The sequence below is a fragment of the Peromyscus leucopus genome, chromosome 23 (genome assembly GCF_004664715.2).
Source record: "Peromyscus leucopus breed LL Stock chromosome 23, UCI_PerLeu_2.1, whole genome shotgun sequence".
Taxonomy (NCBI): domain Eukaryota; kingdom Metazoa; phylum Chordata; class Mammalia; order Rodentia; family Cricetidae; genus Peromyscus; species Peromyscus leucopus.
In genome coordinates this window covers 33,628,445-33,698,440 of record NC_051082.1, presented here as the reverse complement: position 1 = coordinate 33,698,440, position 69,996 = coordinate 33,628,445, and the positions used below count along the sequence as shown (strand labels likewise).

Here is a 69,996-nt window from a genome sequence, read left to right as displayed (position 1 = left end):
TGGACATGTGAAAGCAGCAAGGCAAAGCTTCTCGTGGGTGTGCACTTGACAGAGTCAGCTTGTAATTGAAAATGCCACCAACAAGGCGTTTCCGGGAAAACCTGTCTTTTCAGTCTGTGAAACTTGGAAGAAAGAATTGCTGGCCCACTCTGGGCGGTGGTGGCGCACGCCTTTAATCCCAGCACTTGGGAGGCAGAGGCAGGTGGATCTCTGTGAGTTTGAGGCCAGCCTGGTCTACAGAGTGAGATCCAGGACAGGCACCAAAACTACACAAAGAAACCCTGTCTCAAAAACACCAAAAACAAAAAAAATTGCTGGCCCAGGATTGGTGACTTATCTTTGTGGTCAGCATGATGTTAAGATGGTATGTGACATGCTGCTGTTCTAACATTAGATCATTTGTCTTTTCAGTGTGCGATTCTCTCTCCAGCATTTAAAGTCAGAGAGTTCTCTGTCACAGATGCGGTTCCTTTTCCCATTTCTCTGGTCTGGAACCACGACTCGGAAGAAACTGAAGGGTATGTAGCCACAGATAGATAGCTTTCCTAGTTGAAGGACTGGGGGCCCAGACCTGTCCCCCTTCGTGTGGTGGTCGGGAGTGGTCGGGAGTGACAGGCGGAATCGGGAAGGTTGGAGAGCAGTCTGTCAGGTCTGAGCCGCTGGCGTCTGCTTCCTCCTAGTGTTCACGAGGTGTTCAGTCGGAACCATGCTGCACCTTTCTCCAAAGTTCTCACCTTCTTGAGAAGGGGGCCTTTTGAGCTGGAAGCATTCTATTCAGACCCTCAAGGAGTTCCGTATCCAGAAGCAAAGATAGGTAAGCCAGTCATGGTGTGCACCTGCCCTTTGGGTTAGAGGTGCAGCTCTTCACTGAGTGCAGAGACTTAGTCGTGAGGAGGCTGCGCTGACCTGGAGACTTGCTGGCCTGGCTGCTGCATAGCCCTCCTGCTGGGACAGAGTCTGTGTTTGCAGAATGCTGGCTGCTCACACTGACCTCCCTCCAAGATGGAGTGTTGTTGGCAGGGTGCTAACTTCAGATTGGAAGCCTGGCTCCCACAGCAGGGAGCCAAGGTCTTCATGTGTACTCCGCTCTCTCTGAAGGAGCGTCTCTGCAAATGCCCTTTTCACCCGGAGGCTTGCCATTGTCCCCTACCTGCTGACACTGCCGGGCCTCGCCGCTGCCCTCACCTCACTGACAGAGAAAGCATTTGAAGGACTCCAGTCTGGCCCATCACACACTGCTTCAAAACACGGTTCACAGTGTCGTGAGAGGACAGCTGGACAAACCTTGGCTTGGGAGCTGAGGGTTTCTGGGTCGGGTGCTGCATTATCTGCTACTGCTCAGAGAGGAGCTGTTGCCTGAGTGCTAGTGTGTGGCTCCCGGGAGCTGTCATGAGCTGTCCCTCCTGAGCACTTTGACATTCCGTACTCATGAGCGCTGTACCCAGAAGTGTGTCTGTCTGTAAAGGACCATTTGGCAGTTCTGAGTTAGTGGTCCGTGCCAGCCAGCATCCTTGACTGGCCCAGTAATGAGATCTAGCTGTGTGCTGTGCAGACGGTACCTTAGTTAAAAGGCTGTTCCGTTCCTTGAACACTTACTTTGGGAGACCGGATCTGTCTATGCAGTCCTGGCTGTTCTTGAGCTTGCTGTGTGTTCCTGCGTGCTGGTATTAAAGGCATGTGCCATCATGCCCGGAAAATGGGTATTTTTAGAATATTATTTGTGTGTGAGTGCACGTAAGGAGGTCAGGAGTTTAGGGGGTGGTTCTCTTGTGCTGTGGGTTCTGGGTCTGAACTTGGGTCACCACATTTGACTCTATAGTAAGTGTTCATTAAAATAGTGACTCTGGAGAGGTGCTTCTCAACCTTCCTGACGCTGTGACCCTTTAATACAGTTCTTCATCAAATAGTACTTCATAGCTGTCACTTTGCTATTGTTGTGAACCATAATGTAAGTGTCCGTGTTTCCCATAGTCCTAGGCCACCCCTGTGGAAGGGTTGTTTGACCCCAGAAGGAGTGGAGCAACCCACAGGTTGAGAACCACCAGTCTAGAAGACCAGGTCCCAGCAGCATTCAGCTGTGTTCTTCGCTGTCACTCTTGAGGGCTGACGCACTACCCTAGCGATGTGTGTAAGCTTTGGGTGGTTCAGCTCGTGTCCCCTATTTCAAACTTGACTTCAACAATTTTGATCATTCAGTCAGAAGATTAGTATTCCCTAAAAGACTGAGAATTTAGCTTGTGCGTGGTTTCCTGCCTTAGGTTTGCTCCTAGGTTCTCAAGTCTGTGCTCGTCCACCTGGAGATGAGGAGGAGCAGGAGACGGTTGGGCAGGAGCTCTGTCTGCCGGTGCTGTTACTCCAGGAGAGGGACAGAGTTCAGTGACGGACCAGGAACAGCGGGGAGAGTTGGGAATGGACTCCCAGGTGCCCGCTGTGGGGCTCGGAGTGGTCGGGGACGGGAAACAAACAGTTTTGGAGTGGCTGTCTGTGGTTTCTTATTTCTTAGCCTTGTGTTTTCTTGGCTGTCTTTATAGAACAAGTCCGTCTCTAAACTGGCAGTTCTCTTCTGCTCTAGGCCGCTTTGTCGTTCAGAATGTCTCTGCACAGAAAGACGGAGAGAAGTCTAGGGTGAAAGTCAAGGTGCGTGTGAACACACATGGCATTTTCACCATCTCCACGGCGTCCATGGTGGAGAAGGTCCCAACGGAGGAGGATGACGGCTCTTCGGTAGAGGCCGACATGGAAGGTCCAAACCAGAAAGCAGCCGAAAGCGCGGATGTGGATGTAAGTGGCTGGAGTGGTTGTCACATTGTAGAACTGACTTCTTTCTAAGCTTTAGGAGGAGGGTAAAGGTTAAATGTTTTTCACTTACATAACATTGATTAGAAGTTTGTGTAATGGTAATTGGTCCTGCCAATTAATGGCAGGATATGAGAATATTATGTATTATGACTGAGATGACTTCTTTTGAAGAAAGACAAGGAAAAGTTGCTTTTTCTTTTCTTGCTTTCTTAAGGGTATATATGTTAAATCAGATGCTGACTGGTTAAAAACAACTATAAAAATGGAAATAGAGCCGGGCGGTGGTGGCGCACGCCTTTAATCCCAGCACTTGGGAGGCAGAGGCAGGCGGATCTCTGTGAGTTCGAGGCCAGCCTGGGCTACCAAGTGAGTTCCAGGAAAGGCGCAAAGCTACACAGAGAAACCCTGTCTCGAAAAACCAAAAAAAAAAAAAAAAAAAAAAAAAAAAATGGAAATAGAAAGGCAAGTTTTGTTTCGTTTTCATTGTGTGGCAAAATTGGCCGTGGTATTCCAGGACTCGTTTTATTAGCCTGGCTTTCTGGGTTGGGGTCAAGAAGAAAGAGCAATGTCACGATAGTGGTGGCCTGGTGACTGCTTTTCTTAGCTTAGACTTGCAGTTGATTTCCAGGAGCAGCAGAAAAGGGTTCCCAGGAGAGGCAGGCAGGCAGTGAGTGCTGCAGTGTTGGTGGGAGGCTTTGGGATCCAGCAGCCTCGAGCACTGCAGGGCCGTTAGCATCAGGGCCTTAGCTTAGTTGTCGTATCTGGACACCATTCACAGAGGGAGTGGCCAGTGCTGTGTCCTCTCGGGGTCGTAGTGCCTTGCCTCTGCCTGTCTCAGGTTCTAGAAGCTGTGGGTGGAAAATGTGGAAGACTTGAGGGGTGGACAGGAACAGTTCAAGGAGTTGAGCCTGCCTTCTCTAGCAATGGCGAGAGGTCGTAACAGAACGGACTTGCCGGGACCTGGGGCCACTAAGGGGGGTGTTCCTTTCCCTTTGGTCTTTAATATCTTTTTAGCAGGGTTGTTGGCGTGTCCCTATTGTTTGTTCTTTGTCCTGAGATCTTTTGAGGTAGGGTAGCTGAGTCCTGAAGCTGGGGAGGGTCAGCCCTGGAATAACCAGTAGTTGGTCCTTTTCTGTAACTGGGGTGACGCCATTGAGGGCATGCTGCTGCTCGAGTCTGGACACTTGGTTTTGGAAAGAGCCTGGCCTAGTAGCCGTTTCCTGTGCTTATGAGAGTCCTAGCTGTGAAAGGTTAGGTGAAAGGCTTTGCAAGAGGAGCTCTGGATTGTCACCCAGCAGTCAAGCCCTCATGGATGATGTAACTGTAACACTGTCATTCATAAAATTTCTTACAGGTTTGAAATGTCTAAAGTTTCACAGACTTAATTTATTTTTACCTAGTACCTTTTTTGCCCACCTACTAAGATTTCAGAAATTGAGAATACTGTCTTTGGTGCCCTATAACTTTAAATTCATCAAGTACACCTGCTTTCTACATCCTTTGTGCCTGGGCTTTCATTTCAGAAAACTATCCAGCCAGACACCAGTGAAGCTGGACCCCAGCCCCAGGTACAAACCGATGGTCAACAGACCTCACAGTCTCCCCCTTCACCTGAACTTCCCTCAGAAGAAAACAAAACCCCCGAGGCTGACAAAGTGAGTGACTCTTCCAGTTCGTTCCTTAGACGATGTGGCAGCATGTGATGGTTAATGCTCTAAGCCTGTGCTTTCCAGAGGAACCCAGGTGACTGGACGGGCTGTAGGGTTTTGCTGTTCATTCTCTACATGTTACTTGGTGAAAAACCAGCTACAAGGAGTACTCAGACTTAAGCAGATTGCAAACTTCTGGTAACACCACTCCAAGACAGCCTAAAGCGAGGTGTCTACTGTTTGCTGGAGGGCAGAAGCAGAAAGATGCATCCCGTGCTGCGGGGTCAGTTCACGAGTTGATTGATTAGTTCATACACGGGTTTCAGAAAGATGGACCCCCGTGCTGCGGGGTCAGTTCAAGAGTTGATTAAGTAGTTCATACATGGGTTTCAGGAGTCTAGTTCAACTTTTTCTCCTTTCCAGTTACTGTCAATTTTGAATTAATTATGATGGTCTGGTAATAGCCGGCAGTATTGGAAGCCAAATTTAAAAAACAAAAAACAAAACTATTGTGTCCCTTGAAAAATGGCCAGTTGTAACCAAATCTTTGAAACTAGCTGTCATGTTGATAGTGAGAATCTCCCATCATTTCAGCTCAGGCTGTACTTCAGAGTTCCCATTTCTGCAGGCTTCGTGTAAATGATGAACTGTCTGGCTTCCTAGAATTCTGGGGCTCCCTTACCCTCACTCAGGCAAGTTACAGAAGGGGAAGGACTGACTGGTGGAGGTCAGAATAGATTTTGTGCCAGTTTCTCATTGGCTTCTGTCCTGATTAGTCTTGGGGCCCTTAATGTGAGCTCTGGATCCTGACTGATTTTGATAGCTGTTTTTATTTTTTTCCCCTGTTAGAAAAGAGTTGAAGTGGTGACATTTATTTAGGAAAATGGGTCCTCACATTTCAATATCATTCCCCCTTCCTTGATTTAGAGTTAAATTTCAACAGACTTACTGCGGAGTCTCAGTCCCTTTCTAGAAGATGACATAGGTTGGCTCTCGGCCCATCAACCCTTCTCGAGGGTTTCTTAGTCTGTGTCGGGTGGTCAGGGGTTGGTTGAAGTTCGTGCTCTTTCGTTTCTATTAGCTGCCGTGTATACGACATTTCATTTTGTTCCTGGAGTATCACTTGTACTCCTGTGTCTTCCTAGTTATAGGCAGTGGGTGTATTTTTCTGTTGGGGTTCAGGGCGTGATGCCTTGGCACTGGGGCTGACTGCGTGGTCCAAAACACTTAGAGGTGCAGACTCTTGGGAGCATGTGCTCTGTGTCCTTAGTGCAGCATTGAACAGGCCCTGACGCTTACAGTTCCGTGCCCAGGATGGTGGTGCAGTGGGATTGGTCTTCACCTTGACATGCCAGCCTGGCAATCCTGCCAGGTTCCGCTGCACACCTGGCTTCTCCAGTCCACCATGCAGCTGAGTCTCCTCAGCAGTGCGTCAGGTGGGGCAGGAAGCAGGTGAGAATCTGAAGAAAGGGAAATGGACAGTGTTTGGAAAACTAAAGGCCACCTCTGGCATTGTATTTCTATCACCTGAACAATCTATAGTAAAATACACTGGCTAGCCTTTGCTGGTAATGTTCGGAGGGTCTTGGTTTTCCTTTTTTGATAGTGACATACAAATGGTGGCGTAGCTTGGGGTAGGATGTGAAAGACTGTCTTCTGTAGTCCTCGTGGAGGCCGAGGCCACTTCCTGCAGTGTTTGCTGTGTTGTAGTGTGGCTCTGACCTGTCACACGCAGTCAGCAGGGGAGTTGTCTACCTGGGGCAGGTGCCTCCTCCTGCCTTCACATTCAGGCTTAGGAGCTTTTTGGATTGGGATACCCTGTCAGTCGCTACCATAACATCCTTCCATGGTGTTATGTGGCCCAAGCTGGCCTGAGACACATAGCTACAGGCTCCTGAGCGCTGAGGTGGCAGGTATGACCACTGTGCCTGGCTGTCTTCAGAGTTCCGGATGAGAAGTGATACGGTTGAAAGGCAGGTGGTACCTCTGCACATGATCCACACGTGATCCATAGACTTGGAGGCACTCAGGGCGCTAGTTCTGATTGGAACAGGTACTGGGCTGGGCTAGAGGACTAAGATAGTCAGTTCAGCCACTGACTAAAGACCCACGCCTCTGCCGTGGGTCTGCGCTTATGTGACCTGACAGTTGGGAAAGACTTAGTGAAGATGAGTGTGAAGGAGAAGGGAGTGGGGAGTTGCTGCAGGAAGATGATGATGCGCATGCGTAGTTACTGCCGTAGTCCCGGGTGGGTGGTGGCGGAGATGCTCTCAGATAGGTGCAGCATGAGAATTGGAGATCTGTGCATAAAGCATCAGGAAATATGGTAGGCTTTTGTTTTCCAAGGATTAAGAATTTTTCTTTTTCTTAACCCTCAAGGCAAATGAAAAGAAAGTTGATCAGCCTCCAGAAGCCAAAAAACCTAAAATCAAAGTGGTGAACGTTGAGCTGCCTGTAGAAGCCAACCTGGTCTGGCAGTTAGGGAGAGACCTTCTTAACATGTACATTGAGACAGAGGTGAGTGCTGCTTTCCGCGGGTGTCTCTGGCTGCTTGGTTCTGCATCCATACTGCAAGGGCTGAGGGGAGACCCATTCTTTACCAGAGATGGGATGGAGGCACAAGGAAGAGGCCCTCCCCCCATTCGTCCCTAGGGAGTTTGGGTGTGAGGACTGGAGGTCTGTGCTTCTTCCAGGAGTTGTGCCTGTTTGAGAATTGCTTTGTTCCTTTGAAGTAATTGCTTGAGAATCTGAGCACAGGCACGGGAGGAGGCAGGCCGTGGAATGACCCTCTAAAAACACCTGCGGCCTCGACGGAGCCTTCCTAGTCTCAAGAGTCGAGAAACCGACAGTGATTGCGGTCCACTGCACTGGATGAGAGCACTGGATTTAGAAACTTAGTAGAAATTGCCTATTTCTAATGTACAAGTAATAAAAAGTGGAGTGGCTAACGTCACATCAGAAAACAGCTTCGCCGGGCGGTGGTGGCGCACGCCTTTAATCCCAGCACTCGGGAGGCAGAGGCAGGTGGATCTCTGTGAGTTCGAGGCCAGCCTGGTCTACCAAGTGAGTTCCAGGAAAGGCGCAAAGCTACACAAAGAAACCCTGTCTCGAAAAACCAAAAAAAAAAAAAAAAAGAAAAAGAAAACAGCTTCTCCATGTATAGTTATAAATTGGAGGGCCGTGACATTTTGTAGAAAACGCTTTGTGAGGTATCACTTGAAACGGTTTTTTATGTGGTCATGGTCCTGACGTGTTGAGGTGTGGCTTTGAAGGTAGACTAACCTTTGCCTCCTGACAGGGGAAGATGATAATGCAGGACAAACTGGAGAAGGAGAGAAACGACGCTAAAAACGCAGTGGAGGAGTGTGTGTATGAGTTCAGGGACAAGCTGTGTGGCCCTTATGAGAAATTCATATGCGAGCAGGTACGCTTCTGGACCCCGGTCTAGATAGAGAGGCGGGTTTAACACTTACTCCTCTGTGCTTGTGGTCACTCGAGCTGGGCCCTGGAGAGAGGCCCACCTGCCATGAGTGTTGCAGGTCACACTAGTAGTCTGCACCGTCCAGACATCTGCTCCTGAGTCTGGCATGTGACCTAGGGGCTGGAAAGAGAAACAAGAGCCCTTCAGCTTCTGCAATGGTGTTCTCTGGGCAGCCGTCTGTTGCTGCCCAGCATGGTCCATCACCACACTACTGCTGAGCATCTCTGTCCTTTTCGCCCTGTCCTTGCCTAAGTGAAGCTCTGGGTCAGTCCAGGAGCACAGCTGTGTGACAGATGGAACTTGGAAAAAGACTGGCCAGACAACCACCTAGTGTGGTGTGGGGATGAACACCTAGTGTGGTGTGGGGATGCTTCATACTGGGGTTAGGACCACCACCACCTCCACCCCTGTCCCCGTCCCCGACCCTGGAACTGCTTTATACTGGGGTCCCCCAACCCTGGAGCTGCCCTGCGGTGTACTTTATTCAGTTAGTACCTGTGCCAGACATAATTGCTCCTCCATGACCCAAGCATGACCTAGAGCTGGGTTTCTCAGGCATAGCATTGTGAGTTAAAAGTGGTGCTGGAGTTATGTAAGACAAAAACCCCAGTGCCTGCCGCACGTGACGCCATAGGGCTCTAGTTAATGTGAAGGGAACCCAGTGTCTGGTTCCTTCCCAGGTGAGCTGCCTGGGGGGGTCACTGCTGAGATGCCTGCTTGGGTTAAGAACCTCTGGGGTGATAAGAACCTCTGGGGTGAGCTGCCACTAACCTTTGACTTTGATATAAAGGAACATGAAAAGTTCCTGAGGCTTCTCACAGAGACAGAAGACTGGCTGTATGAGGAAGGAGAGGACCAAGCTAAGCAAGCGTATATTGACAAGTTGGAAGAGTTGATGGTAAGCTCTTCCTCCCCTGAAAGGTGCAACTTGCGTTTTAAGCTGTAGACGGTTATTGAAGGTAGATTTGGCAACTGTTAACTCTGTGTTTCATTTTAGAAAATGGGCACTCCTGTTAAAGTCCGATTTCAGGAAGCCGAGGAGCGCCCGAAAGTGTTGGAGGAGCTGGGGCAGCGGCTGCAGCACTATGCCAAGATCGCAGCGGACTTCAGGAGCAAGGTGGGTGCTGCCCTCTCCCCAGGACCGACGTGGACGTAGCCAGCACCTGGCCTCAGAATCTCTATCCTAATAAATGTTGCTCAGTCAGGGGTGTTGGTGTTTTGGATCAGGGTGGATTTGAACTTGGGGAAAGTGGGTCAGAGTAGATGTGTCCGTTCAGTACTCTATAGTGTCTGTGTATTTTCTGTCCAGGATGAGAAATACAACCACATTGATGAATCTGAAATGAAGAAGGTTGAGAAGTCTGTTAATGAGGTGATGGAGTGGATGAACAATGTTATGAATGCCCAGGCTAAAAGGAGTCTGGACCAGGACCCTGTTGTGCGCACTCAGGAAATAAGGGCGAAGGTCAAGGTGAGTGTGTCAGCTTTTGACTGGACTCTGTCATTCAGCCTGACACGTGGCATTTTCCCTCTAAATCTTTGACCTCCCCCGTACCAGTACTGGCTTCCCTGGTTCATTATTGCCTCTGCAAACATTCATCCTGGTCGGCTGCAGTGTGCCAGCAGTTGCTGTCTGTCTGTCTGTCTGTCGGAAACAGACACTGAGTGCTGCACAGCCAGTCCTGCCCCTGTGGGAAGGCGACCAGCAACAGTCAGGTGCTGGTGTTGTCGGTCCTGTGGGGAAAGGAAAGGGGGTGGGGGAGTTTGTCAGGATGCTGGGGAGAGCAGCTGTGCCAGAGTCCTGAGAAGAAAAGGAAGTGCTTGTCTGGGTAACACACGAGAGGAAGACCGGGGAGAGTGGGCCTTTTTGGCCGCTTTTAAGTTCGACCTATAACCCTCATCTTGAAGTGACTGAGCCTCGAGTCATTGTCCTGTCCGTATTGTGGCGTTCATTCATAATTCCTGCATTTTACCTTGCAGCGATAAGGTAGCATCCATAGTCATCTAGCAAGTCCCCAAGAAACCCTAGGAGGTAGTCACTTTGATTGGGGCTGTCACTACGGTTTGTACAGATATGCTGAGAATGGAATTGGGTCAGAACATACTCGATCAGAGAAGTATGAGGAAGTAGATGAATGAACTGGGTGGATCAGCGCTTACATAATGACTAATTTTGTCTTCTTAGGAATTGAACAATGTTTGTGAGCCTGTTGTAACGCAACCCAAACCAAAAATTGAATCCCCTAAACTGGAGAGAACTCCAAATGGCCCAAATCTTGACAAGAAAGAAGATTTAGAAGGCAAAGATAATTTTGGTGCTGAAGCTCCGCATCAGAACGGTGAATGCCATCCTAACGAAAAGGGCCCTGTCAACATGGACCTAGACTAGGCGCTGCGCCGCTTCCTCCCCACTTCATGAAATGTCTGCCATAGTATGTGTACTGTACAACAGACTGACGTCTATTTATATTTCCTTTGTTTTAAGACTGTCTAGAAATAGTGTATTATATGGGAAAAGGAAAAGCTGGAGTCTGTAGTCTTTGCCCGTAAGGGAGAATGGCCTTGGTGACAGTCGTGTGGGGTGTGACCCACACTGAGCGCTGTGCAGCATTGCCACAGGGACCGCCGAGGAGTGGAGTGTCTGGTCTGCCGAGGAGACAGACTCCGCTTGCTTGTCCAGGCGCTCCGGGATGAGCATCTGGGAGCGGTTCTCACCAAGGTTGGGTTCTTTTGCATTTTGCTCTCCATTTCCGCATGTGTGTGGCCGTGGTGTTTATAAATGAGACGAAGTCTGATTGGCACAAGGGCTTTCCAGAATTAAGTCTGTCCCGTAGAGTGATTTTGCTTTCATTATTACAAACCCAGCGAGCACAACGCAGCTAGTGACGTGTAGCAGCATGCGAAGCAAGGCTGAAGCTCACCACACAGTGCACTGTCCCGTGGGGGGTGACACGGGAGCTGTCGGGATCATGTGACCATTGTGAACGCCTCATGAGCTTTCAATAAAGTCACCCTGTGGTGTCATTTCTAAACCCCCGGCTTCCTCACTGACTCGGAGCGGCCCAGCGCCTGCAGAGAGTAGCTTCAGATCCCACCCTGGAAGACCTGCTGGCACCCTTGACCAGCCTGGCCCTTGTCCTCTGGTGCCTGACCAACTGTGTGGGCAGGTGTGCTGATGAGGACCCCTCTCCCAAGGTGTTTCTACAACTGTAAGCCCGGAAGTTCCCTGCAAGTGTCGCCCAGTATTACAAATACACAGCGTTGGTGAATTCTGTCTGAAGCCAGTTTAAAATATCTTAGCCAAATCCCACCATGGTTGGGCTCGACTATTTGGCAGTAGTTCTGTTGGCCTGCAAGGTTTTGCTACATAGAGCAGCATGGCTTCCTAGCATAGGAAACTATGGTTGTCAGCAAGTAGCAGAGGAAAATTCTTCACCTATCAGCCAGGAAGCCCAGAAAGAGCAGATTTGGTCAGTATCATCTTCAAAGGCATGCCTGCTGGCAAGGCTCTATCCAAATTCTCCTTAGCCAACATGCCACAGCTGGAGATGTCGCCCAAACCCAAGGCTGTGTATTTGTTTTTGTGTCTGAGAACTTCAGTTTGGGCATTGGGAAACTTGGACCCAATGTGCACAGACCGTACCCTGGAGATTTCCTGTTGTATTGGTTGATATTTTGGTAGTCTGGGGTGGGCACATTATAAAAAAGATAGTTAGATCCATTTGGGAAGCTGAAATACAATTGGCACAGCACTAGCTCTGGAAAGTTCCCTGACTGCATCACAGAAGGGTGCATGTCCTCAAGGATGGAGTACTCGAGAGATAATTGCTGTGTGAGGGAGCCAGGGAGACTGGGAGCTGCCAGGCCTGCTCTGCTCTAAGCAGAGATGAGCATGGTCCCCTAAGTTACCTACCAACTCCTGAGGGCAGCATCTCCAGCATATGAACTCCAAGGACAGAGATGGGCCCAGATGAGGGGAGGGAAGAAGGTCTGGACAAGATTGTCAAATGCTCAATAGCTCATCCCCTTCATTTAGATCCTGGTGGTTTTCCAAGTCCACACGACCTTGGCGTCACCCTCAGCTACTTAGTTCCCTCTGTAGAAGGGGCTCCTGCCTCCACAACGGTGGTTGGAGATTATTCAGGCAACGAGAGCAGTGTCTTCGGGTCTTGCACAGTGAGCATCCACTGAGGGTTTGGTGACAGTTGGTGAACTGTCCCTAAGTCCCCAGGACACACAAGCATGGTCCCCCTTTGCTGCTGTCTGAAAGTGCTATGCATCAGGAGCATGCCTTTTGCTTCCTGATTGGTGAACCACAACTGCTGTTGTGTGTTTAGTAGAACCCCAGTCTGTTACTGGTGAGGGCCCTGGCTCCCTCTAGGTTCCAGGGCATCTGTGAGCCAGAAGGTACCAGTGATTAGTTCTAGAGAACTAATTTGCAGCCCAGAAGCATCAGGCGGTTCTTTCTGGTCCCGAAGGTGTGCTAACCAAAATACACAACCACCATAATCCTTGGGCTCATGATTGACAGTTACAGGCTTCTAGAGATGAGACTAAGGCAGGCAAGGGTTGATAGCGTCAGGATGGGTGACCTGAGTGAGGCCAGGCAGGGGTTGGCTTTTACGGAGGATTCTCTGTGTGGGCACAGTTGCCTTCACTGAAGGCTGGGGTGTGTGGTCCTTGTGGTTTTAGCGAAGTTTGTGAAGGTCCCTCTGGGTTTGACTATTTTTTGCTTGCAGCTTGACACAATTCCTCTTGGATACTGACAGCTTTCACACAAATGTTAGAAAACCTCTGTGAAAACATCTTCTAACAAACCCTTAAATACCAAATCAGCACTTATTGTTATTACTGTAATGCTCTCATCTCTCATCTTTATGGGCAGAAAACAGTGCAGTGAACACAGGCAGTCACTCTCAGGCTCAGCACACATCTTCCCATGACTTCTCACAGGGGCCTTCTCTCCTGACACTGGTTCCCACTGTGCCCAAGAAACCACTTCTGATACAGCTGTAGCATCAGGTCCCATCATTCTCTCACAAAACGTCATTTACAACTCTTGGATCTGAGATACAATCAAAGATCATTGACTGGGATTACTCCGATCCACTCAACAGTTTAGGAATCTTAAGTTTTGCTTGAGAATTTTGGATGCTCCCCACTTCCCAGACCAAAGCTTTTCACCTGGGCGGGGCATTGGCCACCTGACAGGTAAAGCTGCTGGGACAAGCTGTTTGAAGTCCTGTTCATCCTTATTGGATGGTATATATCTAAGATCAAGCGAGTCCTGGGCGTAGCAGCCATGAGGATAAAAACCTATGGTGTTAACCTCTCAGCCGCCCGTGTGTAGACGGCAAAGTGTCCATTCTGCACTCTTGGGCTGATGCATTTCCCACGCCAGCTGTGTGTTCTGGCTGCTTGGATTGTTCTGTGTAGGTTTGAGCCCTTGTCCACAGGGGGGAGGCAGCCTACTCTGTGCTGGACAGGCCACTAGCTGGTCAATGAAAGAACCCAGCGGAAAGCACATGGTCCGAAGAGTGGACCACAGGAAAATGGTGGCCATTCAGTTCAACACAGCAGGGCTCTGGGTGTGAAACTCAGAAGAGAAGGCCAAGCTGAAACAGACCGAACAGGCAGTGGTCCAGGCAGCAAGTGTGGATGCTCAGATGCGTTCCACATGAACTCAAGAGGAACTTGAGTTACACGAACTCACTGTCTCAAGCGGAGGTGCGCGACCCAGCCGCTATGGCTGAATGACTAACAGGCTCCATACGAGAAACCTTCAGAAGGCTAGTATTGAGGGTGTCAGAAGAAACCAAAGGATTGGCCAGAAAACTAGACGGGAGACCGGGCCTATGAGGATGCACAGGACAGGAGAGCCACAAAATGTGCCCTGGTGATTTCTACAAGTGGTTGCCGTGGAAGGAACCACTCACTGCTGCGTTCCAAGAACACACCAGACGGGCAGAGTCAGGAAAGCGGGTGGTCGCCTGGGGGCAGTAATGACTTGGAGAGTCCGTGTGTATCCCGGGGAGCCAGGGCTGGGGTGGAAGGCACGCATTAGGTCTGAAGAACACAGATTTCTCTTGGCTCAATTTATCAAGGGATTACTGTATTCGCCTTTTGTTCATTGAAACCTGGAAATCAGAGACTAACACCGCAAACTCAAAGGACCCTTGAGTGTCCTGTGTCTGTCCATCTGGCTTCCCCAGGTCTTGCCCTCAGCCTCCTACCTGCTTGGGACCTTCTGGAAGGATCTGTGTCAGCCAATAGCTGACGTCATCCCTGATGCACTTACTGTACAGTTGTCTCATCACAAACATCAGAGAAACAATAAGATTGTGTGATTAAGAACTAATCTGCTTGGCCTGGGGAGATGGCTCAGTGGTTAAGGGCACTGGCTGCTCTTCCAGAGGTCCTGAGTTCAATTCCCAGCAACCACATGGTGGCTCACAACCATCTATAAGGGGATCTGATGCCCTCTTCCATCATGCAGGCATACAAGCAAATAGAGCACTCATATACATGAAGTAAATATTTTAAAAAATGATCTGAAGAATGCATCGCCCCAGTCACCAGTGTGGTAGATGGCATTTTGGTTGCTTCCAGGACACAGGGAGGGCACAGTCAAGACTGGAGTCACCTCTGGCACAGGAGAACAGACCTGTGGGCCTAGGCCTGTGGGGTAACGAAGCCCAGCTCTGGCCAGTGTCTATTGGAATCACATTCTTCCTATGGCACCATTGTCTTCCTGGGTTAGTACGCCCCGTCCCCTGCCCTGTCCCCCCCTACTCCCCTCCCCCCCACTCTTCCCACTGCCCTGGTTTAAGAGCAGTGGCTGGGTGCTATTGTCCTACAATTGGTATGGAAACCTGGGCTGGGTGAAGAGGGTCCTGAAAATGATAGGAGGATGAAGAGGCGTTAAGGCAGGTCTGGGGCATTGGTGAGAAGGACCATAGTTCACCCCAAATTCTATTTCCTTGGCATGGTAGCCCTGCTGTCCCCACTTGCCCTCCTACCTCAAATGTACATACATGTTCATTCTCTCTCTCTCTCTCTCTCTCTCTCTCCCCTCCCCCTCCCCCTCCCCTCCCCCTCCCCCTCCCTCTCTCTCTCTCTCTCTCTCACACACACACACTAGTTCATAGATACAGAGCTCCACACAGGGACGGCCCAGGAGTGATCTACATCATGGGAGGACATCCTTTACCTGTTCCTCCAACCCCTGCTCAGGAGCCCCTTCCCCAGGGACCGCCCCCAACCTCCTGAGCCCCGCCCCCTCTCGGGCACAGAGCTACTTCATAGTGATCGGCATCTCTCTGCCACCAGGCTGCTCGCTCTTTGGAAAAAAGAGCAGGTTCCCAGTTCCATTCGTGTCCCCAGAGTGTACCAGGAGCTGACACACGCATGAAATGTGAACTGCGTGAGGAAGTGAAGCAGCAGTTCAGTGCTGGCGGGGCTCCGCGGGCCTCGGGGGACTCTGCCGCCTTCTAGAAAGCATGGGGTCTGTGTGAGCTTTACACGTTTATCGTGAACCAAGGTGTGGGCAGAATGTGCTCTGGGGGTATCTCAGTGAGTCCTATCTGCCTCTTCCAGGCTCTGGGGGCCACCCTGCCTTCCCCCTCTCCTCCTCCTCCTCTTCCCCCTCTTTCCCATGGTCTCTTATAAGGAGACCAGAAAAATCCAGTGATCTATCTCAATACCCGGAACATCATTCGGTCTGTAGATCTCTTTCACTGGCAGCCCAGGTGTGGTCGGGGTTAGAAGGGGCCCGAACGGCCACCAACACCTTTGATCTGGCACCTGTACTGGCCACAGAGGGACTGATCCCCACCTCTGCCGCCCCCCAGCTCCTAGGAGCCACACCTAGCCTTTCCTGAGTATTGGGGTAGGGGAAAAGCCAGGCCCCTCTTGATAAATCTCTTATCTGTTACAGCAGTTGACTTCTGGAAGTCTCCATTTCCTCATTGGTAAGATGGCTGCTAACAGTGTCTACACCCAGGGTATTGTTAGGAATTGATGGAGACCACATCTGTCTGAAAGCAGGCCTCCCTGGCCAAAAAAGCACACTAGCAAAATGTCATCTGTGTTTCTCAGCAGCCTCCCCAGAGGCAGATGCCCTAAGTGGTAGGTGGTATGTAGAAGAGCTATGTAGGGGCCACTGGCGGTGGCCACCTGCTCTGGATTTCCCCCACACAGTGAAACATTGACTCTCCAGAATGGACACTGTGAATCCAACTTGTTCTCTGAAATTTCAGTTCTAATTGCTGCAGGTTGAGCCCACCTGGGCTGAGATCATTTTTTCTTTTTGTTCTCCTTTGCTCCCACAGGGCAAAGCTCAACCTCAGTTAGACCTTTCCATTACACAGGAAAGAACTAGCCAAGCAAGGAAGCAGAGGCCCTTAGCACTCGGGCAAGAAACTGCTCCAGGGTGTGAGTTCCTTCCTTCCCAGCAGCTCCGCTTCTCTTTCCTGGCCGTGGAAACTGATGGTGAACGCATCCGCACCAATGATGGACAGATCTGGCTTCTCCCCAGGAGCAGACACACAGGCGACCTCGTGGCACTGGAGGCCCTGGTAAATGCTGGGCCATTTGAGCTCGGGCATCTTCCAGTGAGGCCTTCTTCTTGCTGGCAGCAGTCTGGGGGAAGAGAGTAAGTGTGAGGATTTTGGGGCGTGTCTGGAGACTGGCAGGTACAAGAGTCCCCAACTGAGCAGCCCAGCATGCCTTCCAAATGCATGTGTCTGTGTGGTCCCTTCCCCTTGGCTGTATATCACCAACTCTTTCTGGTCTTTTCTAGGGACCTTGGAAAGCCAAATGCTCCCACCTGTTACAATTCTTTTCTTGTTCCAATTGCTTCCCCACCCCAACACCATTTCAATTCCAACTCAGGTCCAGAACTTGCCCCTCTTCTCTCTTCCTTTAGGGCTTTGCCCTTTCATATTCTTACCTCTTCTCTTTTTATTTCTTTGAAAAATATTTTTGTTTTATGTGTATGGGTGTTTTGCCTGCATGTGTGTCTGTGTGCTGTGTATGTGCAGTGCCTGTGGAGGCCAGAAGAGGGCATCATATCCCTGGAACTGGAGTTACAGATGGTTGTGAACTGTTGTGTGGGTGCTGGGAACTGAACCCGGGTCCTCTGGAAGAGCAACAAGTGCTTTTAACAAGAGTCGTCTTTCCAGTCCCCTCACTTCTTTATTTTTAATTGTGGTATAAAATATGTTGTATAAGTTGACCACCTGAACCAAATACATATTTAGTACCCTCACACTGCTGTACGACCATCATCACCATTCATTTCCAGAACTTACTTTCTTTTTTAGTTTTCTTAGACAGGGTCCCATACAGCCTAAGGCTGGTCTCTGGCCTTTTAAACTCCCTATATAGCTGAGGGTGACCTGGAACTCCTGATTTTCCTGCCCTCCCAAGTGCCAGGACTAGACCCACATTCCACCATGTTCAGTTCCCAGACTCTTCCACCTTACAACACTGAACACATGGACATTAAACAACATCTCTTCATTCTCGTCTCCTCTAACAGCAGCCATTCTGCTTCGACTCTGATGAGTCTGATTGTTCTGGGTACCTTGTGTCTTGGAATCAGGCAGTATTAGTCATTTTGTGACTGGTTTGTTTCCTTTAGCACAATATCCTTAGGTTCATCCACGTGGTAACACCTCTGTCTCCTTTTAAACCCCTTTAAAGTGGCCACATCCTAGTATTTACACTAATATCTTTCAGGTATCAGCATGAATTCCCTCTCTCCAAACGCCTTCTCCCCCAACATCCCCTGTCCAGTGTTCCCACAGTGCTCCATGCTCCTCCTGTTGGGGAATATTATTGTAAGATGTGTTACTTTTGTTCATGTTGCATTTGTTTAGCTCTGTGAAGCTGTGTTACTTCACCTGTCTAAAACACCTTGTTGGGCCCCATAAGGCCTGGGTGTGAGGCCCATTGTAACTTCCCGAGCCTAGCTCGAGTTTGGCGATCTGTCCTCAGACATGACTTTCACATATAAAAGACTCAGCACTACCCAACCTAGAATCACCTCTGCCTAGTAACTGCTGAGGTGGCATCATCTCATTGGCCCACTATCCTCACCCCATCCCCCCATCCTCCCAACCTATATAAGTCCACTTGTGATGCAATAAAGCAAGTTCCTGCTTTGACAAGTCTCCAAGTCCAGTGTGCTTCTCTTCGGTGGAATGGGGGGGGGGGTCTGCACCATTGACACTCACCATCCCACTTAGCCCCAGGGAAAGATCAGCTGGCCTGGTCCTGCCTCTGCCTTACGAGTCAGTCAGACCCACACACCTGATGGTCTAATAAAGAACTGAATGGCCAATAGTGAGGCAGGAGAAAGGATAGGTGGGGCTGGCAGGCAAAAAGAATTAAAAGGAGGAGAAATCTGGGAGGAGAAGGAGTAGCCAGAGAAGGAGGAGGACTCCAGGGGCCAGCCACCCAGCTACACAGCAAGCCATGGAGTAAGAATAAGATTTACAGAAGTAAGAGAATGGGAAAAGCCCAGAGGCAAAAGAGACAGGTTAAGTTAAGTAAAGCTGGCTAGCAACAAGCCAAGCTAAGGCCAAACATTTATAATTAAGAATAAGCCTCCATGTGTGATTTATTTGGAAGCTGGGTGACTGGACCCCCAAAAGAGCAAAAACAAAAAACTATACCTCCCATCATGCAAGAGCCAAGCGATGGAGTGATGAAGGCTAGAGACCTGTCTTTCCCTCTTCAGGACAGAGTCCTCTGTTTGTGGATGTGTCTCTGTGTGGGATTACAGTACAGTATAGGCATAGAGCAGTGCCCAACAAACACTGTGAAGTAAATGTCTAATAGGCTTCCCCCAAAGGCACTCAGAATGATTTTCAAAACAAACAAAAATCTGAATGTTCAGGGGAATGAGGGGTACTAACCTGCCTCCTGCAACATGGTTTGTCTCTGAGTTCTGCTGCCGTCTTGGTCCCTTGTTCTCCAGCCTGTCCTATAGTCCCTGCCAAAAGCTAGTCTAGTCCCTGCTTTACTCCATGCACATCCTGCTGGGTACCATCTCTTTGGAAAGGATTCCCAGTCATCTTCCCATGCCTTGACTCCCACTGCTGAACCAGGGAAGCACCTTCTCCCAGATGTCTTCCCACCATTCTGTTTCAACTTTAAAAGGACCCTAGGCAACAGGCGTATCAACGAGTTGCCCGAGTGCCAACCTTGGGGCTGTGTTCTGCAGGCTATGGAAGCTTGGTTCACAGTCATCTGCCACTTGTCCAAGGCATCCCCATGTTTAGAGCAGGTGCGGTCTCTGTCTTTTCTTTGTGTGTTCACACAAAAGCCCAAGGCTTGCTCTCAGAGGACAGCGGCAGGAAAGCGAAAGAGCAGTGAGGCCATACCTGTGCCTGGCCACCTGCTAGTGATTTACTTCAGGTGAGCAGCACAGTCTCCCACAGCCTCAGTTGCCTCCTCTGTGGAGATCACCAATGGGGTGTTCTCCAGGGATATAATGAGGAATGAACAAAGTCCTCGTTGTGGAATATTCCTTGACACTGTGTGACTATATGTCACTGTGATTGGCTTAATAAAAAGCTAAATGGCCACTAGCTAGGTAGGATTTTCAGGGCAGAGAGGATGCTGAGAAGAAGGGCAGAGATGCCAGGAGTCTAGAGCCGGACTCAGAGGAAGCATGGTCTGTAGGAGACGCCAGGGATGCAGAGCAAGTAGCATGGGCTTTACAAAGTAAAGGTAACCAAGGCACATAAAAGAATGTCGATTAAAAGATGTGGGTTCAGTTATAGCAGCTAGTTAAAAACAAGCCTAAGCAATTGGCTGAGCTTTCATAATTAATAAGTCTCTGTGTTGTTTTTTTGTGAACTAGTGGCCTAAAGAAAAATCCATCTACAAGTCCTATTGAATTTAATGTCTCAGATGGCCTCGGGTGGGAGATCTTTCACACGTGGGCCTCATTAAGACAGTGGAAAGAAGAGCACCTTGTCCTATGAGCTGTCCATGAAGTCCTCCCTCCCCCAACCTGTGACCTTTCTGGCTTTCTATGTGTAGCCAAGCTACCCATGGAAAACTTGACTGGACCTCCAGGGAATCTGTTGCATGGAGGATCCCTGTAGTAGAAGTTTTCTGAAAGGAACTGGTGGTCTGAGCGACTCCACCACTACCCACCCTGCAAATCAATGCGCACAACCCTGTGAATGCTCTCAAGCCATAGACAGCAATGGTAACCTTCTGCCCGACTGGGGAGAGCCGCGTGCTCACCCAGACTCGGCTGTCTGTTTTCAAACCTGCCTGTGCCTCTTGCACACTTGGTCAGGATTGTAAATTTATCTGAACAAAGTGAAAATTATATGAATGGGAAATAAGGAGAAAAACGAGACTTTGTGAAGGCTGAAGACAGGGCTTTGACATGAGGAGCTGGCGGACGATGGAGAACCAAGGATAAACAACTGTTAGAGTTTGGGGAAATCCTAGACACTGGGAAGGACACTGCACTTCCATGCTTGGCAAACGTGCTCATCCTCCAGGCTTGCTTTTGTAAAAGCAGAAATGGAAATTTACTTACGATGCATTGGACATCCAAAGACTGGTGAATGAGTGTACGATCTTCATGTTGCCAATTGAAGTAAAATATGGATAGAATGTGTGTATCATTTCTAATGTTTCCTGCCTTAAAGGGCATACACTTTAAAATTTGCTCAGCCACCACCAGTGTTGATGGCGTAAGACCCACCCAACAGACCCAGTGTCCCCTCTTTCCCCCCACCATTTACCTCTCAACTTTACTTTCTGCTCATTTATCCTTGCCATAAGCAAACACGGAGAATCAAAACCAATTCTGAATTTAGAGCTAACTCCCCTTTGCCATTCTGGGCTGCCACTCTGTGGACCCAAGAGAGTCAAACACCACCTACCATTGTGGCCTCTTGCCGTACTTGCTCTTAGTGACATTTGGAACCTTTTCCCACCTCATCTCCTACATCGGTGTCTTTGAGGAGAGAGGCGCCTGGAGGCAAAAGAGTGCCTGTAGATGTGTAAAGAGATCATCCTGCAGCTGCCGGCCTCCCTGCTAACTCCATCTGCCAAGGATGGAGATGCTAATGGTGTCAGTAGTGAGGGAAGGAGTTTCCCACTTCCAGTCTCCAACTTCAACACACCATGACATCCGACATCTCGGTGTACCCCATAATGCTGTGGAATAATCCTTTTGTACACTGTGAAGATTTGTCACTCAGATTGGTTTAATAAAAAGCTGATTGGCTGGTAGTCAGGCAGGACAACCTAACTAGGAGAATGATGGGAAGAAGAAACTTGGAGTCAGAGGAGATGTCAGCCAGCTGCCGAGGAAGCAGGACATGTAGAAAATGAGGTAACGAGCCATGAGCCACATGGCAACGCATAGGTAGGAAATATGGATTAATTTAAATGTAAGAGTCAGGTAATAACAAGCCTGAGCTCTTGGCCAAACATTTATAATTTATATTAAGTCTCCAAGTTAGTTATTTGGGAAGCGACTGCTGGTTATTTGGAAACAGGCAGTTGGGACAGGAAAACTCCTTCTACACCATACTTTCTTGGGAGATTGCCAAGTATATAAACAGGAAGTTGAAACAATCTGCAGTCCAATTAACTACAACCCAAATCTATGTTGTTTTCCCACAGGCTAGCTATTTGACCCAGTCAAACTTTGGGTTCATGGCTTCCAGACACATTCTGGCATAATGTACATGGTGGGTGGAGCTTCCATGTAAAAGACCCTCTAATCCTGATAGCATTCAAAACATTTTACATTTATTTATTTATTGTTTGTTTGTTTGTTTGTTTGTTTGAGACAGGATTTCTCTGTGTAGTTTTGGTGCTTTTCCTGGAACTTACTCTGTAGACCAGGCTGGCCTCGAACTCACAGAGATCCGCCGGCCTCTGCCTCCCGAGCGCTGGGATTAAAGGCCTGGCCATTTTACATTTTTAGCATCTAGGACAGAACTTGCTAGTTGTCTAACAACAACCCTTTCTCACACTTGGCGTTTTCCTTAGTCGTGGCCTCTGGTGTGACCAGCTGTGGCCGTGTGACTAAGGGCTGCCCCTTCAGGGTGTGAACAGAGGTAAGTAGAAACTCCCATAATGTTTCATAAAGGATGCGGATCCAGCTGGAAAGTGGATGCCCTGGGCCCCCACCCCCTATGCCTCTGTCTGCACTTTTGGGGTGCAGGTGGAAGGCCAGGGTCCCTGTAGCTGTCTTTGCTGTTAGCCCACTGTGGAGGTGGAAACAGCTCCACAGGGAAGGAGCTTGAGCTCGTGATGAGCGTGACCCATGGTGAGGATGGGGCTGTCCCTCGCCCAGGCTCTAAACCTAGAGTCTACGGTGGGAGAGGCATCAGAGGACACTGGAGGGACTGTTTCCTTGGGTCTGTTGGTGACCAGGACTTAGAGAAGAACATCTCGGGGATCTGGAGAGGAATATTCATTCACTCTGCTTCTCTAGAACCTGCCATGTCCCAGTGCACAGGGACCTGGAGTGCATACATGGCTTTGAGGTAGCCTGGGATTTGCAACTTCGGGAGCCCTGGGGTCTTCCCCCTCACTCTATGTCCTCAGGAAGCCAAAAGGGCTACATAGGGCACCTGTGTGAGAGTCCGTGAGGCCACACTGCCTCTTGGGCTGCTGAGGCCAGTAACACCAGCTGCAGAGCTGACGACAAAGACGCATATACCAGCCTTGGTCATGGGTGGTAGCCAGATAAAACACTGGGGGCATTACATCACAGTAGATAAGACACTACACACTTGGGTAGTGACCTCAGTTATACTCACAGCCTGGGGGAGCCGAGGGACAAGTAACGCATGTAGGAATCAGAGAGGGCTACAGGCCTCAGCCAAGAACGGCTGCGGCTGCATTCTTTCCAGACTGACCTGCCGCGGCAAAACGCAGACCATCGGCTTTTATCTTCTCTCACCTCCGCTTCAACAACTGGACCTTCCAGGGAGGGGAGGGGAGGAGTCTTTTCAGTCTGGAGGAAGAAGACAGAGATGCAAGAGCAGGAACTGTGACCCCTCTGGTGACTGGGACCAAGTGCCACCTGGGGCACATGGCTTTTCTGTGTGAGAACAAGGCTCAGGCTGGCTGACCTGGCCAGAGCACAAGAGAGCGTCCCCTGGAGCTTTAGTGCTGCTGTGTCTCAGCACCAGCTAGCCTGAAGCATCGTCCCGTGAGCTCTCACGGGACATCTAGTCAGTTTACTTTGACTATGGATGGCTGTCTGCTATCTCTTGGCGGCTTAGAAGAGGCAACACCAACATTCAGAGTCCAAGGAATCCACTAGGTTTTTCTTGAACAGGGATTTGGACAAGCACACATGTTTTAAGGCTGGAAAGAAACTTCTAGATCATCTAAACCCACCCTCCATTTTATAGCCCAGCAGAAGGGACGGCTGGAGATCACATGACTAATGAATTAACTTGAGAGTGGAAGCCAGGGATCCCTCTCTCAGGAACAACCATGAAATACCTTATTCTGCAATTTTACCCTTTGGATTCCTGGTCCAAACACACTGTATACGGGCTCAGGGTGTTGTTTTCTGTCCTTTTTATCTAAGAAGTAACTTTGTGGTGTTTTGAATGAGAAGTCCCCTAGTCTTGGGCGTTTGAATACTTGGTCCCTGCCTCATTTATAGTTTCTATTGCTGTGACAAAACACCGTGACCAAGCAAGTCAGGGAGGGAAGGGTTTATTTGGCTTACACTCCAGCATTGCTGTTCATCACTGAAGAAAGTCAGGACAGGAACTCAAGCAGGGCAGGAACCTGGAGGCAGGAGCTGACGCAGAGGCCATGGAAGGGTGCTGCTTACTGGCGCACTCCTCATGGCCTGCTCAGCCTGCTTTCTTGTAGAACCCAGGACCACCAGCCAGGGGATGGAACCACTCACAATGGGCTGGGCCCTCCCCCATTGATCACTAATTAAGAAAATGCCCAACAGGATTGCCTCCAGCCAGATCTTATGAAGGCATTTTCTCAGTGGAGGCTTCCTCCTTTCAGATGACTGACTCTGGCTGTGTCAAGTTGACATAAAACCAGCCAGGACAATTGACCTGGTGGTAGTTTGAATGCAATTGGCCCCCAAAAGCTCATAGGGAGTAACATTGTTAGGAGGTGTGGCCTTGCTGGAGGAAGTGTGTCACTGTGGGGGCAGGCTTTGAGGTTTCCTGTGCTCGACACACACTCAGTGTCTCAGACCACTTCCTGTTACCTACAATAGGACGACTCTCAGCCTTCATGCTGTCAGCCACCATGACGATAATGGACTAAACCTCTGCAAATGTAAGCCACCCCAATTCAGTGCTTTCCCTTCGTAGGAGTCATGGTGTCTCTTTACAGCAATCCATGCCCGAGCTAAGGCAGGCCCTTGTCACCTTGACACACAAACACACCACACACCACTGTTAAGCCATCGTCTTTCCTTCCTTGTTCATCCTCAGTGTCACACATATAAACATCTTTAAAAGTTACACAGTCTTTACAGAGTCAAACACTTTAAAATTCAGTCTCCTTAAAAAAAAAAAAAAAAAATCCCAAGTCTCTTTTAAAACCTAAAATCGCTTTTAAAATTCTGTCTCCCAATTGTGGGCTCCTGTAAACTTAAAAATAAATTATTTCCTTACTTCAAGAGGGAAGAACCCGTCACAATCAAACACAAGCAAAACCCGACTCCAACAGTACAAACAACTCAGTGTCCAATGTCTGGGCTTCGCTCAGCTCTTCCAGCCTCCTCCAGGGAGCTTTGGCCACTTCTTCGGCTCAGCTCTCTCCAGCACACACAACTTGTTGTCCAGGCTCAGGCCAACTCCACTCCACACCTGCTGCTGTTCTTGGAGGCCATCCCATCGTACCAGCCTCTCCAAAATTGCTGGGCCCCTCGCTGCAACTGGGCTTCACTTTCACCAATAGCCCCTCCTGGGCTCTCTTCAGGGACGCCAGCCCTGCCACACGGTGCCAAGCTCAGGTTGCTCTCCGTGACCCCTTCATGCCTTTAAAACCAGAACCACCTGGGTGACTCTCACACTACCAAGTTCAACAGCCAGCACGAGGTACAAAGTTGGCCACTTCTGAAACACAGTTGGCGTGTGCTGACCATGAGGAAATGCTTCCCAGAAGATCTCACCTCAATGATGCTGGCCTCTTCTTAATCACTGCTGATTCCTCAGCCCCGGCTGACCAGCATCCATTCTCCCAGCAAAGGAAAGGTTTTGCTTTAGTGGTTCTTGTGAAAAATGATAAGCGGGGGCTGGAGAGATGGCTCAGTGGTTAAGAGCACTGACTGCTCTCCCAGAGGACCTGGGTCCAATTCCCAGCACCCACATGGCAGCTCACAACTGTCTGTAACTGAGGTTCCAGGGGACTGGACACCGATGGCAAAACACCAATGCACATAAAATTAAATAAATAAAAAAAAAAGATAAGCAGGCTGGGTAATGGTGGTGAACGCCTTTAATCCCAGCACTCAGGAGGCAGAGGCAGGTGGATCTCTGTGAGTTCGAGGCCAGCCTGGTCTCCAAAGTGAGATCCAGAAAAGGCACAAAGCTACACAGAGAAACCCTGTCTTAAAAAAAAAAACAACCAAAAAAATGATAAGTGGTTCTGGTTACTGAGTTGGAAAGGTCATGAGTCATGAGCCATGACAAAACCCAGTATTGGAGCTTTATTAGGAGAAGGGGGCAGACAAAGGACCTGGGGAAAAAGCATATGCAGAGAGCAGAGAGAGAGAACAGACAAGAGGTAGTGGGAGGAAGAGAACAGAGAGGAAGGGAGGAGTCTGTGTCCAGCTTTTTAAAGGATTCCTATTATGGTGGTATTTTATTTGTACTGAAATGTGATTTTAATTGTATGTTAATGAATAAAGTTGCCCGTGGGTCAGAGCTATTAGAGCCATAGCAAGAGCGTGGCGGTGGTGGCGCACACCTTTAATCCCAGCATTTGGTAGGCAGAGCTAGGTAAGTCTCTTTGTGTGTGTTCAGGGATACAGCCAGTATTGGAGACATACACCTTTAAGACCTGGAGGGCTGTACTTACAGGCAGTGACAAGGCAGTCACGTGTTTGGGTTTACAACCAATGAGAAGGCAGAACAGAAAGACTATCTAAAGACAAACACACAGGAAGTAGGTCTCTTTCGGAGAGGTAGGACTACCGCAGGAGGAAGGGTAAGGTTTTAGCTCTGAGCTCTGACCTCTTGGCTTTCTTCTTTACATTGGTTCTATGTTTCTTATTTAATAAGACGGTTGGTTACATCTACATTCTGTGAACATGGGCAGGTGGGCTTTTGGAGCTACGCCATGCATGCACTGATTTCATGACCACACGGCTCGCATGCACGTAATCACCAGGGAGTGAGTCATGGCACTTAAAAATGATAAGTGGTGCTGGTTACCATGCAGAAAGGTCATGAGGCACAAGTGACTACAAAAGCCAGTATCAGAACTTTGTTGGGGGTGTGTGGCCAAAAGGACCAGGCCTGGGAAAGGAACACATGCAGAGAGCAGAGAGAGAGAGAGGGGGGGGGCAGTGGGGGCAGGAGAGAACAGAGAGAGGGAGAGGAAGAGGAAGAGTCGGTGTCCAGCTTTCTAAGGCACAGGTGGGCTTACAGAGCTATACGTCACACACGCGCAAATTGCGTGACCATGCCTCACATGCGTAATCATGCAGCTCGCACTGATGATTTAAGATGCAAGACCCCTTGCTTAGCTCCTGAACTGCCCATGTGCGATCATACAGCTGGAATGGCAGCAGAATGCTAACAGTTCTGGCCTCTTGTTAATCACAGCGGATTCTTCCTCCCCAGATAACCAGAACCACAGATCCTCAACTCAAAATAGCAAATGGCCCTGCCAGAGTCTTTAAACTTCCCTCTGGAACTTCACAAGCCAGGTCTCCGTTGTCTCCACTGCTCTCAATATTCCTATCTTCCAAGCTCAACACTCAACGGATTTTATAGCCCAAAGTTCCAAAGTCCTTCCATAATCCTCCCCAAAACATGGTCAGGTCTGTCACAGAAATACCCCACTCCTGGTACCAACTTGTCTTAGTTAGGATTTCTATTGCTGTGATGAAACACCATGATCAAAAGGCAAGTTGGGGAGGGAAGGGGTTATTTGGCTTACACTTCCACATTGCTGTTCATCATCAAAGGAAGTCACAACAGGAACTCAAACAGAGCAGGAATCTGGAGGCAGAAGCTGATGCAGAGACCAGGGAGGGGTGCTGCTTACTGGCTTGCTCCTCATGCCTTGCTCAGCCTGTTTTCTTACAGATCCCAGGACCACCAACCCAAGGATGGCACCACCCACAATGGGCTGCCCCAGTCAATCACTAAATAAATGGCCTATGGCATCTTCTTAACCAAGGGTCCCTCCTTTCAGATGACGTTAGCTTGTGTCAAGTTCAAGCTGATATAAAATTAGCTAGGTGTGCTGTTTGGGAGGCTCAGGAGCTGCGGCCTTGTTGAAGGAAGGGTGTCACTGAGTGTTTCCAGACTGGCGCCATTTCTGGCGGACTCTCTCGGCTTGGGGCTTACAGAGCCTTGCAGCACTGCCCTCTCAGTGTCTGTCTTTAGGATGTGAGCGCTCAGCTTCTGCTCCCACTGTCATGCCACTTATTGCCTTGTCTCCCTGGTGTGATGGACCCTTCTCCCTCCAGAACCATAAGCCAAACCATCCCTTTGTTCTGTAAGTTGCCTTGGTCATGTGTTTTTATCACAGCGGTAGAAAAGTAAGTAATATAAACTTTTGACTGGTTTTCAAGGTATCTACTGTAGTCAGACCAATCAGAGTCATGTTTTCCTATACAAGATCAAGAGCACTCAGGAAGACGTGGTTCACCCTTGGAGAGTGAGCGCACTATGAATTATTCTGTCTCACTGAGCGTCCTTCGGCCTCCTTCCTCCATCCCTCTTCCTGCCTCCACCTTTCTCCTTCTTTGTCCTCCAGGACCCCACCCCACCCCTATCCCCCACCTCTGCCCTTGAACCTGAAGTTTGATTTCTCCCTAGTTCTGCCTCCAAACACAAGAACTGGCTGGGGCTTTGTCTTTTTTTTTTTCCCTGTTTCTCCTTTCTCTCTTCCCACTTCCACCTAAGCTTTTGTTTTCTAAATTGCCGGCCTATCAGAATTAATGAACACATTAGCATTCTCCATATTGAATGCTAGCTGAAATGACTATTTCTAAATCAGCCAACAGTGCCAGCCACGTTCTGAGTCTCCCCAGACTGCTGCTGTGGTATCCCTTGGTAGCCTTGAGAACAAGATCCGGAAAGCTGCTTCAGGTGAGGCAGAGGCTGTTCCTTGTGTGTGCTGGCCTGGATCCTTTGTTTCTATTTTGAACACCTCTGGGGCTCTAAGCAGGAGTCAGTGGCTGGGTTATCCTGGGGAATCTATTCTGTGAGGCTGCCGAGGACAAACGGAAGGCGCGATTCTGCTGGCAGAGCAGGTGTCCTGCTTTGAGTTGTGATGTAGCTGGCAAGCCATAGCTCACGAAATGACCTTCTTTTCAATTTATAAAAGGGCAAGCATTTCTTGGAAAGCCACATACTTCATGGGAGCTCTAAATCAAGGCTGCATCGACCAGGGCCCTCTCCAAATCTCTTGCTCCAATGTTAACGCTCATAGAGTTGAGCATTAAGCTGAGCACAGCTTCCTCTCGGTGATTAGGAGTCCCTGCTTTGAAATGTGTGCAGAATAAAGCATGGGCTGGATGTGCAGGATCTGCCCTTCTCAGATGTGACACTAGGTTGAACATGCTGCCTTGTCTCCTGTGCTCCAAGGCCAGGGACAGCTTTCTATAGGCAAAAGGAGGAAAGGGCTGGGAGATCCTCTCCTTCATCCCACAGATGGATCGCTTGTCCCCTGGTCCATATCAGTGCCATTGCCCAGGATGGGGGAGACATGCTCTCCTTCCCTGCTGCCTTGGTTCACCAGATCTATGCTTTGACTCTCTTAGCCTGTGTGTGCACCCCGCTGTTCAGCAGAGAACCCGTGAAGGAAACACAAATGGTTGGTTCAGGCACCAACCTCAAACAGTACCTTCTCCTCCATCACACTGCCCTGCTCCTGCCGTCCTCCCGAGCACCCAGCAGCAACATCTGTTTCCAGTGCTAGGTGGGTGGGCATGCTCCGAGGGTCTGTCAGAACCTCAAAGGGGACTCTTGGGTGACTCCAGGAGGCAGGGGTGAAAACATCCCAGGGGTGATTCTGCCCAAAGGTCCCTGAAGGAGTAAAGATAAATGAATAAATAGCATGCAAACGACAATGGGTAACCTGTCTTCCAACCAGAGCGGAGCTTACTACTAATGTGGGTAGATCTCCTCAAGACTGGCAAGGCCACGTCAGTCCAGCTAAGCTATACCCTGGTAGTTCCACAGGAAACAAATATAGGGCAACTAACCCTTGAAAGAGAATCCTAGAAAGACTCCAACCATGTAGGTGTGCAGGCTGCTCAACAATGTACTAAGAACTTGAAAGATAAATTCAGTCAGTCACAAATCTATTTCAAGAAACACAAGATATGGGTCAAGACAGTGTACTCAGATAGGCTACAGTCTCTCTAAGCAGTGGATTGGGCTATTCTTGGGACCATGGTCAATACATACCAGGCCCTTGTCCACCCTATAGCTGAATGTGTCTGCCTAGATATGATCCTTTATGATAAAACAGTTCCTTCCCTAAGTGACTACCTTCAGCCCACTGATTTCAATGAGTTCAAAGGCCTTTGATTTTTATTTTTCTAATTTTGGAGACAGGAAGCTGATGTTATGGTATAGACCAAATCACGCCACCCAAAAATGTGGACATTGAAGCCCTAACCCTCAAGGTGACTGCATTTGGAGACAGGGACCCTGGCGAGGTAATTAACTTTAAATGAGGTCATAAGACCTAATAACATTAGTGTTCTTGTCGGAGACAATAGAGAGCTGTCTCCATCATATGTGAATCAAGAGGCCAGTTCTCTGAAACCCAAGAAGATTCCTCACCAGAACCTGGCCATGTGGAGATCACCATCCTGGACTTCCAAGGTTCAGAACTGAGAAGAAATAATGAGCTATGATACTCTGTTTATATAACATACTAACATGCTTTAACACAGAGGACCTGTGATTCTGTGGAGCCACGGCACCTTTGGCCCTGAACTGAGGACCCTTATCTATGTAGGGGTATGTCTTACGGAGGCAGACCCTTATCTATGTAGGGGTATGTCTTACAGAGGCAGACCCTTAACTATGTAGGGGTATGTCTTACAGAGGGGCGGACCCTTATCTATGTAGGGGTGTGTCTTACAGAGTCGGACCCTTACCTATGTAGGGGTGTGTCTTACAGAGGCGGACCCTTACCTATGTAGGGGTGTGTCTTACAGAGGCGGACCCTTACCTATGTAGGGGTGTGTCTTACGGAGTCGGACCCTTATCTATGTAGGGGTGTGTCTTACGGAGTCGGACCCTTACCTATGTAGGCACCGTCTTTGCTCCATAGGCGCACAGAGCTGTCCAGGGAGGATGACAGTAAGATGCTATCTCCTTCAATCAGCTCCAGACTAGCAAAATCAAAGGGGAGAAGAGCTTTACCGAGGCTGCTCTGCAAGAAAGGGAGGGACATTGGATCCAACAGAACGGACTGGAGAAGCCAGGTTCATTTTTAAAAGCCATCCCCCCCCCCACCTCCTCTCACACTTCACAGCCTCCAAAGTCCCAAGTCCACTCCCAAGACATCAAGTGGGATGTATGGGAAACCACCTTGCAGGTGACAGGGTGAGTGGAAGAACAAGTGGTCAGAAAGATCCAGCAAGTTCCATCTCCCTCTCTCGGCATTGACTCCTTTTAAGCCTCGCATCGATCCAAACCTAGTAATCTCATAAACTTGCAGTAGAATACCAGGTCAATACAGGGAGAGCTACCCATGCACAAGAAAAACAAGGACTTGGAATCTCTCCCTTTGACCCCACGTGGACCACATTCATCTTGCTTCCTCAGGGGCAGAATAGAAATGCAATTTTCCTCCTTGACAAGCTCGAGGGGGGTTGGAGGGGACTGATTTGATCAAAAACTTGAACAATTATTTCCTTTATGGGTTACGGAGCCCTTCAAAGGGATGGTACTCACGATGTCACCATGCTGACATGAGCTCTCCAGGATGTCACTGCTAAGAAAAAATAAAGACATCTGAGTAGGATCCTACAGGAAAGAGTCCAGTGAGGATGTGTGCCCAGTTGGAAGGGGCACTGATGTGTTGTTGGTGGGTCTTTCTGCTTCAATTCCCTAAGTGAGCACCAAGCACCTACTATGTGCAAGACCTCCCCCGTACCATCTCTGAAAGTGTATGAAATAGGACCCGTGTAACATACTTACCCAACAATTTTCCTCAGTGATTATTTTTATTTTGTGTGCATACGTACATGGCGCGCTTGCATGTTTGCAAGTGTGTGGGTACAGATGTGTGTGTGTGCACACCTGTATACAGATGTAAAGACCCCAGGTGGATGTTGGCTGTCTTGCTCCGTTGCTCTTTACTCTATTTACCAAGGTGGGGTTCACTGATGAGTCTAATCTAGCTAGCCAGCTTGCCCTGGGGTCCTCAGTCTCTGACTCCTGAGTGCTGAGATTGCAGGCGGGCGGTGATGCTCACCATCCTCTCTTAGGAGAGAGGGGATATGTGGGTGTGTGCACCTGGCTTTTAAGAGGGTGTTGGAAATACAGACCGGGTCCTCGTGTAAGCATTCTCGCTCTCTCTGACAAATAGTGTGTTGTTGCACAACCTTGCAAGTAAACCTCTGTGCACACTTGTCCGTTCCTTTACCAAATCCCCAGAAGTAGAACCGCCATTGGCAGCACCAGACACAGGCTGTCCACGTGCCCCTCGACGGGCAATCGCCCGCTGTCCCGTGTTAGCTGATGCCCCCTGTCCTGCACCCTTGCTGACATCAAATGTTTGCAGGAAACTGTTGGCTGCTTTCCAAGAACTCTAAGAGTAATCCCTCCGCCCTGGGACAATTTAATTTTCCCACAAGACCATCACACTCAACCCAAAGCAATCTTATCTAGGGCTTGACATGGAGAACTTCACTGCGTACTGTTGGGAGCCTGCAGCTCTGGTCCCCGGAGGCCGTACTCCCGGATGTCACAGACATGCACAAAGCCTTGCTGGTCAGCCAGGTAGGCCAGGGTGTCCTCTGCTGTCACTGCAATGCTGCTCACTGGGGTTTTCCCTCTGGACTGAGACACACGGAGGGCAAGGATAATAAGAAGGGAAAAATGTCAGGAAGACCTCAAAGCGAAGAATCGGAACCCGGCCGACAATCCCGAGGTAGAGGCTAGTGTCAGGGAACAGACAAGCAATGATAACAACAACAACAACAACACAAACCCACAGCCAGGAAGTGACCCAGTTGTTCCCCCGACTTACCGGAGTGAAGTTCGCAAGGAGGCCAGCCCCACTGAAGAGCTTCCAGAAAGCGACGGAACCTAAGTAGGAGGGGAGCAGTCAGGCGTGGGCTGCCCAGCCAACCAAGGGTTCTTAGAGTGGACTGGGCAGACCCCGTTGTTGTGGAATATTTATTTAACCAGGCAAAGATGTGTTACGATACAGATGCGTTACATGCTGCCTTTGTTAGCCATGTAAAGATGTGTCGCCTTTGCGCTGATAAATTAACCTGGACCCAAAGAGGCAGGGTTAGCAACTGGTTGACAGGAGGTAGCAGGGAGGAACTTAGCGTGTTGTTGTTGTTGTTGTTGTTGTTGTTGTTGTTGTTGTTGTTGTCGGAGCAGTGTGGAAGGTTCCTGGACGCCAGCAGAGAGAGGAAGTTAGCCAGTTGCTAGTCTAAGTCTCTGCAGGTTTTCACCCTGGCCTTGGAATCTCAAGTTTTATTAGAATGGTAACAGGAGGTAAACGGCACCCCGTGGTCTCACACTGGCGGCAAATCTCTCTTCCTTATTTGCTTTATTTCCCTCAGTTAGAACTGTAAGGGCACATTGGGGAGGGGTTTTGGCACTGGTGACTCAGTGGGCTCCCCTCCGCTAATCAGGGTGGCCTTCTCGGCAGAGGAGGCTTCCATCTTCGGCTGTCAAGGACAGTACGTGCCATGCTGGGGATCAACGTGTTCCGGCTGGGTGAACGGGTGGGCATGTGTGTGCACCACTTTAATTAAGTACTGGTCAGAATGTACCTGGCCTAGTGACCTCAATTCTCGCCTGTGGTTTACCTGTGGGCTCAGGTAGCCAGGCTTTGTGAAGGAGGTGAGCATGCAGATCATCTTCTCTTGGGGTAGCTGTAGAGCCCCTGCCCTCCTCTTAGGAGAGAGGGGGCTGCGCTCCCACCAGGCAAAGCAGAAAAGGATGAGGATGATTCAAGAAGGAAGCAAAGACAGCTGAGCCTCTCCCGACCCCCCAAAAACAGCACCTGATGCCCAAGAGAACCACAGTGGGGGGCTGAGACAAGGAGGCAGAGGTGGCCTCCTCTCGCTGTGACAACCAAACGCCCTGGGGACCTCATATGTACAGCCTAGCCCTCTCCGTCTCCCGGCCACAGCCTTTACCTTGTAATTTTACTAAAAATCCCAGCGCGTTTGGGGGCTGCTTTGGGCAGACTTGTTACAGATGAAGCCTGAAGGGCCCATCCCTGGGTTAGCGTCACTAGCTAGCTGATGGGCCCTGCTGAGTCCTCACTGGCTTCTCCGTAGACTGCGCCAGCTCCACCGCGCACCCCAACACCCTGCCGGCTCTTCACTCTGTGACCTTTGGCCTTTCTCTTTGTTTCCTCTCGGGGGGTGGGGTGGGGATGGGGACGCTACCTGTGGCTGCCTACACCAACTTCCTTTGCATTGTGTTGGGGTGATCTGTTAGTAAAGCCAGTGACGAAGTAGCAGAGGAAGCCTGAGGTGGACGGTGCCACTCGGGCCTAGCTCACCCGACCTGGACCAGGGTCTTGGAAGTGGGAGGCTCACCTCCGGGCCCATTGCTGATGAGGGAGGCGCCTGCTGAGTCCAGCTTTGTTGCCCGAGTCTTTAGGAAGGCGAGTCTGGAAACACTTCCGTCTGGGCCTGGAAATGAAAGCAGCTCTTCCTTTGGCTTGTTTTCACAATCTCCCTGCCTTAACCCTCCCACCCCCACCCCTCCACCCCCTCCTCCGCCAACTCCATCACAGGTCCCCCCACCAAGTGTGTAAGTGTGTGAGTGTGTGTGTGTCTGTCTGTCTGTCTGTCTCCCCCCTCCTCTCTCTCTCTCTCTCTCTCTCTCTCTCTCTCTCTCTCTCTCTCTCTCTCCCTCCCTCTTCCCTCCCCTCATCTGTCTGTCTGTCTGTCTGTCTCTGTCTTTCGCTCACTTGCTTGCTCTTGCTTTCTCTCTCTGATACATATATTCGAGTCTCTTGCACATGGCAGCCCCGGCAGCATTTGGAAAGCAAACAGAGAAAGGGGCCCTCCTTGGCTAAAAACCCAGGCAGGGACAGAAGGACAATGGCTCCAGCAGCCTGTGGGCACCAACCCTCCCTCCCCCAACCCTAGGACTTCTAGAGAAAGAGAGTGGGAATACAGCCTGAGTTACAAGGACAGCCTGAGAGATCTGAGAAGCCCAGGCAGCGTAAACAGCCAAGCACCCTGGGGTGAGGGTGGGCATTAGCCCGGGGTGCTCAGACACTTCCCCAAAGCATCCCTGGCGGAACAACTTTGAGGACACAGTAGTTAAGCAGAGACCCTCACTGCACAGTGGCCGGCTGCTGTCAGAGGGAGATTCACAGGTAAGCAAATGGGAAGAAGATTTGTTCCTGACCTTAGGATTTCCATCCCTTCCTGCTTATTTTTCACCGACTTCTGAGCAAGTCTTACAGATACAGCCTCATCCTGAGTGTGGGACATGGGACAAGCACCAGAGACCCAGAACGAAACTAACAAATTCCCCAAGAAATGGACACTGTGGGTGCACACAGGAGCAGACAGAGTTCGGGAATGTGTCTCCAGCGGGCCGGGCCGTGTTGGCTCTGACTGTTGGAAGATGGCCTAGGCAGAGAAGACACCGTGGAGGAGACAAGCGCCACACCAGAACTCAACAGACACCACCAATTCCCAAATTCCTCACCCCAGGTCTACATCCCCAGAGCTCCCTCATCTGCCGAGGTCTGGAGCTCTGGATCGCTAGACCTCTGGTGTCCCTTAGTATGTGAAACTGAAATATTTGCCATTGAATGACAATCTTATGAACCTACCCAAGCCCCTGCCTCCAAGAGACACAAAGAATATTGTGGAAAGGAAGCCTGGGCAAAGCACAATCCTCCCATGACCTTCCCTGAGCCAGGAGGGGGTAGGGGGCTCCAGAGAAGAAATGGGAAGCTACATATAAATAAGGGGCAATATAAGGGGATTGGGAAGTGAGTGTTCTGGTAGACGCTCCACCTCAGTCCCCCTCCCCCCGTTTCTCTCCCCAGACTCTGCCTCATCTCAGAAAGCCCATCAAACATGGCTCCTCCCTAAGAGATGCTCAAGACCACTCCCACAGGGTATTTAAACTGCTCCCCAGAAAACAGATATGGTTTTTTCAGTCTCTCTTCCCTGTCTCCTCTCTTGGGGGTGGGGGTGGGGGCAGAAAATCATCTGCTTTTTATCCATTAAATCTGAGCTTTTTCTAATTCGGTTTGATTTGGTCTGATTTGGATTGCTGCAAATCAGTGGGTCCTTGGGAAGTCATGAAGGTAAAGTCCATTCTGCCCACATCCATCCCAGGGATGGTGGCAGAAGTACAGAGCATGGTTTGGAACACCCACCTCTTTCTTACCCATGTGAAGTCTGGGAAAGTGCCCCCCCCCCCACCCCAGCTGTGTCCATCTGTCACATCTGTCACATGGAGATGACCCTCTCCTTCACAGGGTAGATCACACAAGTCCCTTATATGACCTTGCTGTGAAGGCTGACGGGGTTAATGACCCCAAAGTATCTCTCTCAAAGCTACTCAACCCATGGCAACTGTTAACGAGAATTACCGGTTAACTCTCCTGTCAGGCTCCCCGTTAAGGAAAGCAGACAGACATCGCCTGTCTCTCAGGGTCAGTGTGAGCAGCAGATAAAATAAGCTTGTGGGAAACTGGCTGATGACAGAGCTAACTGATAAGTATTGATTGCTTCCCTACACAAAACTCCTTCATCTCAGATGGGAACAACTTTCCTAAACTTTGGCCTGGTTGGATTGCCCTGGTCTTTCTCACAATCAATTTTTTTTTTTTTGATGTGGAAGAGGAATTAACAATCCCCATTATGCAGAAGGATGGAGCTAAAACATTAGTGCATTAGCCCAATAATGACGTTATCTAGCCTAGCTTCGCATTGATGGCATAGCAAGCCTCTTCCCTGAGAGAAAACTGTAGTTTTCCATACATGATGGCATCCTCTGCACCAAACCCAGGGGAGAAAGCGCTTTGGTGTGACTGTGAAGAAGCCACCAGGCTACTCCTGAATGGAAGGGTATGCCATTCTGTGTGTGTGTGTTCGTGTGTGTGTGTGTGTGTATGACAGTGTGTGTGTGTGTGAGAGAGAGAGAGAGAGAGAGAGAGAGAGAGAATGAGTGTATGTGAGAGAGAATGAGTGTGTATGTGTGCTCGTGTGTGTGTGTGTGTGTGTGTGTGAGAGAGAGAGAGAGAGAGAATGAGTGTGTGAGAGAGAATGAGTGTGTGTGAGAGAGAATGAGTGTGTATGTGTGCTCGTGTGTGTGTGTGTGTGTGAGAGAGAAAGAGAGAGAATGAGTGTGTGAGAGAGAATGAGTGTGTGTGAGAGAGAATGAGTGTGTATGTGTGCTCGTGTGTGTGTGTGTGTGTGTGTGTGTGTGTGTGTGTGCGAGAATGTGTGTGAGTGTGTGAGAGAGTATGTGTATGTGTGAAAATTTTGCCTTGTGGAAGTGTTACTGCGGTGGTGGCTGGATTTGTATTTCTGTAAGAGAAGGAATTCTCCAAGAGAGACTGCTCACCGTTTACAGTCTTCACGGTAACTCGGGGCAGTAATTGTCACTGTGGACGGGCTGTTGCAGCAGAATTGCTTCCTGAATCATCAGCGTCACATCCTTGGCCAGTGACTTTAATTTCATTTTAATGGCAAAGAAAATTAACTTCTGGATCGCAATGAATGCCATCTCTTTCCTCCCAAATGATCAAAAAGAAAAAAACAACCCTCAAAAAGAACTGGGTAGATGGTCTCATGCATCACCACCGCCTGGCTGAGAATAATCTTTTTAAACACGTGGAGAAATGGGGATTAGGAGCTGACTTGGTGATGAGGCTGCAGGTAAGAATTCCCTTATGATGACTAGGTTGCCGGAGGCTTCAGCATCTCTAGGTGGCGCTCAAGCTGACCACGTGACTTTATCATTTTTTTTTTTTTTTTTAAACTCACTGTGTACCCACAGCTTGTCTCTGCATTTGGACCAGGAGCCCCCTGTAGATCCTATACCTCTGACTTCACTTCACTTCTCAGAGTGTTGTGCCTCTGGGAGCAGCTCATAAGTATTTTCTGACTGATGACTCAAAGATTTTTTTTTAATTGCTACTGAGTTATCAGATGCTTCAAGCGGGGATCTAATATTTGCTCGTGGTTCTCTAAGGATTTGTGGGTTGGATGTCAGGAAATGAAAGCCTTTCCTAATTCTATGCCCAAACAGCTAACTTCCCGCATCTCCTCCTCTCCTGTGGCTTCGTAGCAGACAACCGCTGCTTGGGAAGGACCAGCTGGGCTGTTAGGTGGAGAGGGTCAGGGAGAAAGCCTATTTGGCTCTGGGCTGTAGCCAGTTTCCCAGCCCTGCACACACCCAGCAGGAAAGCCGGTAGACGACCCGACGTGTGCCTTGTTCACCATGCATGATTGTTAAGAGGTTCGGGACTCAGGAGAGGGCTGTAACTGGGCTCAATCCACCACACTCAGTGCTGGACCAGGCACATGGCAGGTGCTCCTCATCATTGCTTTGATCACTACAGAAATGAATGAGGCCATGATCATTAGCAGACAGAGAGGACCCTGAAGAAATGGAACCAGGCTAAAAATGGTGGTGGCACACATGTTTAATCTGAGGCCAGTCTGGTCTACAGAGGCAGTTCCAGCCAGGGCTACACAGAGAAACACTGGAGAGAGAGAGAGAGAGAGAGAGAGAGAGGGAGAGAGAGAGAGAGAGAGAGAGAGAAGAAGGAGGAGGAGGAGGAGGAGGAGGAGGAGGAGGAGGAGGAGGAGGAAGAGAAATGATGAAATGGAGCCAGGCAAACAAATCCAGTGAGTTGGGGTGAAGTTTTGCAATTGAATACTCAAGCCATAAGGTCAGGTTGGGGATTGAGGTAGATCTGTTGTAGGTCATGGGCAACCAGAGGAGGCAGAGTGTGAGGACAGCATGGAAGCCTGAAAACTGGCAGATGGATGAGATGTTGAGGGGACAGTGTCTGGACTGGACCTGGGAACAGGCTTGCTAGCTGGGTGGGAGAAGCATTGTGTCAGGAAGAACAGTCACAGCAAAGCTGGAGGGCTCAGGGGAACATCCTTCCGGTTGGGAGCCGATAAACAAAGACCTCCAAGAGACTATGAGATGGACTTTGATGGACAGGCGTCCAGAGATGTGGGCTGGACTTTTGAACCCCTTAAGCTTTCTCCCTGCTTTGGGAGGGAAACAGGACACAGGGCCAATCCCTCCCAAGCAGGAAGTGGCCCAGGATGGAGACTCCTTCAGTTTGCCAAGTTCAAGCTGATGAGAAGTGTTCTGTGTGCAGAGGCTGCAGAGGCTGCCTGCCCCTTACCTACCTTCATCCATGGAGCTGGGAGGGTTCAGCTTGCAGTGCATGTGGCCTGAGATGACATTCCAAACTATTATCTCTCCGTCGTAACTGGAGGTGGCCAGAAGAAAAGGCGGGCACTGAGCCACGCAGAGGATGTCCTCTTTGTGCCCATGGTTCTAAGAAGGACAGACAGAGCCAAGAAATCAGATCCCAAGTCACATATGGCAACTTTAGGGGTAATTTGATCCCTAAAATTAGAGGCACATGAGTTCTCTGGGACCTCTACCTCATCATGTGAGACTCTCTTGTAGCATGAATCTTTTTTTTTTTTTTTTTTTTTTTTTTTTTTTGAGACAGGGTTTCTCTGTGTAGCTTTGCGCCTTTCCTGGAACTCACTTGGTAGTCCAGGCTGGCCTCGAACTCACAAAGATCCGCCTGCCTCTGCCTCCCGAGTGCTGGGATTAAAGGCGTGCGCCACCACCGCCCGGCCTGTAGCATGAATCTTAAAAGGTCTTATTAATAAAAACAAACCTGTCGGGCGGTGGTGGCGCACGCCTTTAATCCCAGCACTCGGGAGGCAGAGGCAGGCGGATCTCTGTGAGTTCGAGGCCAGCCTGGGCTACCAAGTGAGTCCCAGGAGAGGCGCAAAGCTACACAGAGAAACCCTGTCTCGAAAAACAAAACAAAAAAACAAAAAAAAAACAAAAAACAAAAAAAAAAACCCAAACCTGGAGCTGGGTAATGGGGTGAATGCTGGGAGATCAGAGAAGCAGCACAAACCACAGCCACCTCACCTCGCCAATTCCTCAGCTGATCCTGTTTCCTCAGATGGAAACTTCTGAGTCCTCATCCAAATGGATCTCAGCTGAATTGCTGCTCAAAAGCCTAAAAGCTTAACCAGCTCTAGTTCCTGGTCCTCACGCCTTATATACCTTTCTGCTTCCTGTCATTACTTCCTGGGATTAAAGGCATGTGTCACCATGCCTGGCTGTTTCCAGTGTGACATTGAACTCATAGAGATCAAGATGGATCTCTGCCTTCGGAATGCTAGGATTAAAGGTGTGTGTGTGTGTGTGTGTGTGTGTGTGTGTGTGTGTGTGTGTGTGCGTGCCACCATTTTCTGGCCTCTGTGTCTATCTGGTGGCTGTTCTGTTCTCTGACTCCAGGTAAGTTTATTACGGTGCGCAATATTTTGGGGAACACAATGCCACCACACTCTCTCTGTATTCCAATCACTGTGCTGCCATGTTTCCCTGTTTGGTCCTCACCTCTAGGGCCCCGACTTCCTGAGGGAAGCAGTATGTCCTTACTTCACCCTCTACCAGCAGGTTGTTCACAAGGTATCCTCAGTGGGCCAAGAGAACCAAGCCACGGGCTAAGGAGGTCTGCTTTCCCACCAGCCAGAAACCCACATGCCAGAGTAGAGTAGCCCCCAGGGATCCCACCTGCGCTCCCCTGAGGTGTAACTGTCAGCGGGAATTGAAGCTGTGTGCTTCTCTCGAAAGGAGGCGGTTGGCACAGGTGCCTCTGCTGGAGGTGAGAACCCCAAACTGGTGGGTGGAGACCAGTGCTGCAGAGCTCAAGGGCTCCTGGCCACGAGCGGTTTGCATTTCTCAAGGTGAGCACTTACTATGTGACGGCAACTTGGTGTCACTCAGACGTATTAAAATATCCTTCTATCCTAGTCCTCATGAGCCTGCCACAGGGTGTCCCTTGAGGATGTGGCTTGATCGCCTAGGAGGCTCTGTCTGCTTGAACACGGATTATCATGTGAGTCTTGGGAAAGAGAAAGCTGATGGCGCTCCCATGATCCTCTACTGCCAGATTCCCACTCCTACCCCACTCTTCCTCAATGTGTGTTGAGCACTTGGGTCTGGGCTTTTCCCTGTCCTACCCCAACCATGGAACAAAGCTTTCTCTTCTATTCTTAGGCTGCGTGTTTGTGTCAAAACCCTAGCCCGAGGTGATGGTATTTAGAGAGGTTATTGGCTTCAGATGAGCTCATGAGGATGTGGTCCCCATGTTGGGATGAGTGTCCACATAAGAAGTGGAAGAGGCACACAGCTCTCTCTGTTGTGTGAGGGCACAGCAAAGAGATGCCGACAGCTGTCTATCCATAAGCCAGAAAGGGAGCCCTCCCAGAACCTGACCATGCTGGTGCCCCACCTCAGGACCGGACCCAGGGAAATCACTTTCTGCTGTTTAATCTTTGTACTGCGCACACTCTGTTCAGGCAGCTCATTGGCACATTTTCCCTCCCACTTGTAATGAGTCAGCCAGTCCGATGCTCCACAGTCCTTCCCGACAACACATTTCTATGCTTCCACGCCATGCTCAGGCGTCTCCTCTTGGTCCTCATGAAGATTATCTTTCCTTTCTGAAAAAACCCTCGTAATATTCCAGTCTCCCAGGTACGGCTATAGCAGAGCCAGGAGCTCTCGAATCGCGATCACTTATTACTTATCATCGTTTCATTTCTTAGGTTCCATGCTTCCTAGCTCCTCCGTTGCTTGCCTGTCTGGGAGCATCTCAAGAATCCTATTTGTCTTTTCTATGCCTACTAAGTGCATGAGTAGGCCAGTACTCGATAAATATGTGTCCATGATGGAGGGCTAAATACATACGCACTTCACTGAGCCAGGTGTGATATCCAAAGGCCATGGCTCCCCTGGGACCCTTGCATATCACTTTATTACTCCCTTTGATGCTCTCTGAACTGCAGGCTCGCTGAAGACAAGGCTGTGACAGAGCTTGCTCATCATTGCAACTCCCACAAACAACACCGGTCCCCAAGAGGCACTCAATGGATGCTGAATGAATGAAAACATGATCACTGGGCAGTTATTATAAACTGGGCACTGGATAAGGTTTTTCAGACCGCAGCGGAGGACAGATAAGGACTGGCTTAGTTCCATGGATGTACTGGTTAGTTTTATGTCAATTTGACACAAGATAGAGCCATGAGAAGAGGAAGCTTCAATTGAAAAAAGAAATGCCTCTACAAGTTCAGGCTGTCGGCAAGCTTGTGGGACATTTTCTTCATTAGTGATTGATGGGGGAGGGTCCAGCCCTCTGTGGGTGGCATCCTCCCTGGGCTGGTGGTCCTGGGTTCTATAAGAAAGCAGGCTGAGCAAGCCATGGGGAGCAAGCCAGTAAGCAGCCTCCTTACATGGCCTCTGCATCAGCTCCTGCCTCCAGATTCCTGCCTTGTGTGAATTCCTGTCCTGACTTCCTTCAGTGATAAATGGGGATGTGTAAGCATAAGACAAATAAACCCTTTCCCCCCCCACCCCAAGTTTCTTTGGTCATAGCATTTCATCACAGCAATAATGACCCTAACTGAGTCTGTATTCTAGTGATATATGCCCTTGGGAATATTTGTAGGGCATACATAAGGTAGGTGGGGCAGTGGCAGACAGTTGGGCAGGGTGGCCTTGTTTTCTGTATGTCTGTCTTATTGCTCTGGCACCCAGACAGTTTTGAAGGAAGTCATCGGTCCCTGGGAAGCTGGAGAGAGCTGGGAACATTCTGATCCCTAACAAGCATTGCAAGCTGTTCCCAGCTCTGGGCCTCTAACCAGCCACAGAGCGTCAGGAATGCCATGACACCACGAATACAATTCGGCTTACCAAGAAGCAGCAGGAAATGAACGCCCACACCTCCCCACCTGAGCTTCCTGCACATGGGGACTCCCCAGCCTCTTGGAGAGCAGCTTGGAACCTTGTCCTCTGGCCTTGCCCCACAACTTGAGAACTGGGGCCATCACCTTTCCCAGAGAGGAGGCAGTGCACCTTAGTGCACCTTGTCCTACAGGGGCAGGAACCTTGCCATACATAGCAGAGGCTTCTGGGAAACTGAGCATGTGTGGCAGGCTAGCCCCTTGAGTGAAGGAGATCTTCACTGTGTGCTATTGTATGTGTGCACTGAGGGCCAGGTAGTGGGCTGGGGCTCACCAGGTCATCCTGCCAGCGGGGTTGAGGCGTCCAGAAATGATGAAAATCACGAGGTATGTCCTGTATCCAAAGCCAAACAAGACACATTGTGTGAGCCATACAATGAACTGCCAACACACTCACAACTTCAGAGAGAAGGTGTTGGCACATTTCATAACCCTACCCCTCACCCCGCCACGGATGCAAATTTCTGAAATGTCAAAGCAAATTCCCCAAGTGCCAGTGGGAAGAAAAAGCAATCCACTCCTGACGTCTGGGTGATTGCATTCCAGCAAATCATATGCCAACTGACAAGCTCTTCTTGGATCCACTGCATAACTTTGCCTTCATAATAAGACCCAGAGCCGTTTCATGGGCTAAACCCAAAGCCATCAGCCTCGAAAGCTGTAATACCAAAGGACAAATTCAGTGCTGAAACTTCCCAGGTATTCATCTCTCAAATCACTCTCAGGATGCGAGGCTTAGGCTGTGAAATATAGTGAACTTTCAAATGAATAAGGAGACCGGACAGAGTTTAAATGCATTCGGAAATCCAGAACCGCCTAGCATAGCAAGCAGGCTAATAAAATGTCACAGGTAGATTTAAAACTTAGTTTGGGGGCAGTACTTTAAACTTCGGTCTCTTAAGCCTCTCCATAAAGAGGGATTTTGTGTCTGTAGAAATGCCTATGGGGGAACTTTCATTTCCTCTTCTTGGTTGAAGAGGCTCTAGGATGCATTAAAAACAGGCCCGGCGGAAGGAAGAAGTAAAAACCAGCCTTCCCCTAAGACCCCTGTCTTTGCAAGCAGGCTGGAGAACCCCTGGGGCTGGGGAGGAGGAGCCGAGGAGGAGATGTGGGTGGGGAAGCAGGAGAAAGTGTGAGTCATGGGTGGAACTCAAGACCTGTGCAGGTACCCGGACAGCTTTCTAGCTAGAACATCCTCTCAGGGAGAACACTGGGAAGACACTGGGGGTGGGGGAGGGGAGGGGGGAGGGGAGAGGAGGGGAGGGAGGGGTGGGGGAAGGATGGGGAGGGGATCTTTCAAAAGAAATGAAGGGAGGAAAGGATAAGGAGAAATAAAGCGGGAATCCTGTGTGTGTCACAAAAGCATGCTCAAATCCACTCTTTTTTTTTTTGGGGGGGGTGTTCTAAGACAGGGTTTCTCTGTAGCTTTGGAGCCTGTCCTGGACTAGCTCTGTAGACCAGGCTGGCCTCGAACTCACAGAGATCCACCTGCCTCTGCCTCCCGAGTGCTCGGATTACAGGCATGCGCTTATCTACTCTTAAAGGAGAGGCAGGGCGCTGGAGGGGCGGCTCAGAGGTTATGAGTGTTAAGAGCACTCACTGGCTGCTCTTCCAGAGGGCCTGAGGTCGGTTCTCAGCACCCAAGCCAGGCAACTCACAACTGTCTCTAACTCCAGCTCTGGGGAGCCAATGCCTCTGGCCTCTGTGGACACCTGCACTCACATGCATATATCCACATATGGACACACCCACACATAATTAAAAATAAAAAAAAAAAACACACTGAAAAATGAGAGGGAGGGAGGACGGTCAACCCGAGAGGAGGGCTTTTGAAATGTCTTCATTTGTTGCATTTTACTTACAAAATATACATTTATTCTTCTGTCCCATCCAACAGCTATGACACACCTAAGACAAGAACAAATGCTACATTTTAACACTTCAACTTCTGTTTGTTTGCTTTTATATAGAATTAACTTGGTGGTTTAACTCTGCCCTATCTACAAGATCAATGAAAAGATAGGAGCTTTTTCCAGTGCTTATGGAGAACAATGGGAAATGTAATTTGATAAATCAGGGTCGGTTGTTAAGCATCAGGACTCAGAAACAGGCCATCCCGTAATTTCTGAGGTCTACAGACTGCCTGTGAGTAGCTGCGTTTCTGGGAATGACTTGATCTTTAGAGCATGTCTGACATGACCCCTGACCCCAGGCAAGGCTAGTCACAGACATGGCCCAAGGATTGTCTCACTGTCTTAGTGTTCAGGAAGGAATTACTGTGTTTTTATTCTTTGATTTATGGTGGTTGAAGTTATTTGCTCCACTCTCTGATTTGTTACTTTGAATTTTAAAAAATTTCATTACTTCTATTATTGTTTATTTTAGGAATATGGGGTGTTATGCCTGCATCTACGTATGTACACCACATGTATCTCTGGTGCCCATGGAGCCCAGAACTGGGTCCTCGGCAAGAACAGTCTGTGCTCTTAACTGCTGAGCCTCTGGGCTCACACAGCGGCCACCACACCCTGCCCATCACTCAGTGGTCCTCACAGTGAAGAGCACTGAGCGTCCTTGCAGAGGACCCAGTTTTGGTTCTCAGCACTGCTGTCAGGTGGGTCCCAACTGTCCGCAGCTCCAGTTCCAGGGCATCTGTCTTATGCCCTCTGACTTCCACGGACACCTGCACACACGAGGTACATATAAACTCATGCAGGCATGCATACACATGCATGATAAATAAGTCTTTAAAAAAAAGAAAAAAAGAGGTGGGTCTTCTTTGGAGGAAGTGGGCCACTGGGGTTTGCCTTGTGTCTGGCTTTTTTTCTCTTCTGAGTTGTCCTGATAGGAGTATTTTTTTTTCACAGTAATGAAAAACTAACTAACACAACTAATTTTTTTTCCCCAACTAGGATAGGGAAAAAATTTTCCATTTAAATATAACTCAGTGTTATATATGAAACTCACCTGTTTTGATTCACCTCCATGTAGGTACAATCACAGACCTCACTTCGGTTTTCATCTAGAAATACATTATCATCTTAGTCAAACATTTTTCTGGATTAACTCTTGCTTGATTCAGCTTTCGTACACTGTCCTCATCTGCCCAGTGACCAGAAGAGACTCTTTGCCATCTACTTTCTGGTTTTCAGCACAGGGTCAAGTGTCTCCTGATCATTAGAGCGCCATTCACTTGTGGCCACCCTTCCGTCCGATTCTGCCCCTGATCGCCTACAGAAGAGGTTCTCCTGATCCGACCTAATTGCACCTGACACTGGGTGAGTGACTAGGCAGATGGTCATGTGGAGGTCAAAGCAGATTCAGGAATGGGGCTCGTCAATTTAGTTTCACTTCTTTCACCTTGGCTTTATTTATTCCTCTTTAATACTTGAAGAATGTGCATCTTATGTGCTCTATTAGCATTTTACAGGCCAGAATCAGGGATTTTTTTTTTTTTTTTTTTAAAAAAACCAAGAATAGGCCGGGCGTTGGTGGCGCACGCCTTTAATCCCAGCACTCGGGAGGCAGAGCCAGGTGGATCGCTGTGAGTTCGAGGCCAGCCTGGGCTACCAAGTGAGCTCCAGGAAAGGCGCAAAGCTACACAGAGAAACCCTGTCTCGAAAAACCAAAAAAAAAAAAAAAAAACAAAAAACAAACAAACAAACAAAAAACCAAGAATAGACATAGCATATGAATGAATGAGTAGCCTTGGGCTGGTTTAGGAAATATGTAAGAGACTGGCGTTTAATTTCTGTGATTGTGTCCCCATGAAATGCAAGCTCAGAAACGTTAAAGAACGTGGAATAGAGAGAAGGGGATGTGGAGATGTCCCACACGTTGTAGGCTCTGTCTCACTGGGTCAATGCCCTGTCGTGCATCAGTGCGTCACGGGGAGCATCGCTGGAGTCGCCCACCCTCACTTGCCGTGCCGAAGCGTGTGGAGACAGTGTCCGCTGTTGTAGCTCCATATCTTCAGGCAGCCGTCTCTGCCCCCAGTCACGAGCCTAGGAAACAGATTGTCCCGCCAGGCTGACATGACCCAGGCCACCCTGCTGAAAGGTTCATGACGCTAGAGGAAGGGTGTACCTTCTTCCGCTGGAGTCAAAGGTCAGGCAGGTGACACCGGCATTGCCATGAGTCCCAATAAATTCAGACACCTGTCTTCCTGTCTCAAAGTCCCACACTTTCACTACCTGTATAAAAAGTTGAAGGAAAGATGGCTTAGAGACAATGGCTATCAAATCAAAGGAAATTTGCATTTAGAGGTCTGGGGACATAAATATTAAAGAGGACAGTTTAGAGGAGCTGGAGAGACGGCTCAGAGGATGAGGGATTCAGCTCCCAGCACCCACATGGCAGCTCACGACCATCTCTAGCTCCAGTTCCCGGGGATCCAGCGCCCTCTTCTGGCCTCTGCAGATAGTACACAGTACATACTGGTGCATAGACATACATGCAGGCAAAACACCCAAACACAACAAATAAAAATAAATAAATGTTTACCTAGAAAGTGTCTGTACTTCCACACAAGTGGCTTACTTGAGTGTATTCATTTGATAGCACAGCCATAGTAAATTGCCATGACTATATCACTTCAACAACGGCAATGCTTGGTTTCACAGTCTGGAGGGTCAATGTCCAGAGTCAAGGTGTTGGTGGGTGTTATAGAGTTAACTGTCAACTTGACACAATCTGGACTCACCAGGGCAGGGAGTCTCAGTGAGGGACTGTCTAGATTAGGCTGGCCCTTAAGCTTGGGTTAACTGAGGTAGGAATGCCTGTCCTGAATGTGAGAGGCACAGTTTTTAGCATTAGTCCTGAACCAAGTGAAGAGCTAGACTCATGCTTCTGAACTGTGGATGCGATATGACCTAGGCTCACACTTCTGGACTGTGAATGTGATATGACCTAGACTCACACTTCTGGACCGTGGATGTGATGTGACCTAGGCTCACACTTCTGGACTGTGGATATAATGTAACCTAGGCTCACACTTCTGGACTGTGGATGTGATGTGACCTAGGCTCACACTTCTGGATTGTGGATGTAGTGTGATCTGAGTTCACACTTCTGGGCTGTGGATGCAGTGTGATCTGAGTTCACACTTCCGGACTGTGGATGCAGCTTCTGCTGCAATGACTTCCTGGCAGCAATGGGCTGTAACTTGGAATGTTAACTTAAAATAAACCCCCTGTCCCTGACGTTGCATTTGTCAGGGTGTTTTATTTAAGCCACTAGAAAAGAAACCGTGACAGCGGCGTTCATTTCCTGCCCCTTCTAAACTTCCAGTCTTAAGAACGTCAGCATGGTTGTTCTTGCAGTTAGTCTCTCTCAGGCCCGTCCTTCGAGCAGGCTTTGAATGAGAGCCCTCCTCCCGGGGGTCCAATGTCCTCTCTCTCGATGGCTGAAGTCAGTCCCCACTGCAGCGGGGGTTCATTTGAGGTAGGCTTAGAGCCTGCTCTCAAAGTCCTCTGAGCAGACAGTGGATTAGAGTTTCAACCAATTCTTGAGAAGTATTTGCTTTACAACATACAAGACAATCACAAGGATATAGTACTCTCAGGATGGATGTTCCTTCCTAACAACTCCTGCTGGGAGCCACTGGGGAGACAGCAGCCTCTTCCACTTGATTCTAAGCAAAGACTGTCCAAACAATACAGGATCATTAACAGAGCAGAACTGAATGTTCATCCCTCTGTTGACTCCCAGGAACAGAATGTCAGCAGCACACACAGCTCAGCTTTAATGGGAAGATGGGGGGCGGGGGCAGGCTACCTCACAAACATGTCGTTGCTAAGATATCAGGAATGGGTACTTACGGATGCTTCGCAGCAGCTGACCACATGCCTGAAGGCTGGGTTGTACCTGCAGCAGACCACGGGCTCTTGGTGGGAACGCACTAGGTGGGGTTCTGGGTCAGATCTTGTTCATGAAAAACAGAGACAACGGACAGCTGAGGCGATGACAGGCCAGGGACACCTGGAGGGGACTGTTGCTTCGTTACACAGTGGCCAGCAGGAGGGGCTGGGGCTCAAATGATGGGTCTAGAAACCTGGGGAAACGGCCTGACTGCTCAAATCCCCACTCTCTAGCCTGCAGGATAGGGGTCGTAACGCCTGCTCTAAAGCATGGGAACAGGGTGTGCTGGCTGGTTTTTATGTCAGCGAGACACAGGCTAGAGTCATCACAGAGGAAGGAGCCTCAACTGAGAAGTTGCCTCCATAAGATCCGGCTGGAGGCAAGCCTGTTGGGCATTTTCTTAATCAGTGATCGATGGGGGAGGGCCCCACCCATTGTGGGTGGTGCCGTCCCTGGGCAAGTGGTCCTGGGTTCTATAAGAAAGCAGGCTGAGCAAGTCATGAAGAACAAGCCAGTAAGCAGCACCCTTCCATGGCCTCTGCATCAGCTCCTGCCTGCAGGTTCCTGCTCTGTGTGAGTTCCTGTCCTGACTTCCTTCAGTGATGAACAGTGAGGTGGAAGTGTGAGCCAGATAAACCCTTTCCTCCCCAGACTGCTCTGGTCATGGTGTTTCATCACAGCAATAATAACCCTGACTGGGAGAGATAGGGCATCTTCTTAGAGCGGCACATGTATGATAAGGCACGGTCAGAACACCTGTGACTGACACATGATGAGTTATAATGACTGCGAAAGAAGAAAACGGAGAGCATGCACTTCCGACTGATTGATTGATTGATTGATTGATTGATTGATTGAGACTGGTTCTCCTGTATCGTAGGCTGTCCTCAAACTCAAGATCCCTCTGACTCTCTCCTGAACAATAATAGGATCATAGGTGTGTGCCAATACAAGGGGCTATGTAGGAGGAGTGGGATTTGATGACTTTCAGAATCTAGAGTGCTGAGAATTTAGATTTTTCTCCCAAACAAACAAACAAATTAGCACACTATGAACCCTTGTGCCCGGAAAGTGACACTTCTCAATTGCCACAGGGACGAGGCCAAGCAGGTTCCAGCCGGCCCTGTGCTGACTCCGTGGGTACCCAGGTGTGAAGGGCACAGCAGAGCAAACAGAGCCTGGTTCCATACGCTGCCTCCGGGAGGCCGGCACTGCACAGCAGCTCAAGCTCCCGTGATTTCCAAAAGAAATCAGTCACGTGGGCTGTTTGTTCTGCACGGTTCTGCCATGCAGACCGAACAGCAGTTTGACTGGCAGAGGCTGCCCCTTTGAGCAGGCTGTTTTGGCTGGGCCAATCATTTAGCAGGGGCTCGGTTTGAGTTTTCTGAGCCATCCTCGCAGGCCACATGGCTTCACCGAGGTCAGGAAGGGAGCGGGTGGCCAAGGCCAAGGCCGCATGTGGTGCCGTGAAATGTGCTTGCTTTTCCATGAAGTTAATTTAAAAAAAGGTTTAATTGTGTGTACGTGCGTATCTGTGTGTGGGCTTATGCACATGAGTACAGATGCCTGTAGGGGCCAGAGGTATCAGGTCCTCTAGGACTAGAGTGACAAGCAGTTGTGAACCACCGGATGTGGGTACTAGAAACTGAGCTTGAGTCCTTTGTAAGAGCAGTGCATCCTCTTGGCCACTGGGCCGTTTCCAGCCCCTTGAAATTTACTCTTTTTTGTTTTTGTTTGATTGGTTTTTTTTGTTTGTTTGTTTGTTTGAGACATGGTTTCTCTGTGTAGTTTTGGTGCCTGTCCTGGATCTCACTCTATAGACCAGGCTGACCTCGAACTCACAGAGATCCGCCTGACTCTGCCTCCCTAGTGCTGGGATTAAAGGCGTGCGCCACAGCCTTTGAAATTAACTCTTAACATGCAGTTTGGTCTTTGGGTACAACAAATGGATTAAGAGCCCCAACTCCCAACTCTCCCAACTCCCTGCCTATGTTCACAAATCAAGAGGAAATATGGGGAGGGTAAAGGTCTTGATTGGGGGCACAGGAAGCCAGTCACCATTGTGAGACAGTTTCCAAAATACACAGGCTATGGCAGTCACTGTACAGATTTTCTGCATCCTTGTCTGGGGCCGCGTATTCTGGCTTTGGAGTCTCAGAACTGCTGAACACTGGTCAAAACAAAACAGAACTGTGGTGGGGAAGAGGGATGTATGCTGTGAAGCCAGGAGGAGTAACCGGGGATTAAGTGGCCCCTGTGGGCCTGGAGAGAGGTTCAAAGCACTGGCTGTCCTTCCAGAGGACCTGGGTTTGATCCCCAGCATCCACATAAAATTAACAAATAGAAGAAGAGCGGGCCACACTTGAACTAGGCTGGCTGTCATGAGGTCCATGCTTTCGGGTTACCGAGAGCCTTGCAGCTCTCAAAGCATATGCCAAGCACCCCACTACTCGTGGTGGCACCCCACCACTCATGCTGGCAGGGCAGGGGGCAACTCCTTTCCCACAGAAGGGCGTGGCCTGTTCCATAGCCTCTGGGCCTCTTAGGGCATGGAGGATGCTTCCTTGTGGGCTGTGGGAATGGGTATCAGGGAGTTCATTTCCTCTTGTCTGAGGCTTTGTTTTAAATTAATTAACTACTAATTAATTAAATGTGTATGCGTGTTTTGGCTGCATGTATGTATGTATGTATGTATGTACACCACACAGGCGCCTCATGTTTGCAGACGTCAGAAGAAGATCCCCTGGAACTGGAGTTATAGATGGCTGTCAGTCACCATGTAGGTGCTGGAAACTTAACCCAGGTCCTCTGCAAGAGCAGCCGGTGCTCTGAACTCTTGAACCATCTCTCCAGCCCCTTGGTTTGTTTGTTTTTTTATACAAAATATTTTGGTTCCCCTGGCCCAGCTCCCCCCCAGCTCTTCCCCACCGTCTCCCACCTCCTCCCATCTCCTCTCCACCTCCTCCCCATCTCCTCCCCATCTCCTCCCCATCTCCTCCCACCTCCTCCTACCTCCTCCCACCTCCTCCCCATCTCCTCCCCACCTCCTCCCCACCTCCTCCCCACCTCCTCCCACCTCCTCCCCATCTCCTCCCCACCTCCTCCCCACCTCCTCCCCACCTCCTCTCCACCTCCTCCCACCTCCTCCCACCTCCTCCCCACCTCCTCTCCACCTCCTCCCACCTCCTCCCACCTCCTCCCTACCTCCTCCCCACCTCCTCTCCACCTCCTCCCACCTCCTCCCACCTCCTCCCTACCTCCTCCCCCACCTCCTCCCCACCTCCTCCCCATCTCTCCTCCCCATCTCCTCCCACCTCCTCCCACCTCCTCCCCCACCTCCTCCCCACCTCCTCCCCCACCTCCTCCCACCTCCACCTCCTCCCCTACCTCCTCCCCATCTCCTCTCCACCTCCTCCCCATCTCCTCCCCACCTCCTCCCCATCTCCTCTCCACCTCCTCTCCACCTCCTCCCACCTCCTCCCACCTCCTCCCACCTCCTCCCACCTCCCCACCCACCCAAATCCACATCCTTTCCAACTCTCTCATTAGAAAACAAACAGGCATCTAAAAAAATAAACAAACAAATTTGAATGGGACAAAACTAAAATCAAACTTGAGTAGGACAAAGCAAGCAAACAAACAGAAAAACAGAGAGCCACAAAGACAAAGCACAAAAAACACATACGTATGTAGACACAGAAATCCCCTAAAGACACAAAACGTTCCGTGAGTTGGAACCCATCTCCGACCCTGCTCGGTGGCCAGGAAACTGAGACTAGGGACCTGGGGGGAAATTACCACTGTCCTGCTAAAGGACCATAGCAACAGAATGTCTCCTAAACATGCTGCAATGCTCATAGATCAGAAGCTTGTTCCTGCAGCAGACGGGAGTCAGTGCAGGGGCCACAGCTGGACCGTGTGCAGAGAGTGAGAGGCCTTGGATCACCCCTCAGTGGGAAGTCTCCATCAAACCCCTCCCCTCACAGCTCAAGGAACCCCGTGGAAGAGGAGGCAGAAAGAGTGTAAGAGCCAGAGAGGATGGAGAACACCCAGGAAACACGGCCTTCTAAGCACATCAGGACTGACGCACACGTGAACTCACAGACGGGGTAGCATGCACAGGACCTGCACAGATCTGGGCCTGACAGGATCCCAGTGCTGAGGGTGGAGGTGGACACAAGCCCACATCCCTAACCCAGAAGCTCTCTCCTATTGACAACCTAGTTTTCTCTAAGGGAGTTTCACTTGGTATATGAACCACTCTTAGGGCTGGGCGGGCCCCATCCACGGCCAGCAAAAGATGGCCGACACAAAACCCACTCAATGGCATCTGCGGAGGTTCTTTGTCTCATAATGCTTTGTCTGGGCATTTTTCTTTTCTTTCTTTCTTCCTACCCTACAGGCCTTTTGCTTATATTTTATAGTTTCCAATTTTTTTGTTGTTGTTGTTGTTTCTAGGGGATTTCTGTGTGAGTCAACTTGTGTGTCTCAACGTCTATATGCATTTCCTGTGCTTTTTTCTTGTTTTGTTTTTTAATGCACAGCTCCCTCTCCCCTTCGATTCATTTCAGCAGGGGGTGGGTGCCCAGAGAAGCCAGAAGCCTGCCCTCCCCCAGAGGTAGGATGTCTCTCTTTTGCTCCTGGCTCCCATGCACCCTGGCGATCCCTTCCCAGCTCCTGGCTCCCTAATTACTCATCTACAAAGGTTTGGACTAGATGACCCCTGTACACCGGATGCTACTGTGACAGCAGAAAGGCTTAGTTCGGGCCGGGCAGAGTCGGGCAAGGACCTGGAGCCAGCGGATGTCAGTGTGCGGTGTCCTCTCCGAGGGTAAGACCAGCCAGGGACAGCCCAGGCAGGGCAGAGGTGGAAGAGAAGGCAGGGGACCACAGATTCTTTGTCAAGGAGGCAATGGTGTCATAGCTGGGGGCTGGAGTAGGGTGTGGGGGTCTCAAGGAATCTAGAACACACGTGGGATCGAAGAGACTCCACTCTCAAGGCATGACAGGCCCCGGCACTGGGGAAGAGAATCCTCGGAGGTCCCCGTTCCAGCTCTGTCTTGTCACTGGGCGTGTGTGCTCCGTGTATGGCTAGCTTGTATGGATAGGGGTTCTAAGACGTGGGGCAGGGCAGAAGCGGTGGCCCTGTGGGAATGCCAGACCCCCAGATCTTTGCTCAGCTTCTGCCTTTGGATCTGGCTTCTGCTCCCATATAATGAATCTTTAAGTACCACAGGCTTAAGGCCGGTGGATGGGACAGGCCCAAGGTGAAGTCAATTCTGGAAAGCTCAGGTTGCTCCTGTGTTGCTAGCGGGAATGTTAAAAGGTCCTCATCAAATATAAGCTGAAGGCCCGGGGATGCAGTTTCAGAGCGTGGGACATGAAGGGCAGAGCCCTGAGTAGAACATTGACTGGAATTCTCTAGCACCCTCTGGAACATTCTGCACACAAAACTCAGACAGATAGCCCCGTCCGTACCCTACTTTCAGGTGAAGAAAAGCCAGGGCATCTGTGGCCACACACAGGGCTCTAGGTCCAGCGAGGTAGAGGCAGGCTGCCAGTTCGCCCTTGAGGCCACTGGCTTTGGAAGAGGCTGTAAAGCAGCAGCCGTGGGTCTCCAGATCCCAGATCTGTGGAGGGAATGGGGGAAAAGTAAGAGGCTTTGCTTTTCCTTCTTCTTGTCCCTTTAGATAGATCCCCTACGTAGCCCAGGCTGGTCTCCGACTCTAAAGCCTGTGTGGGTCACACACTCAGGTAGTCATAACGTTTTGTCCATTTGTTGTTCTTCCTCAGCTGTTGCCTGATGTGGGGTCTGGCTTGACTTGGCCAAGTCTAAACTCTATGTCCACCCCTGCCAGAAGTCGAAATGCTGAAAGGAGTCCTTCCCCCATCATTTTGGTGAAGGAGACAGCAAGGCCTGGTCCCCTCAATCATGGGAGTATGAAAGGTGACCAGAGAGAAGGGACAATTGTGACCACGAGTCGCTAGGCTCTATTCTTCCCACAAGGAAATGCCCAGTCGCCCCCTTCTCCCTGGACCCAGCTCCCATGTGGAGCTGATGACATGGATCTGATTAGTGGAACCTTGATAATCAAACCTGTTTCTAGTTTTTTTTTGTTTGTTTTTTGTTTTTATGTGCATTGGCGTTTGGCCTGCATGAAGATGTCAGGCACGCTGGACTGGGAGTTACAGACAGCTGTGAGCTGCGATGTGGGTGCTGAGAACTGAACCCAGGTCCACTCCAGCCCCCTGTTCCCAGTTCTTAATACAAGAATACACCACCAACCAAGTCATCGGGCAGATATTGGGAGGACACGGGGAACAGACTCCTGTGTGGCTGTTGTTGGAGGACGTAACAACCCAGTGCCCATCTCCCTGGAGTTCCACCTGACACCTGGGCGGCCTCACACAGTTTCCTCCCAGCTCTTTCCCTCAGTGCCGTTCGCAAAACAGAGAGACAACACTGCCTACTTCATAGTGCTGCTTGGAGAAGTCAGAAAACTGATTAAAGACAAGAGTGCTTAGAGAAGTGGGTAAAATACAGTAACGGTACAACATGCGTAGAATAACCCCGCTGTCAATCACCGTCAGGCTTGTAAGCCACGCCGTAGCTCTGGCGTTCTATTAGCAGACTGCGACCTGGTGAGGGCTGCAGGAGCTAAGAGGAGCAGCAGGGGCCAAGCCCCAAACTGGGGAGACCATGACTGTCACGGGGGCTGGCTGCCCCACGTGCTGACACCGCACCCACCATGTGTCAGCTACTTTGAGTCCTGGTTTCCTTCACTTTGTGTCCCGGGTGAATTGCTACCCTCCCTTCAAACGGTAACTAACCCCGGTGCCTCAGGATGGGGATCCATTTGGAAATGGGGTTGTCGCGAGACAGAAGCAGTGAATGAAGATGAGGCCGTCCTGGAGCAGGCTGGACTCCTACACCATGGGGGACTTTGCAGGAAGAGGAGAGTTAGGGAGAGATGTACAGCGGGAAGACGGCACATGGAGATGATGGTAGAGGTCGGGGCGGTGGATCTGCAACCAAAGAACACCACGATTGCCAGAAGACTACCAGGAGGTAGGCAGGGCCTGGGTCCAACCCACCCTCACAGCCCTCCAAAGGACCCAACCCACCCGACACCTTGGTCTCGGGCTCTTAGCCTCTGGACTATAAGCCAGTACATTTCTGTTATTTATCCCCTTCTGTCTCTGGTACATTGTTATGGCTACTCATGTGAGTCAGCTTTCTATCACCATATGAATGCCTTCAAAACTAAACGTAGAGAGAGGAAGGTCTCTTTTGACTCATAGCTCCAGAGGATCCAAGCCACAGTCTTGGTGGCCTTGCTGCTTTTAGGCCTGTGGCAGAGCAGCGCCTCCTTGGCAGGGGCATGGGACAGGGGGGTGGCACACAGAACTGCTCACCCTATGGCCAGGTAGCAAGAGAACAAGTAGGGGACAGGGTCTCCCCATCCCCTTCCAGACCATGCTCGCAACAACCTGAAGAGCTCCCATGAGGCTTCTTAGAGGTTCCACCACCTCCCCCTCGTTCCGTGCTGGCGACTAAACCTCTAATACTCAGGTCATTGACCCAAACTACTGTACAGCCTCTCAAACTAGTGCTCTTGATCTCTCTTTATTGGTTATTTTCATGGACATGTGTTAAGTCTGTGTATGTGCATGTAACTGAGGTTAGAGGCATCCCCTGGAATGGAGTTACAAGCAGTTGTAAGCTGCCTGATGGGGGTGCTGGGAATTGAACTCAGGTCCTCTGTGTGAAGAATACATGTTCTTAACCACTGAGCCGTCTCTGCAGCCCCAAACTAGCGCTCTCTTACAGACTTCGGGAGGCAGAGGTTATCGGTTGACTCCAAGAGAAGTTCAGAATTTACAGGCTAAGAAGTAGCCAAGACAGGAAACTCTAACAAGAGTGAGCTCATGAGCAGACACTGGGCAGAGCAGTGTCTTCTCCTTGGCTCAGCTGCCAGACACCAGCCGTCTGAAGTCCTGGTCTCTTAAGCTGCGCTCCAGTCCTTTCAATTTACACTCGGCTTACTTTCCATGTGTTCCACAGTCTGAGCTGTTAGCATACGGGCCCTCCCTGGATCCAGCCCGTCCCTGGATGCCTGTGGCGCTGTGCCTCCTGTGAAGCCAGCATGGGGCCCCGGTGTTGACTCCCTGTGGAAAGGGCGGCCCCAAGAGTGGCTTGCATGAGGGTCAGCCCCTCCCCTCTCTCTGCGGCCAATCCGTTGGCGCACGCTCATTTTGCTGGGTGGAAGGTTGACCCGCACAGTCATTATCAGCTCCCCTGTTGTGGGAAGAACTTTTTCTCCCCCATTTCTTCTCACTTCCTGCTGTGAGGTGCCATGATTTGAACGTGCTTCTGAAAGTCTCTGTTGCAAGCTCAGCCCCTCAGTTTATATGTCAATGGTGTCTAAAGGTAGGCAACTGGGGTTCGGTGAGGTCATGAGGATAGGGCTCCCATGGTGGAGTTCGTGGCTCCATAAGGAGAGAAAGAGAGAGGTAGGGGTAGCTTGGTGGTGCCCACCTGGAATGTGTGAGACCATGGGCTCCCGGGTGGGCACCTAAAAATGTATTGAAAAGCCAGGAAGAAGAGAGACCTAAGCGAGCACATTTGTCCTGCCTGACCATGCGATGCCCCTCCCTGTAGTGACGAAGCAAGAAGACCCCAATGAGATGCCAGGGTCACCCTCTTGGATTTCCTAGCCTTAGAACCGTGACCCAAATGAACCTGGGCCCCTTTGTAAATTGATTTGTCTCAGGTATTTTGTTACAGCACCAGGAAATGGACTAATGCACAAGGTTCCCGAGAGGAACACAGGAAATTCTGGACTCTGGGAATTCATCTCAGGTAGGATGAGTTGGTGCCTGAGACCCGGGAAGGAAAGGAGGGGAGGCACTAGTTACATAGAAGTTCAGACTGAGTCATCAAATTGGCATCAAATTCCCTGTCACACACACACAGGGGACGTGAAGGAGAACAGCTCTCCACAGCAGGAGCTCAGGGGAGGTCAACATCCACTGAGAAGCAGAAGTGAGAGGCTTGGGCAGAGGCCCACTTCTGAAGCCAGCTGCTCACCAGTTCACCCAGTGACTTTCTTTCTGTGGCCAGCAAGGCTTCTGGGGCACTCACCCGACTGAATTTCACCCACGTCTCTTGGGCTGAAATCAGCCTCACCTAGCAGCACCACCGTGCGGCGAGCCCGGTGTATCCACTGCCTCTAGCAAGGTCACTTACTCTGCAAGGTGGGTCTTTCTCCCATATCGGGAAGGAGTAAAACACTCCAGAATTAACTCCATTTGGGATTGAGTGATCCACCCAGGTCATCTGGCTTGTGTGGCTTCCGAGTTTAAACTCAGGATTGCGTGTCTCCAAAGCTTTCTGTCACCCTCTCCTGAATCCACATCTTCTCATCCATTTGCAGGGATTGTTGCTGGGAAGAGGGCCACCAATTAAGGTGTGCACCACTTCCCATTCACCCATCATGGCCGTGAACTTGGCACGGACTGTAAGAAGAGGTGGCTGGAGTTGGAAGGGGGCAGCAGCGTCCTCTTTGCCTGCCTCTTGGCCTTGGATGAAGAGGGTGGGGCCTCGGACTGGAGAGGCACCAGCCCTTGGATGGGAGCACACACTCACAGAGGTGCTGGGTTAACATGGACAGAAATAAACCTATTGTCTTAGCCTAGAGAAAACCTGGCATGTGCTTAAGAGAGGTTCCCATGTTATGCCAGCTAGCACGCCACGCTGTCTTCCCTAGAAAAAAAAATAACTTTCCCCAAATTCTAATGCCAGTTGATAAAAGACAGCCCTGTCTGTGGCTTGTAGCGTCACATTTATAGACTACCAAGTGAAAAAGGCAATCTAGATCTGTCACTGTATTCCCCGTTAGAGAATGCCAGAAGACAGCAGCCTCCTGAAATGTTTGTATGTCCCCATGATTTGGAGGAGTAAAATATTTGGGCTGAAAAATAATTCAAAGACGGAAGACTCTCTGCTCAGGCCTGCTAGGCATCGAGCGGTTTGTCTCCTACTTGATTAGCTGTTATCCGATAGGCATAGCACTGTCTGAAATAACTTACACACCATATTTCCAAGATGGGATTTCAATATATTTTTAAACACACATTGGGAAGCTATTCAATATGCCTGACTCATCGCGGGCGAGATGCTAATCTTGTAATCACGAGTTGAGATTGGAAGAACATGGAGAGGCGATGGGAGAAGAAAATAGGGTGGAAGTCATGTCCCCACATACAAAATTATGATTATCCGAGAGCCGCAAGATTCAAAGGGGGGGGGGGGGAGAAACTCATTAAAAACTCGGAGTCCTCCACACGGTGACTTTGGATGAAGCCTTTAGATGAATTCGATTTTCAAAGTAAATCAAACAGTGGAGTTCCTAAATCTCATCATTTCATTCAAGTTTGCTCAGAGGATTGAATGGCTTGCGCTTGGGCCCCAGCTACCGTGCTGGCTGCCCTCTCCACACCTGGTTGTATAGAAATAGAACCGCTTTCAACCTCACCGCAGGGCGGAGCATGCTCACTGCAGGGCGGACCATGCTCACCGCAGGGCGGAGCATGCTCACTGCAGGGCGGACCATGCTCACTGCCCGGGAGCCATCTTGGACCCACACAGAGAAGTCTTAGCACATCACAGGCCCCGCACACAGTCTTTGGCGGACTTTTCCCCTCCCCTGCTCACTCTTAACTCTTTCCGTCATCTTTCCCAGCCTGGAGTTGAAGAGTCTATCTCAACGCTAATAACGCCTGATTTTGTACCACCAGCCCCGCCACACCCCCGAAGCTCAGGTTGACCCTGCCCAACACATCCAAAGTCTCGCTCCTGGTCTTAACGCCCCTCGTTTGCCATGCTCCCGGTCTCACATTTCGGCTTAGATTCCAAATCTTGGTGGCCCTCTTGAGTCTTCTCTGGCCTCACTCCCTTAATTACTTTTTTTTTATTGAAATATAACTCACATATCACAAACTTCACATTTCTAATGTTCAATTTGGGGGGCTTCAGCATGGCCACAGAGCTACATAGCTGTGATCACTCACTATCTGATGGCAGCGTGTCCCATCAGCCCCTCAGGAGCCGCATGCCCATAGCCAATCCGTACTCTGTCCACACTTTAGTCCCTGGTTTCTTCTGGATGCTTTCATACAAACGGAGGAAGCAAGACAAGATGTGGCTTTCTGTGACTTTTATCCAACATCAGGCCTCCAAGGTTCGCCCACGTTATAATGTAGACCGGGGATTCTTTTGCTCACACACACTGCTTTTTATTTTATTTTTACCACTGACTAGTTGGTGGGCACTTGAGTCACATCTGCCTTTTAGCCATGATAAATCATGCTGTTCTATGCATTGATAAGTACATTTTTGAGGACTGCATGCTTTTAGGTTCTCTTGGGCATATCCCTGGGGGTGGAAGCTCTGAGTCACACGTTAACTGTTTACCACTCAAGAACTGATAAGATGATTTTTTTTAAAAAATGGCACTTTTTGATACCAATACGTAGAGGTTTCAATTTCTTCTCATCCCATCAGCATATCGTATCAGTCTCTGGTATTTTGTTTTTTACTTTTAGCCATCCTTGTGGGTGTGAAGTAGTATCTTATTGTGGTTTTGGTTTTCATTTCCCCATGACTATAATGTTGAGCATGTTATGCCGTGATTGGCCACTCTTGAGGAAATGTCTATTCAAATCTTTTGCCAATGTTTCAACTGGCTATCAGGACTTTTATTACTAAGCACTAAAAGTGCTTTATATTCTCGATGCAAGTTCCTTATCAGGCATATGGTTTGCAGTATCCCTTCTCTTATGTAAGTTATCTGTTTCTCGTATTAATGATGCCCTATGAAGCACAGATGTTTTTAATTTTGATAAAGCCTGATTTATTTTCTTTTGTTTCTTGAACTTTTGATGGCATTTCTTCGAAACTAATGCCTAACCCAAGGTCACGAAGTTCTCTCTCTCTCTCTCTCTCTCTCTCTCTCTCTCTCTCTCTCTCTCTGGACAGAATCTCTCACCTCCTACTAATTTAGTCCAAATCCCCACCCTGTGGCCATCAACCGGGCAGTAAAGTGGGCAGATGGATTGGGAAGCCTGGCCACACCCTCTGAAGAAGCAAGAGTGAGGGTGGAAGAAGGGAGGAGGCAGGCAGACTGTTTCTGCATAAAAACCAACAAACCAACCCAGCACACTGCAGAGATCACAGACCCAGCACACTACGGAGGTCACAAACCCAGCACACCACAGAGGTCACAAACCCAGCACACTGCAGAGATCACAAACCCAGCACACCACAGAGGTCACAAACCCAGCACACCACGGAGGTCACAAACCCAGCACACTACAGAGGTCACAAACCCAGCACACTACGGAGGTCACAGACCCAGCACACTGCGGAGGTCACAGACCCAGCACACTACGGAGGTCACAAACCCAGCACACTACAGAGGTCACAAACCCAGCACACCACAGAGGTCACAAACCCAGCACACCACGGAGGTCACAAACCCAGCACACTACAGAGGTCACAAACCCAGCACACTACGGAGGTCACAAACCCAGCACACTGCGGAGGTCACAAACCCAGCACACTGCAGAGGTCATAAACCCAGCACACCACAGAGGTCACAAACCCAGCACACTACGGAGGTCACAAACCCAGCACACTGCGGAGGTCACAAACCCAGCACACTACGGAGGTCACAAACCCAGCACACTACGGAGGTCACAAAACCAGCACACTACAGAGGTCACAAAACCAGCACACTACAGAGGTCATAAACCCAGCACACTACAGAGGTCATAAACCCAGCACACCACAGAGGTCACAAACCCAGCACACCACAGAGGTCACAAACCCAGCACACTACAGAGGTCACAAACCCAGCACACTACAGAGGTCATAAACCCAGCACTCCACAGAGGTCACAAACCCAGCACACCACAGAGGTCACAAACCCAGCACACTACAGAGGTCACAAAACCAGCACACTACGGAGGTCACAAACCCAGCACACTACAGAGGTCACAAACCCAGCACATTACGGAGGTCACAAACCCAGCACACTACAGAGGTCACAAACCCAGCACACTGCAGAGGTCATAAACCCAGCACACTGCAGAGGTCACAAACCCAGCACACCACAGAGGTCACAAACCCAGCACACCACAGAGGTCACAAACCCAGCACACTACGGAGGTCACGGGACAGCCATAGACAGGATGTTCAGTAGACAAGACAAACAAAGCAAAACCGTGAGGCCACTGCCTCCATCTAAATCGGAAGTGTTTAGGTTCTGAGGCTCATGGGTATCAGTCCAGGAAGGTGTGTGTGCCCAGTGTGTATTGTGAAATAAGAGCCAGCCATTGACGGCAAGGGGCAGAATTCTCAGCTCTGCTTCTCTATCTTCCAGACATATGAGGAAATGATAGGGACAAGGACCATCTGGACCATGTGCAGGCAGGGCAGGGTTCTCCATGCTGGAAGGGCTACATACCACCAGCATGGAGAGTTCCATAGCAATCAACTGCTAGTGCACAGACTCAGACACACCCACAAACACACACACATATGCATTCATATATACACACACATACACATATACACAGAGACAGGCAGACACTTATGTAGACACACACACACATACATACACATATACACACCCCTCCTAAAGCAAATGCGCACATCTGAACCCTGCATGAGCCTTTGTCAAGGCAGAGCTCCTCACATCGCCAAAGATGGAGATGGGAGGCTGAGGCAGGAGGATTGTGTGGGAGTTGCAGGCCATTCTGGGCTGCAGTGGGAGACCATATTTCAAAAAGAAATATATAAACACACAAGCAAACTAGTGGATAAAATCCGCCTAAAAGGTGCACGCATGGGAACAGGAGCGAGACTGACCTTGACAGAGCTGTCCGCAGACATGGAAAACACTTTGTTTTCTTCAGAAGATACGTGTACATAGACCACAGGAGCCATGTGGCCTCTCAGCGTACCTGTTGGTTTTCTAGAAAGAAAAGAACACATGAAGACAAAGCCATTCTATCTGCTGTTCCTATTTTTTATTTTTTAATGTAAAACTTGGATCTGGCCGTTCTATTCAGCCCGGAGGAGGCTTCTGCTTCCCTCTGATATTACACAAGTATATATTTCGTGTAATAAAAGGACGGAGGCAAAATAATAAGCAGCTTTAGCAACAGAACTTGGGGTGAGAGGAAGCCTGGGGCTCCGCTTCTCCAGCTGCTAACAATAGTTGTATAAAAGGAACAACAAGCAAGGAAGAGCCTGAGGCGGGGCTGCCGTGGACTCCGGGGCACCCGGGCACTTTCTCTAGGCCTGAGTGAACAGAGTTAAAATCCCGGCTTTGCAATATAAAGCTGTGCTAAAGCGCCCTTGCAGGACGTCATGGCTGGATACTCCGGGAGGGTCAAGAGATGGAGAGAAAAGAAGCCTGGCTGAGGCCAAGGGAGAGCACATGCCTGCTTTTAGCCATAACAGGAACAGGCAGAAAACTGCCTCTCGTTTTTATTACGTCTCTTGCATTGCTCTGAGTCTTTTTATTGGTTTTTTTTCTTTTTTCAGTCTTCATTATCACCCTAGAGAGTGAGAATCTTGTCACCATTATACATGGGAAAATTGAGTCCGTTGCAGGTGGTTAGGAGAACCTCCCAGCCGGGAAGTCATAGAGACATAATCAGATTCAATACCCACTGTCCCTCACAGCCCTGGCTATTACCTGTGCCATGGATGCCAAAGAAAGTGGCCCAGACAGGAACCTGGGCATAGCCTACGTGATTCGTGCTCACCCGAACCAAAAGACCAAGTGGGTCCCCTCCTCCCCACTCTCCAGTCCTCAGCAATTCCCTGGGGAATGACAGGCCTGCCTATGGGGCTTCAGGACCGTCACTGAGGCCCAAGACGACAGATGGATTCCAGACATCACTACACAGTGGGTCTCAATACACAATCAAGACGGTGGAACTGGAGAGAAAGCGTTCTCTCCATGGCTCGGTGGAGAAAGCGCTTGCTGGGCAAGCAGCGGGCGCGAGGGGTGGAGTTCAGACCCCCAGAAATGTGGGGTGGGAGGGGCAGGCTGCTTGTGCTTCCTGCACTCAGAAGGCGGAGACAGAGGATTCCCCTGAAAGGACGAGGTGGTTTAACCCTAACCCCGAGGAGCTAGACCAGGGGTAACAACAAACTCCGGGTTCGACTGAGAGACTCTGCCGCAGTGACTGGGGTAGAAGGTGGCTGCAAACCCCTGCCTTTGCGTTCCGATGCTGCGAGAAACACTGCAATCAAAAGCAAAGTCAGGGAGAAGAGGCTTTATTTCAGCTTACAACTCCCAGGTCACGCTCCATCGCTGACGGAGGTATCTTCTCCACTGAGTTTCTTTCCCCCCGAGTGACTCTAGTTGATGTCAAGTTGACAAAAATCCCAATCAGCACAATCAGGCAACCACACACACGTGCACAAGCTCTCACATAGACACGGCAACATACACACACACACACACACACACACACACACACACACACACACGCGCGCACACACCACACACCTATGACAAGACTGAAGTGAATAAAACCTGAAGTGTCCCCGAAGGCTTGCTCAGAAGGGTCTACTGTGTGACGCGCACGCCCGGCCCAAAGCATGTGACAAGATCCCACTGAGGGGGTGATCCCACTGAGGGGGTGATAGCCCCGAACCTTCCCTGGCTTTTTGTTGGGTTCCCCAGGACCCAGTCCCTTACAGAGCAGTCCTGGCTTCCTTGTGTCAATCACACTTGTTCTCTTAGGTTAATTCTGTTAAAACGCAGGCAGGGTAGAGTTCTGATGGGACTAAACCCCATGCCCTCAGGAGACCGCTGGGGCCCCTGCTGTGAGGCCACGCTAAGCATACACTCGCTGCACACAATCTCGCAATCTCGGGCCACTCTGCTGCTGATCATGGTCCCTTGAAGGCAAGATGCCACTAGACAAGAGGGAGTCACACTGAGATCCGGGTGAGTGACACCCCGTGGTCCTTGCGTCGTTGTAAAGTGTTTACATGTGTTTTGTTTTGCTTGAGATGTGGTCTCTCTATGTAGCCCAGGCTGGCCTTAACCTTCCTAAGTGCTGGCATTACAGTCATGCCCACCATGTCCTGCTGGGATTTACTTTTCACATTAGTTACAATGAAAAAGTTTTAAATTGTGTGTGTGTGTGTGTGTGTGTGTGTGTGTGTGTGTGTGTGTATACACGGATGTTTTGCCTGCATGTGTATCTGTGTACTGTGCATGTATGTGAAGGCCAGAAGAGGGAGTCGGATCCCATGGGACTGGAGTTATAGATGATTTTGAGCAATCATGTGGGTGCTGGGAATAGAACCTGGGTCCTCTGGACAAGTAGCCAATGCTATTAACCACTGAGCCATCTCTGCAGCAGCCCCTATAGTGAACTTTTAGAGGCTGGAAACAGAAATGTTCCAGGCTTTGTGTGGGAGAGATTAATTTTGGACAGACAATTCTCCTAGGGAATCCCCAGTCACATTTTCATTACTTTCCTACCTCACTGGTACTCTCGTTAGGGGAAAGACAACTTACCCTGGCAGGTAAGGATTCCAGACCCTGATGATTCGATCCACCCCACCTGTCACCAGCAGGTTTTGTCTCCTGCAGAAGGAGAACGCCTTGACTCCTTTATGGATGCGGAACACGGTGTGATCACATGCTGCTCGCCTTTGGGGCGGAGCAAAGGATGCTGGGCTTCTCCCCATCCTGCTAGTCTTCCCAACATTCCTTGTTTCTTTCAGCTTTTCCTTGACATTTGTTGCTCCCATAGTGAACCCTAAAAATATTCACAGGAAAACAAGACACAGTTTCTTAATGAGATCGCTCAATTCCCTCACAGCCCGCTGTTTTTATTAAGGTCCCAGACTTGTTCTCGGTAATGACGTAGGCATTTTCTTTCATCCCCAGGGTTAAACTCCAGACAGCCAGAAGATAAACGTGACATAAGAAAAGACTCTTCTCACTTTTCTGAAAAGGGACATGAAACACCTGGGAGGGCAGAGGTACCAGGAAGGCTATTTGCCTTTTCGGCTTTCATTGCCTGTGGCCCGGCCCCGCCTTTTGTTTGAGTCTTTCAGAGGCTCAGTGGTGTAAGCCCATCCATGCCCATCTTACCTAAGAAGCCTTGTCTAGAAAGCACAGAGCACTGGCCATCCAGAAAACATCGAGCTGTCCTGGAGAGACGGCTCAGCACCTAAGAGCACAGGCTGCTCTTCCAGAGCATCAGTTTGATTCCCAGCACGCACATTGCCTTAGAGACCCCGAGATGTTGGAGATGCCAGAGCCATGGGCTACCTGCCCAGGAGAGCTGCTTACAGAGAGTGGAACCAGCCCAGGAGAAACAAGTGTGCTGCAGTCAACAAAGCTGAAAGGAGATGGAGATCTGAAGAGCATTTTGACAACAGAGGAGGAGATGCGGAATTTGAAGTTCACCCACCCCACCTGGTTTTTGGTCTCAACTTTGGCCCAGTTCCTCACTATGCTCCCTTCCCTACATTTTGGAACAGTAATGTATATCCTGTGCCATTGAATGTTGGAAGTATGTGATCTGCTTTTTGATTTTGATTTTACAGGGGATTACAGTTAAGAGATTGTATGAATCTTAGAAGAGACTTTGAACTTTAGACTTTTAAATAAGTTTGAGACTGTGATGGACTATGGGGACTTTTGACACTGGACTGAATGCATTTTTGCATTATGATATGGTTACAAGTCTTTGGGGGCCAGGGAGTAGAATGTGGTGGTTTGAAATAAAATGCCCCCCTAAAAGGAGTGGCACTATTAGGAGGTGTGACCTTGTTGAAGTAGGTGTGGCCTTGCTGGAGTAAGTGTGTTACTGTAGAGGTGGGCTTTGAGCTATCTTTTGCTCAAGTTTCCCTCAGTGTGACACTCAGTCTACTTTCTGTTACCTACAGATCAACGTGTAGCATGCTCCTTCTCCAGCACCATGTCTGCCTGCACACTGCCATGCCTCCCCACCATGATGATAATGGACTGAACCTCTGGAACTGTAAGCCACCGCCTCAGTTAAATGCTTCCTTTATAAGAGTTGCCATGGTCATGGTGTCTCTTCACAGCAATAGAAACCCTAACTGAGACAGTGGCTCACCATCACCTGTAACTCCAGTTCCGGGAATCTGATGCCCTCTCTGGCCTCCACAGGACATGGCATGAACATGGTGCACAGACAGTAGGTAGACAAAACACCCATATACATAAAAACCAATTTAAAAATTGCAAAGAAAATCGCAGAAGGAAGTACTGAGCCTGGGAACGTCTGGAACTACACTGAAGTGTGCTGAGAACCCATCGGCTCCATCAAGCAGCCAGGCAATTGCTCCCTACACTGATTTGGACAGATATGTTCAGCAGAATGATTGGTTGATTTATGAATCTCTTCAATAGGATCCAAATGGCGGCCTCAGTGTCCTCCTGTGGGTTTCCAACTTGGGTCTGACCTGAGGATGAATAAAGGGGGTCCTCAATACACTCAGCAGGGCCTTCCTGATCCCTGTCACCTGGTTTCCCCTGGACACTCACCTCCACCGTGTTCTAAGCGGTTTAGAAGAACTTTGGAGAAAGGAGAGTGAAGAAGAATGTTCGGCTTGCCACTGCGGAGTCATTTGCTTGTGACTCCGTTGGGTTAGTTAGGGTTGTGTGGTGGTAATCTAATTGTACTGAAATATTATTTTGATTGTATGTTAATAAATAAAGTTGTCCGGGGGTCAGAGCTATTAGAGCCATAGCAAGAGTGTGGCGGTGGTGGCACACGCCTTTAATCCCATAGATATCTGTGTGTTCAGGGTCAGAGCTATTAGAGCCATAGCAAGAGTGTGGCGGTGGTGGCACACGCCTTTAATCCCATAAGATCTCTGTGTGTTCAGGGATACAGTCAGCATTGGAGACATATGCCTTTAAGACCTAGGGGGCTGTACATTCAGACAGTGACGAGGCAGTCATGTGTTTGGGTTTACAACCAATGAGAAGGCAGAACGACATACTATAAAAAAACGAACCAACAGGAAGTGGGTCTCTTTTCGCGAAGCTGGGACAGCAGGAGGAAGGGTGAGATTTTAGCTCTGAGCTCTGACCTCTTGGCTTTCTCTTTTACATTGTTTCTGTGTTTCTTATTTAATAAGACGGTTGGTTACATCAATAGGGTTGTGTCTGTCACTACAAGTTACAAGGTCAACTCCTTCCCAAGAAGCAGGAAGAAGAATGTGCCTTTCTGGAACGCTCCACGAAGTCTAATTCGGGCTCCATCTTCAAGGGCATGTGACACACCTCTCTGCAGACCATGTTCAGGTCCGACTCAGCCACAGGCTTGCTGAGTCCTCTGGAGAAACGGGAAGTCTCTAGAGGAAACCTGTGGTTTTCAACATTGCCACTATTCTGTATTCTGCCTCTTAGCACCTCTAATTTGGGGAAACATCTTTGCAGTGTAGTTCCGAGATGTGTCTAAACATGTAAAGAGGGCACCCCCATTTCCCCCCTCATTTCTCCGGAGCTCTTTCATTTTTGCCTGGCCCAAGGCCTCAAAGTTGAGAATGCCAGCCATCCATTCTGCGAGTCCTGCTAGCGAAGTGGGATTAGTACTGAGCATCACTCGGAATGATCTCAATATTCTTCACAGCTGCCAGCCAAGTCTGGGGCCCCCTTTGGTGGCAGAGAACTGAGATGGGAATCCTGTTCATCTCTCCGTATTGGTGAAAGCCTGCACTGGGTAGAGAAGCTGGCTACCGGTGCCCCACCCTACCCCAATAGACGGCTGAACTAGCCAGAGGATCTGGGTAACCTCTCTAAGTGTGGAAGAGACATGGTGCACCTGCCTGAAACGGCAGCTCTGCATGGCATTGGCCCTCCCTGTTCTGAACGGAGTTCTGAAACTTCTGAGCAGGTGTGTCACTTTATTTGAATTTTATTTTATTTTCCAAGTAAAAAGAGAATAATCCAAGTTCATTTGCATGAACTCTAGCTACTCTCTTCCAAGAGAGCCAGACAAGCATACACATTTAAGTGGTTGTCATGGGAACCGGAGAGCACAGCTCTTCTCCAAGGTCTGAAGGAAGGATGATGAAAAGTTTAAGTGGTCGCCATGGAAACCGAGAGCAGCTTCAGTGCTGGTTCATATCCCCAGCGCATTAACTAGCAGGCAAGTCTTCAGGGATGGGGATGCGGGAGGAAGTGAGACTGATCCTCCACCGGGATCTTAGCATCAGGTTGACCCAGATGCAGCCTCCACAGCCACCAGGCTCACAGGACCCCATGGGGTCAGCAGCCAGGTGGAACGTACTCCAGGTTCAGCCCTTGCTTCCTCCAACTCAAGCTGCGTTTTGAGGCTTCTTTTACTTATCCTGCCCAGGGCAGGTACCCTACAGATTTGGGGGGTCACAAAACAGAGCCTGTTCCTGTTTATAGGAGACAAGACACTCTTAAGCATCCAGCCCTGTTTTCCCCCTGGCCTTAACCAAGATATGCTTCTCTTTGCATATTCATTAATGACAAAAAGAAGGCCAGGCATTCCTGCCTGAAATAAACAGCAATATGGAAGGCGCTCCTAACAGCTTGAGAGTGAATGAGGTGCTCCGCCTTCTGCTGTCACGGTGTTCTCTTTTTATAAGATGCGTCTGCTGGGAATCTGAGGCTGACCATAAGACAAGCTTTAAAGGCCCCGAGTATATAAAGGAAGGCCCTTCAGGCTCCACCAAAGGTCTCTTTGCCTAAAGGGGCAACAGTGAGTCTTTTTTTTTTTTTTTTTGGTTTTTCAAGACAGGGTTTCTCTGTGTAGCTTTGTGCCTTTCCTAGAACTCACTTGGTAGCCCAGGCTGGCCCCGAACTCACAGAGATCCGCCTGCCTCTGCCTCCCGAGTGCTGGGATTAAAGGCGTGCACCACCACCGCCCGGCCCGCAACAGTGAGTCTTAGGAATGGAAGAATTTCCTCTCTGATGAGGCTGTGACTGCCTGACTGCTTCGGAGGAGCAAAGGCTGGTATACACACACACACACACACACACACACACACACACACACACGCTGTAACGATCAGTGGACACTGGGAACTACACGCATAGGCTGGAGTTTGGGGAGGTAGGGGTACTGTAAGGACAATGAGATAGGAGAAAACCTTTGACAGGCTTGTTGCCTCAGTCCTCAGGCTGTCCTGGCGTGTGACACTTCAGGCACTGAATGAGAGACAGACATGGTTTCGAATCCTGGCTTCCCAGGTGCACTCACTTGACAGATCTTTGCTGAGCACCTGTTAGATGCCAGGTACCATCCTGAGCCCTTGGGTGCTAACAATGAACAAAACAGTCGAGAAATCACGGCACCAAGGGGAGCCAGACTATAAAGAACACAAACAACATTTCAGAAGGGGCTAGATCTGTGGATTCAAACAAGGGAAGACCAAGGCGGCGTGGCAGTTTGAGTGTAATTGGCCCCCACAAGCTCATAGGGAGTGGTATTATTAGGAGGTGTGGCTTTGTTGAAGTAGGTGTGGCCTTGTTGGAGGAAGTGTGTCACTGCAGGGGTGAGCTTTGAGGTCTCCTGTGCTCAAGATACCGCCCAGGGTCCGAGTGCACTTCCTGTTGCCTTCTGGTCAAGATGTAGCCAGCGCCATGTCTACTCCCAGCCGCCATGCTTCCTGCCATGTGATAATGGACTAATCCTGAAACCGTAAGCTGCTA

At 49.7% G+C, this 69,996-nt stretch overlaps 2 protein-coding genes across 6 annotated transcripts in view; one reads left to right on the top strand and one right to left on the bottom strand.

The window, feature by feature from the left end:
• The window catches only part of Hsph1 (heat shock protein family H (Hsp110) member 1), a 20,070-nt gene extending 9,109 nt beyond the window's left edge, over positions 1–10,961 (top strand). For 3 of the 4 annotated variants that reach the window (XM_037198390.1, XM_028878079.2, XM_037198389.1), the window contains exons 9-18: positions 412–518; positions 681–814; positions 2,573–2,781; positions 4,323–4,454; positions 6,828–6,965; positions 7,747–7,872; positions 8,720–8,827; positions 8,927–9,046; positions 9,239–9,400; positions 10,115–10,961. In XM_037198390.1, coding sequence (XP_037054285.1) covers positions 412–518; positions 681–814; positions 2,573–2,781; positions 4,323–4,454; positions 6,828–6,965; positions 7,747–7,872; positions 8,720–8,827; positions 8,927–9,046; positions 9,239–9,400; positions 10,115–10,318 — 1,440 coding nt within the window. In that variant the 3' untranslated portion in view covers positions 10,319–10,961. The remainder of the gene's footprint in view (positions 1–411; positions 519–680; positions 815–2,572; positions 2,782–4,322; positions 4,455–6,827; positions 6,966–7,746; positions 7,873–8,719; positions 8,828–8,926; positions 9,047–9,238; positions 9,401–10,114) is intronic. The other variant, XM_028878080.2, reaches the window with a different exon arrangement.
• Positions 10,962–16,152: 5,191 nt separating this feature from the next.
• On the bottom strand, positions 16,153–65,076 carry LOC114699154 (WD repeat-containing protein 49-like). 2 transcript variants are annotated; one of them, XM_028878077.2, is made up of 18 exons: positions 64,843–65,076; positions 62,163–62,268; positions 53,708–53,859; positions 48,190–48,292; positions 46,457–46,563; positions 46,295–46,374; positions 45,338–45,392; positions 44,233–44,278; positions 42,645–42,704; positions 38,717–38,867; positions 33,905–34,000; positions 32,368–32,426; positions 32,036–32,177; positions 31,068–31,107; positions 30,414–30,502; positions 28,987–29,180; positions 22,842–22,939; positions 16,153–16,569 (listed from the first exon to the last, which is right to left on the bottom strand). In XM_028878077.2, exons 1-18 carry the CDS (start codon positions 65,013–65,015, stop codon positions 16,332–16,334), a joined length of 1,989 nt encoding a protein of 662 aa, XP_028733910.2. In that variant the 5' UTR covers positions 65,016–65,076; the 3' UTR covers positions 16,153–16,331. The 2 variants fall into 2 exon arrangements, 1 of the variants encoding a protein (XP_028733910.2); XR_005089836.1 differs by lacking the exons at positions 22,842–22,939; positions 28,987–29,180; positions 30,414–30,502; ... (12 more) ...; positions 62,163–62,268; positions 64,843–65,076 and adding an exon at positions 17,835–18,111.
• Between the last annotated feature and the right edge of the window lie 4,920 nt (positions 65,077–69,996).

Excerpts from the sequence above, each read along its gene's own strand:
- LOC114699154 (XM_028878077.2), bottom strand. The coding sequence starts at position 65,015 with ATGGGGAGAAGCCCAGCATCCTTTGCTCCGCCCCAAAGGCGAGCAGCA. Across the intron at positions 44,279-45,337 it reads ATGGAGGTGAATCAAAACAG|GTGTGTCATAGCTGTTGGAT; the intron begins GTGAGTTTCATA and ends TTCTTGTCTTAG. Across the intron at positions 38,868-42,644 it reads CCCGCTGGCAGGATGACCTG|AACCATGGGCACAAAGAGGA; the intron begins GTGAGCCCCAGC and ends TGTCCTTCTTAG.